The sequence below is a fragment of the Cololabis saira genome, chromosome 16 (assembly GCF_033807715.1).
Source record: "Cololabis saira isolate AMF1-May2022 chromosome 16, fColSai1.1, whole genome shotgun sequence".
Classification (NCBI taxonomy): Eukaryota; Metazoa; Chordata; class Actinopteri; order Beloniformes; family Belonidae; genus Cololabis; species Cololabis saira.
In genome coordinates, this window is record NC_084602.1 from 40178216 (window position 1) to 40250304 (window position 72089).

Sequence of the window (72089 nt, forward strand, 5' to 3'; positions counted from 1 at the left end):
GAGTGAAGTCTCCTGTGTAGGATTTTAAATCCCTGATCTCCTGATGTGAGATCTGCAACCCTGCAGCTGATGGGGGGGGTTAGCGAGGTCAGAGATTACTCAGAGAGAGTAAAAGCTCCGTCAGCAGGACACATTGGAGAAGCTCCTTCCCCCCCCCGGCGCTGGACACGTGGAGACGCTCCCTGGCGTCTCCTCCCCCCCCCGGTCCTCAGAACGAGCTGCCGCCGCTAACGAATCCCTGGCAGGGTTCAGGTAATTAATGCGTCTGGAATAATCAAAACAAAAGATATTAAATCTGACATTTCCACTTCTGATGAGCCTTTTAAAATGTGCAGCGATCCGTGTCTGATTGGTGATTGTGACATTAGTCAGACTCCGTTACGCTGATTACTCACCGGGAGGGAGGAATACAAGCAGATAGGAGAGGAGAGGACTAATTAGTGATCTGTTGCAGCTGTGATAATATGTTTCTCCTGGATGTTTTCTCTCAACCATCGTCACACATTTCCTCCTAAATCTGAAACACAACACCACCTTTTATTTTGTAGGATCTGTCCTCGGGAAGTCGTGTGATCTTTTGAGTTCTGTTGTAATGTGATCTTGTTGTCGTTGTCTGCGTTTTAAAGGTTAAATGAGTTTTTCATGTTAAAAATATGAGTTTCCAGATCAGACTCCTGAATATTTAACCTTCCCACTTGGATCCTGACCAGCACCGACACAGACGGATAACAATAATATGACCATTGTTGATTTATTTACGCTATTTTCCAGATTTACAACCATTTGGACCGGAGAGGACTAATTAGTGATCTGTTGCAGCTGTAATAATCTGTCTTTCATGGCAGTTTTCTCTAAACCAGTGGTCCTCATTCCTGGGGCCTGTACTACGAAGCAAGTTCAACATATCCAGGATATCTTTTCCTTATCCAGATTCACTAACCAGGACAATTGCAATCACGCTAAGCGGTCACACGACGGTGGTTATCAACTCGGTATATCAACCCAGGTTTCTCCAATCTGGATATGAGCGCGTGCACATAAAAGGGGCGGTGTTTTCAGCGCATGACCAATCGCAAGCATGGAGAAGTCCGCTGTCAGAGCCGCTTATTTCAGTAGCGAAGAGCAAACAATAATTTTACGGAAATATGATGAGTATAGGCATATAATACAGGCAAAAAGCAACACAGTTGTAGCTGCAAAATGCAGGAAAGACAGCTGGCAAAAGATCGCTGACTGTATAAATGTGTAAATTCATAGGGATATAAACATATATTTGAATATTCTGGGAATCTTAATCTTAAACTGTAAACCATGATCAGCAATATTAAAATAATAAAAGGCTTGCAATATTTCAGTTGATTTGTAATGAATCCAGAATGTATGACATTTTTTTGTTTTTGTGTTTGCATTACAGAAAATCACAATATTCTAATTTTCTGAGACAGTCTGTATATATTGGTTCTATAACTATTGTTGTTGACCGATAACTTGTGCTGATGCTGTACCAAAGAATTGGGTTTATTTATTTATTTTATTTAATTTTTTATTTTTTCAGGAGGGGGGTATTTAGTATTTTAAAGTGACTTCTCAGAATGTTCGAGGGACGAAATTGAAAATCCCTTTTTTGCTATCCCCTTACAAATGCATCTTCTTTTTCATTTCTTCTTGATTTATTTATTTAATTGGTATTAGTTTTGGATTGACTGTACATCGGATTTTGGGTGATGATTTGTTTTATTTATTCATTGATTGATTTATTTTTTATTTTCTCCTCCACCTCTTTTTTCTTTTTTTCCTTTTTTTTGGATCGTTCATACAGGTACTCATCAGGGAAAGCAAAGGGGTTTTGGTGGTCCCTGAATACGCGTTCTCTTCGGAGGGATCCTCTCACGATCCGCGCACAGAGCTCCACTGGATTCTCTTCGAAAGGGCATGCCATTTTCCAAGAGAGCTGATTGGTCAGTGGGCGGTGCTTTTATACCCGGCGATCTGTATCTCGAACATAACCTGCTCCGGAGCAGGTTAGCTGTTCAGCATAAGTTACCATGGCGATGTGCCCCGCTAAGAAGTGAACCACCGTCGTAGTCCTGAAAACCCAGGGTTAAACCTGAAGTTACCTCGCTAACCCCAAATCCCGCTTCGTAGTACAGGCCCCAGCTCTGACACAGGCAATAACAATAACACAACGATTGTTGATTTAATTCTGCTTTTTTCCACGTTTCCAAGCATTCGGACAGGAGAGGACTAATTAGTGATCTGTTACAGCTGTGATAATCTGTCTCTCCTGGCTGTTTTCTCTCAACCATCGTCACACATTTCCTCCTAAGGCCCCGTTTCCACATATCCGGGTATTTACAAAAACGGATATTTCCCCCTCTACGTTTTGAAAAATTCCATCGTTTACACAAGATCGTTTTCAAAATCTCTTCGTTTACACCAATCCGCATAAATACGCTGTTAACGTCATGCCAGCCAATCAGAATCCTGGAAAAAACATCAACAAATGACACGTGTCCAGTTAAGGCTGATTTATGGTTCCGCGTTACACCAACGCAGAGCTACGGCGTAGGGTACGCGGTGACGCACACCGTACGGCGCATCACCGCGTTCCCTACGCCGTAGGCTCTGGGTTGATTTAACGCAGAACCATAATTCAGGCTTTACTTCCAAGACGGAACGAGAGTCTTTCATTTGGAGTGACAGAGAAGTGGAGTTACTTTTAAGTGTGACTTTAGAATATAAAACAGGTAAAATACAAGAAAATATTGACAGTTACAAACTAATTATAACCACAGGTGTCACTCATGACGCTGGTGACGTTTCTGTCTCATAATGTGACGTTCTGAAGAATAAATCTCCGTTTCCCTCTGTTTAGACGCAAACGTGAAAACTGAGTTTTTGAAAATCTCCACTTTGGCCGGAGTTTTCAGAAAAGATCGTTTCTGGTGAATTTGAGCTTCGTTTTCGTGTAAACGAACGAACAAAACGCATGAAAACACCACCGTTTTTGCTACGTGTAAACGGGGCCTAAATCTGAAACACAACACCACCCTTTATTTTGTACGATCTGCTGTCAAATCCCCACGAGACCTCGGGAAGTCATGTGATCTTTTGAGTTCCGTTGTCATGTGATCTTGTTGTTGTTGTCTGCATTTTAAAGGGAGTTTTTTCATATTAAAATATGAGTTTAAATATCAGACTCCTGAATATTTTAACCTCACTTGGACCCCGACCAGCCCTGACACAGGCAATAACAATAACACGACGATTGTTGATTTAATTCTGCTTTTTTCCACGTTTCCAAGCATTCGGACAGGAGAGGACTAATTAGTGATATGTTACAGCTGTGATAATCTGTCTCTCCTGGCAGTTTTCCCTTTTATTTTGTAGGATCTGCTGTCAAATCCCTTTGAGACCTCAGGAAGTCATGTGATCTTTTGATTTCTTTCATATTAAAATATCAGTTTCAACTTCGTTTGAGAGAATATTTGCTCCTGTTCGGTTCTCGTGGTCATGAGGGCTGCTAACCTCAGCAGGGCCGGTGCAGGGAAAAGTGCAGACGGGAGGGTAAAAGTGCAGACGGGAGGGTAAAAGTGCTGATGCTTAAAGCCTCCTCAGCAGCTGCTTTCAGCACATCTGAGCTCGGCGGGGATTTAGCCGCCGCGGCCCCAACTTCTCCACGCCGTTTATCTTCAAGTGGATTTAAAGATGCATATTGGGCCGTTTTGGCGACGGCGGCAGCAAAGCGGAGATAATTCTGGCTCCGAGGAAGCTTTCAGTCCCAGGGACGAGGCTCAGATCTTTACGAGGCGTGAGGGTTTTTATTTACATCTTCCTGCTAATGTCGTGTAAATGATGGAAAACACCTTGAAATATTGAGACGACGACGTTTGTGAGAAGTTTTATTGCAGATCTTACTGCTGATGAGGAGAAAAGAGAAGTGCTACAGGTCTGAAGGTGCAGAAACAGCTACTGGTGGAAATAAAACAGAGATTATACAGATACACACGTTTAGCAGAACAATAAGCATCAATAAGGATTGTAGCACCCTATAATGTAATCATTTCCTATAATGTAATCATTTCCTATAATGTAATCATTTCCTGAAAATGTAATAACGCCCTAAAATGTAATAAAATCTAATTATGTAATAAAATATCCTGACTGAAATTGTAATTTTGTTATTCTACTATCTATGTGCAATAGTCCCATCCTTTCAAGGGCAATATTATTCTTCCATTCATTTAAGTGCAATATCCCCCCACCCATCCATGTACATTTTTTATCCTCCCATTCACTCTTGTTTATAGTGTGTGTATATATATATATATATATATATATATATATATATATATATATATATATATATATATATATATATATATATATATATATATATATATATATACATTTATGCTTCCTTGCTTACATAGTCTTTGCATGTGTGCACTTTGACGGAGCTGCTGCCTAATTCCACTGTACATGTACATTGATAATAAAGGCTTTCTATTATTTTCTTTCTATTCTAATAACATTAATTAATACCATATTACATTATTAGGAATTTATTACTTTTTAGGTGGGTCTTTTTTTTCAAAACTGATAATGTAATACTTGACAAATAATGAAATATATAGGCCAGAGTTCTACATTTTGTGTTTTAAGAATCTAAGAATGTTTTATACGCTGGATTTGAAACAACTGAGAGACTATTGAGTTAAATTGCAGACTTTGAGCACCATGTAATAAATTCCCAATAATGTAATAAGGTATTACATTATCGGTAAAAATGTTATTACAATATCAGTCAGGATATTATTATTATCGGTGAAGTTATTACATTATTGGGTTTAATTACATTTTCGATTGAGTTAAGTGCAAATTTTATTACATTTTCAGGAAATTATTACATTATAGGAAATTATTACATTATAGGGTGCTACAAGGATCAATAAAGGATCAATAAAGGATCAATAAGGATCAATAAGGATCAATAAGGATCAATAAGTATAATTTCCATCCATGAAGACGTGAAAGAGTCCGATTGTCGAGTTTCTGACGGCGTTTCCTGCTACGTTTCATAGAAAAAAGACAAAAGTCCATCAACACCGACATGTAAACATCCACCGATTAATACTTGCAGGTGTGGATCGGGTCAGAACCGGGTCAGAGGTCAGAACTGGCCGTTACCGGGTCAGAGGTCAGAACCGGGTCAGAGGTCAGAACCGGGTCAGAACCGGGTCAGAACTGGCCGTTATCAGGTCAGAGGTCAGAACCGGGTGTCACCGGGTCACCGAAGGGGAGCAAAAGTGGAAAAAACATTGATACAAAAGCTACGGGTTGAAGCACCAAGACGCGGCGGGGAAGGACGTGTGAGGGGATGCAGGTGTTGCCGTGGCAACCGGCAGGTACAGCACCGACCCATCTGGGCCTGATCCGGGCCTGATCCGGGCCTGATCCGGGCCTGATCCGGGCCTGATCCGGGCCAGTTACGGCCCTGAGCTGATGACATGAAGCTGGTGCTGTTTCAGGTGGGAAAGGTGGGCGGGACTTAGTCCCTGGTGGGCGGGGCTTGTAGCACCCTATAATGTGATAATTTCCTGAAAATATAATAAACTCTGCACTTAACTCAATCGAAAATGTAATAAAACCCAATAATGTAATAACTTCACCAATAATGTGATAAAATATCCTGACTGATATTGTAATAAAAAGCTACACACGACCTGCGGTCCCCCGCCCCCCTCTGGTCATCCCGCTGCTGCCTCCACCTGCCTGCGGAATGCGGCCTGCCAGAATGACTATTGGGTTAAATTGCAGACGTTTAGTAGCATGTAATAAATTCCAAATAATGTAATAAGGTATTACATTATCGGTGAAAATGTCCATCAGGATATTTTATTACATTATTGGTGAAGTTATTACATTATTGGGTTTTATTACATTTTCGATTGAGTTAAGTGCAAAGTTTATTATATTTTCAGGAAATTATTACATTACAGGGTGTTAGAGGCTTATTCCCTGATGGGCGGGGCTTAGTCCCTGGTGGGCGGGTGCTGCCGGCTGAAAAGTCGCGATTATAAACCTGATTGTAGCTACGTTTACTCGAAATGACGTTAGCGTGTTTCCCGCCACGGTTGCTAAGGGGAACAGGTTTCGGGGACGATGGACACCAAACCTGAGGGGGACGCAACATCAGCAAGTTAGTGCAGGACGGCGTTCTGGTTGTGATTACCAGGACGCCAGAACCATCAGATGTCCACCAGGACAAACGTTTATTTGGACAAATGTTTATCTGGATAAACGTCCACCTGGAAAAACGTCCACACGGAAAAACATCCACTTGGACAAACATTTATCTGGATAAACGTCTACCCGGACAAACATTTATCAGGACAAATGTCCACCTGAACAAAAAGTCTACTTGGACAAACTTTTACCTTCATAAACGTCCACCCGGACAAACGTCTACCTGGACAAACGTTTACCTGGAACCGACCGCAGCAGTGTTTTAGAGGAGGGACCGTCTCCGTTCACGCACACTAACAGACAAACACCAGGGGGCCCGGACCCCCCTGTGGTCTAATTGGGGTCCAGGTCTTTGATGACGGGTTCCTGGATCCCCCATGTGGTCTAGTTGGGGTCCATGTCCTTGATGACGGGTTCCCGGTTCAGGTACGTGGCCCAGTAGACCAGGTTGAAGCTGCTGAACAGGACGGGGAACATGATGCGGGAGATGCGGTCGATCTTGCTGACGCTGTTGAAGGTTTTCTTGTTCTGCTCGGGCTTGGCGTCCCCCGAGGTCTTGTGGGCGTCGTTGAGGGAACACTTGGACACGGTGGGCAGCGTGGAGTCTTTGTTGATGTTGGGGGCGTAGTTGGCCACGGCCACGGCGTAGGCGTTGTTCTTCTTCATGACGGCCGCCTCCTTTTTCTGCAGCCAAAGTGCAAAGAAACAAAGTTTGTTGATTAAAAAAGAAGGAAAAGTGGGACATGTGCCCCCACAGACTCAAACCCCCTATAGACTCAACCCCTTATAGACTCAAACCCCCCTATAGACCAAAACCCCCTACAGACTCAACCTCTTATAGACTCAACCCCCCTATAGACTCAACCCCTATAGACTCAACCCCTATAGACTCAACCCCCTATAGACTCAACCCCCCTATAGACTCAACCCCCCTATAGACTCAACCTCTATAGACTCAACCCCCTATAGACTCAACCCCCTATAGACTCAACCCCCCTATAGACTCATTTCCGGCTCTCAGTGAAGGCGGACGCTTTTTCTGCTCCTCTCCCTCCCTATCTGCCCTGCTGCTGCTTTTGTCCTGTCTCGTCTTCAGAGTCTCTCCTTTTCACTCCTCCGAAACTCTACAATCATGGAATTGATTAACTGGTCTGTCAGCACCATTGACCAAATTTTTGCAACAAGAAGACTGGGGGTAAGGGAGCCCTCTTGCCCTGATGGGACATTCTTTGCTGGATACACAATGGACGCGTACAAGGCGTGGAAGCCTTTGTGTATGGCAATATTGTCAATCGAGGATGCAGAAGATGCCTACATATTTGGATTTATGATCGCAGGATTTCTCCTGATTATCTCCTTGATCGGAGGTGGGGGTTTCCTGATGTATCGACAAATGCGTAAGTCGTCGGCGGCCTCCTTCAGCCACTTTTCCAGGCTGCCTTACGTGGCGGATGGATCAAGCAAAGTGATCAGCGCTCTGACTTTTACGCTGGGGGAGGAGGCCCGTAAGCTGGATGCGATTCTCGAGCAGAACCGCAGGCTGGCAGGGGTCTTTGAGCTCATAAACAAGATGGATAACAACATGGAGAAGCTGGGAGCTCAGCTTGGCCGGAATTGATTGATCACAAATTCGTCTGATCGGAGTTTATTGAGGAACCAGAAGACTGAAAGGCAGACGGAAAATTACTGAGCTGCCTGCAATTGTTGATTTGTTTTGGCCTTGATGGAGCGGCTTGGCAGGCCTCTTCGTCACAATCTCCCTGGAGGAATGTAAACATGACGCTCTGCACCCAACTCAACCCTCCCCCTCTCTCACAAACACCTGAGGATCTCCCTCCCAGAACTCTCTGCACTCTGGGCGAAGGTTCTCGGACTTATCGCGTCACAGACTCTCACACACACACTGACACACCCCCCTCTCCCCATATTCAACGCCTTCCTAGCACCCCCCTCTTATCAGCAGTCCCTCCTGACACAGTCTCCGGGTTGGAGCGCCAGCTGGCAATGGCCGCGGCCCTCACTTGGAGGACCTGTGCCAGGGTTCCCCCCACCCCCCCGACCTGCCCATATCGTATACCCATAAGCTTATGATGTTGTATTGTTGTGTGTATGTTGCTTTTCTGTGCTGAGGTGTCCTTTTGCACCTTGACACTAGGTATTAATACACAGTGTGAAGATGCCTTTTTTTCCCTCCTCCTCCATCCCAGTGTCATCCTTCCTCTAAAAATGGCGTCCGTATTAATGGTGCCATCGGTGTAAACCGGAGTCAAGTTCTCTCGTCTGATTTATGTCTGACCTGGCAATAAAGCTTTTTCTGATTCTGATTCTGATTCTATATACTCAACACCCTATAGACTCATACTTTAACATACAATGGAAATTCCTCCAACATTCTCTGATTATACGTGGAGTCGACGCAAACCACAAGGTGATCGGTAGATTTGTTCTCCTTTGCGTTGGTGCTACGCAGAAGCATCAATCAGGTGTAATCGTTTCCCTAAATTTTAGTAAAATATTTGGTGTTTTTTTTTCTCCAACTTATGTATTATTGAAATGTAAAAAAAAAAGCTCTCTCCCTAATCCTAATTTGTTAAAAAATAGGTTTGTAATTTTTTTGAATTCATGGACTTTGAGTAAGAAGCCAGGTGGAATAAATGAACGACAACGGCGCGACCTTCTCTCCTTCCCCGGCTCATCGCGTAGCGGTGTTTTCTCATGTTATCTCGTTTTATCTCATCTTGTGCTCGGCCGTCTACACCGACTCCCCCGTGTCTCTGGCTGCTTCTTTACTATTTATTACCGTAAATCTACCGCTCCCATCTGATGAAGGAGCCGGGGTCGGTGGAGCCGTTGGAGGTAAATCTGAGGTGAAGGCAGAATAAAGGCCTGGGGGCGGCAGTGGTTTTCTCTCTGCATCTCCTCAGAAGATGAAATGTGAAACGTTCCCTCTAGTTAAACACACAGATGATCTGGTAATAAGATCTTACCAGCCGGTTGCTGATGGTAAAGGGACCACACAGATGCTGGGATGCTTCTTCTTCATGTCAAGTAGACACTTTAAAGGTTTTGTAATGGTTTAGTTCTGTGCCGCCCCTCCCTAAACGCCTCATCTTCCAACGGGGGCCACATTTTGCGCGAGGGGACGCATTTGCACATGTGCTACCGTGAAGCGGAGGAGAGAGAAGAGACCTGTAATCTGATCGTGCAATGATTGACAGCACTGGACATCTGACCAATCAGAGGGCTGCGCCCAGTACTCAAGTTGAGGGGGGATGGTATCCCCCCTGAAATTAAAACGGTCCAAATCATCCCCCCTGAAATAAAAACGGTCCAAATCATCCCCCCCTGAAATTAAAACGGTCCAAATCATCCCCCCTGAAATAAAAACGGTCCAAATCATCCCCCCCTGAAATAAAAACGGTCCAAATCATCCCCCCTGAAATAAAAACGGTCCAAAAAATAATAAAAGGCTTGCAATATTTCAGTTGATTTGTAATGAATTGTTTTTTTAATTGCATTACAGAAAATAAAGAACTTTATCACAATATTCTAATTTTCTGAGACAGTCCTGTACATTTTAGGAGCTTTGATTGACAGATCAATCCAGACCTGCAGTTCCTCCAGCGACCACTAGTAGCAGGTGGAGCTGTGCTGGTTTTTAGGGGTTGATTTAGGAAACGAGGACATTTGGACTAAGAACGAGCAGCGGTTTGTTTGTTTGGATCTCATGGCCTGAATGTTGTTATGAATCTTGTTTCAGCGTATTAGTTTTCCTGCGGAGCCGGCGAGCCGCTTGACCTCGTCCTCCCGGCTGAGGCCTGTGGAGGTATTTCAGAGATATTTCCAGAGAGAACTTGTCATGTTGCATCAGATGAAGCAGGAATGAAGCAGGAGCCTGCGAGCTGCTGAGGAGGTTCTGCAGAGACGGAGCTTCAGCCTCACTCGCTGTAACAAGCTGCTCGTCTGTGGGGGAGTGGGAGGTCGTACAGTCGGAGTCACGGCACGGTTACATGATACCACAGCACAAAATATTAATCGTTGGTCGAATTTACTGAAGAAAATCAGTGTATTATTATAAACCATCCTCAGTCTTTTACCTATAGTTCTAGGTGTGTTTTTATTTTGCTTATATGTTTAGAATACTTTGTATATACATTATGTGTACTCTTTGTTCATTCTGAGGATCTGCAGCAATGTGCAAAAACAAATATAAACACATGATTTTTACAAGATACAGGGAGGAAGGGGCTTTTGGGGGGGGGGGTTATGAGGTGTTTGTTTGTTTTCTTTTCTTTTTTGTATATTGTTGATACTGATATATTAATTTATAAATGGGTATATTCATATCAGTGTATATAGGTGTGAGGATGTTATTATTGATATTCATATAACATTTGTGTGTGTGTTGTTTGTATATGTATATATATATATATATATATATATATACATATATATATATATATATATATATATATTATATTTACATATAAATGTAAATATAATATATATATATATATATATATATATATGTATATATATATATATATATATATATATATATACATATATATATATATATATATATATATATATATATTATATTTACATATAAATGTAAATATATGTAAATATGTAAATATGTAAAAATATGTAAATATGGATATATTTTGTTTTTTGTATAGAAATTAAATTAATCTTGATTATAATGAAAGAGAGTTTAAGGGGTAGGATTTAATAGTTTTTACTTATTCCTACTCCTTTTCGATCATGTAAATTATGAGGGATGCATGATTTTTTTTTGTTTATTTAGTTTTCTTATTTACATTTATTTATTATTGATTATTATTGTATTCATATATATATATATATATATATATATATATATATATATATATATATATATATATATATATATATATATATATATATATATATATATATATATATTTGTATTCACTACTGTTTCATGTTTGAAATAACATTTCAATTTTTTTCCTTTTTTTTTTTCGTTCTTGCTATTATTACAGTATAACGTATTTTCTTGGTGAGAACTTTGAATAAGCCCATTTAGGGCTTCCTTTCTCACCTGCACATATTTTCATGCTTTTATGTTCATTTCAACTTTTGTACCGTTTTTATGTTGTGCAAATAAACAAATCAAATCAAATCAATTCAATTCAATTCTCCAGTGGAAACATATCCTTTCTGTGGATCATGGTGAACGGTGGAGGAAATTAGCATCGTTGTGTCTTTGGATATTAACGTTGATGGTTTGCAGAGATACTGGGGTTCCTGGGTAATAGGGGGAAGGGTTGGGGTAGCCATGAATTGTTTATCTCCTATTTCGTTTTGTTTTGCTGTTTGTTTAGTTTTTTTGTCTGTTTTATTTTTTTTGTTTGTTTTGTTTTATTTTTTATTTTTATTGTATTTTTTAGCCTAGGAAGAGGAGAGAATCTCTGACCTACTGCTTCCACTCTCTATGCCATTTATGAAACTACCATGATCATCTTGTTACCATGACATTCCTAATAAAAAATGTATCACAAAAAAAGACCAAGCTGCATCTCCATGGCCTGTTTCCTCCACTCATCCTCCCTCACAACCAGTACTCGAGTTGTAAAATAAAATCAGGGGGGATGGTGGATTTTATCATATGGGGACAGATAATTTGTGCTGATTACAAATAATATAATATATTACAAATAATAGCAGTGACCAAAACAGCTGCAGAAATACTGCAGGAATGACATAGCAGCAGTTAAATGCAGCCTTCTGTAAGCTTTAAATATCCACTGGGCTTACATCAAATACATCAAAACACAACAATAAAAAACACTTTTCTGAACTTATCAATATGACTCTGTCCTTCACAGGATAAGTAACATGGATCACTGCAAAAACTCACAATCTTAACAACAATATTTGTCTTATTTCTAGTTAAAATGTCTCATTTTAGTAAAAAAATCTCATTACACTAAAAACAAGACTCATCACTGGAAAAAACAACAATTTTCACCTGTTTCAAGTAGATTTTCACTTAAAATAAGTAGAAAAAATCTGCCAATGGAACAAGATTTTTTTGCTTGTAATAAGAAGATAAATCTTGTCCCACTGGCAGATTTTCCTACTTATTTCAAGTGAAAATTTACTTGAAACAGGTGAAAATTGTCAAATAAGTAATTTTTCTGGTGTTATTTTTCTGGTGATGACTCTAAATGTTGAAATAGCAGTAAAACCACATTCAATGATGAAATGACATAAGGGATGGAAAGGAGGGATGGCAGTTTTACAGGGGGGATGATTTGGACCGTTTTTATTTCAGGGGGGGATGATTTGGACCGTTTTTATTTCAGGGGGGGATGATTTGGACCGTTTTTATTTCAGGGGGGATGATTTGGACCGTTTTTATTTCAGGGGGGATGATTTGGACCGTTTTTATTTCAGGGGGGATGATTTGGACCGTTTTTATTTCAGGGGGGGATGATTTGGACCGTTTTTATTTCAGGGGGGATGATTTGGACCGTTTTTATTTCAGGGGGGATGATTTGGACCGTTTTTATTTCAGGGGGGGATGATTTGGACCGTTTTTATTTCAGGGGGGGATGATTTGGACCGTTTTTATTTCAGGGGGGATGATTTGGACCGTTTTTATTTCAGGGGGGATGATTTGGACCGTTTTTATTTCAGGGGGGATGATTTGGACCGTTTTTATTTCAGGGGGGGATGATTTGGACCGTTTTTATTTCAGGGGGGATGATTTGGACCGTTTTTATTTCAGGGGGGATGATTTGGACCGTTTTTATTTCAGGGGGGATGATTTGGACCGTTTTTATTTCAGGGGGGATGATTTGGACCGTTTTTATTTCAGGGGGGATGATTTGGACCGTTTTTATTTCAGGGGGGAAGCCATCCCCCCTCCTCCACCCTCAACTCGAGTACTGCTCACAACCAGAGCAGCGTTGAGTTTATGTCTGGATTTAATCCTCTGGTTCATATCAAAGTATATCTGAGTCCAGCTTGGATCTGTTTCCAGCGGTTTTCATCAGGAAGAGGTTGAACCACGAAGGATCAGGTTAGATGTCGAAAATCTCTTTTTATGTGACATCACTCGTCCTTTTATATCTATGATTCTAGAAAGAAGAGGAGATTTATGTCTTTAAACTAGGAGACATGATCTTAAAGCCTCAGGCAAACCTGTAATGTCAGGAATCCTCCCAAGGAGGGTGAGCTTGGAGAGACATCTGAAAGAGAAGAGTGACTGGACCGTACACTCTTCCATAATCGGGTCAAAAATAACCCATATTAGAATCAATGTGTTTTTATGCCATTTTTGTCATTTTGGTTAAGAATAACCACTTGTATAATATTTAGTGTTATATTTAGGACCACACAAGAATGATTTCGTGTTTGAAATATCGTTATTTTTCACTTTTTAACATTTGTGAGAAAGAAAATTACCCAGAACAGCAATAAAAAATGTGAACATCCATTGTGTTTGTGTTTAACTGTCCAGTCATTGACAGTTCCTCTCTCTTTTCCCTATTTAGTTTCTGGCTGTGATCATTGCACACAGGTACAATGGCATCCCCCCTGAAATAAAAACGGTCCAAATCATCCCCCCTGAAATAAAAACGGTCCAAATCATCCCCCCTGAAATAAAAACGGTCAAAATCATCCCCCCCTGAAATAAAAACGGTCCAAATCATCCCCCCTGAAATAAAAACGGTCCAAATCATCCCCCCTGAAATAAAAACGGTCCAAATCATCCCCCCTGAAATAAAAACGGTCCAAATCATCCCCCCCTGAAATAAAAACGGTCCAAATCATCCCCCCTGAAATAAAAACGGTCCAAATCATCCCCCCTGAAATAAAAACGGTCCAAATCATCCCCCCCTGAAATAAAAACGGTTAAAATCATCCCCCCCTGAAATAAAAACGGTCCAAATCATCCCCCCTGAAATAAAAACGGTCCAAATCATCCACCCTGAAATAAAAACGGTCCAAATCATCCCCCCTGAAATAAAAACGGTCCAAATCATCCCCCCCTGAAATAAAAACGGTCCAAATCATCCCCCCTGAAATAAAAACGGTCCAAATCATCCCCCCTGAAATAAAAACGGTCCAAATCATCCCCCCTGAAATAAAAACGGTCCAAATCATCCCCCCCTGAAATAAAAACGGTCCAAATCATCCCCCCCTGAAATAAAAACGGTCCAAATCATCCCCCCTGAAATAAAAACGGTCCAAATCATCCCCCCTGAAATAAAAACGGTCCAAATCATCCCCCCCTGAAATAAAAACGGTCCAAATCATCCCCCCTGAAATAAAAACGGTTAAAATCACCCCCCCCTGAAATAAAAACGGTCCAAATCATCCCCCCTGAAATAAAAACGGTTAAAATCATCCCCCCCTGAAATAAAAACGGTCCAAATCATCCCCCCTGAAATAAAAACGGTCCAAATCATCCCCCCCTGAAATAAAAACGGTCCAAATCATCCCCCCCTGAAATAAAAACGGTCCAAATCATCCCCCCCTGAAATAAAAACGGTCCAAATCATCCCCCCTGAAATAAAAACGGTCCAAATCATCCCCCCCTGAAATAAAAACGGTCCAAATCATCCCCCCCTGAAATAAAAACGGTCCAAATCATCCCCCCTGAAATAAAAACGGTCCAAATCATCCCCCTTGAAATAAAAACGGTCCAAATCATCCCCCCCTGAAATAAAAACGGTCCAAATCATCCCCCCCTGAAATAAAAACGGTCCAAATCATCCCCCCCTGAAATAAAAACGGTCCAAATCATCCCCCCCTGAAATAAAAACGGTCCAAATCATCCCCCCTGTAAAACTGCCATCCCTCCTTTCCATCCCTTATGTCATTTCATCAATGAATGTGGTTTTACTGCTATTTCAACATTTAGAGTCATCACCAGAAAAATAACTTATTTGACAATTTTCACCTGTTTCAAGTAAATTTTCACTTGAAATAAGTAGAAAAATCTGCCAGTGGAACAAGATTTATCTTCTCATTACAAGCAAAAAAATCTTGTTCCACTGGCAGATTTTTCTACTTATTTTAGGTTAAAATCTACTTGAAACAGGTGAAAATTGTTGTTTTTTCCAGTGATGAGTCTTGTTTTAAGTGTAATGAGATTTTTTTTACTAAAATGAGACATTTTAAGTAGAAATAAGACAAATATTCTTGTTAAGATTGTGAGTTTTTGCAGTGATCCATGTTACTTATCCTGTGAAGGACAGAGTCATATTGATAAGTTCAGAAAAGTGTTTTTTATTGTTGTGTTTTGATGTATTTGATGTAAGCCCAGTGGATATTTAAAGCTTACAGAAGGCTGCATTTAACTGCTGCTATGTCATTCCTGCAGTATTTCTGCAGGTGTTTTGGTCACTGCTATTATTTGTAATATATTATATTATTTGTAATCAGCACAAATTATCTGTCCCCATATGATAAAATCCACCATCCCCGCTGATTTTCTTTTACAACTCCAGTACTGGGTACATTGCATTTCCTGCACCTATTGTTGACTTTGTGATCTTTGTTACTTGGGCAGATCTGACACCTCTTTCACTTTGGTTGACCCTGTCTGCTTCTTTCCTGTGGCTTCTTTCCTCACACCTTTCCATTGCTTCAATAATGGGGGTTTGCCGTTGGGGACAGCTTTCCAGTCGACTCCTCATGTGTGGTGTGATAAGCTCCTTGGACAGATCTTTGAGGAAGAGCCGTTCTGCATTGGTGATGCCGCTCTTGAATTCTGGGTGCTGAGCCGTGAAAAAGGTGCAGGCATTCAGGGTGGCGATGTCGATTACGTTGTACCACAGCACCATGGGTGTAGGTCCAACCATCTGGTCAGGGGGGTCTACACCTCCTTTTGTCTTGTTGTAAAATGTCATCACTTCTGGTTTTTTCTTTCTGCTATTTTCATACACTACGTTGTCGTGGGGCATCATGCTCAGGAGCACAACAGCTTTCCCTTTCTTTCTGACACAGCTGTCCATGGTAAGGCTGTCGTTGAATCCAAACTCTGGGCTGTGAACCTCCCTGGACTTGGAATGCTTCATCAGAGGAGGGAGGAGGCTTGTTCTGACGTAGAGTCCCCACAATAGTGAGATCCTTCTCCAGGAGATGCTGCGCGAGAGGCACACTGGTGAAAAAGTTGTCCATGGTGATGTTGCGACCTGTGTTTCTAAAGCTACTACACAACTGCTGGGGAATGTTTTCCCCCAGATTCTTCTGAACTTGTTCCCCTGGTTGTCTCCCCGTGTAAACTATACGTCTATTGCATAGGGGATGCGTGCATCACAAACCCAGAAGATCTTTAGGCCGTACTTGGCGGGCTTGCTTGGCATGTACTGTAGAAACTTACACCGACCCCTGAATGGCACAAGCTGTTCGTCCACAGTGACACAATCACTGGGGATGAATCACGGAATGCTCTGTCCTCTTATCATCGAAGCGCAAGGTACGGCGGATGTCTTCAAATCTTCCAACAGCCATAGTGGCCTTGTACATGGGATTATGTAGAGCAGGGGTCGGCAACCCGCGGCTCCAGAGCCACATGCAGCTCTTTAGCGCCGCCCTAGTGGCTCCTGGAGCTTTTTAAAAAATGTTTGACCTTTTTTTTTTCTTTTTTTCTTCTTTTTTTCTCTTTTTTTCTTCTTATTTCCTTTTTTCTCTTTTTTCTTCTTTTTTTTCTTTTTTCTTCTTTTTTTCCTTTTTTTCCCTTTTTCCTTTCCTTTTTAATCTCGAAATTTTGACTTTTTTCTCTAAATTTTGCCTTTTTTCATAACATTTCGACTTTTTTATCGAGATTGTACTTCAACATTAATCTCGACATTTCGACTTTTTTCTAGACATTTCAACTTTTTTCTCAACATTTCGACTTTTTTCTCAAAATTTCGACTTTTTTCTCGACATTTCGACTTTTTTCTCAAAATTTTGACTTTTTTCTCGACATTTCAACTTTTTTCTCAAAGTTCATAATGAAAAAAAAATCTTCCCCCAGTTGTAACTAATATAGAAACATGCAGCATGTGTTGCCTTCATTCTAAGGCTGATACAAGACTTTTCATTTTTTGCGGCTCCAGACATATTTGTTTTTTGTGTTTTTGGTCCAATATGGCTCTAAAACATTTTGGGTTGCCGACCCCTGATGTAGAGGAATCACAAACAGCTCATGGACTGACACATCCCAGTTCTTCTCACTTCCTGCAAGCAGGGTCAATCCAATGAAGGCCAGGAATTCATCTTTGGTGACATGTTTCCATTCTTTTCTAGTTGTTGCTACTCTCCGTCCTTCAGGTTTGTGCACTTCATCACCTCTTGTATTATATCATCAGTGATAAAGAGCTCCCATGCATGTTTTGGTGAGACACTGGTCCACAGTTCATTTATTCCTGACGGCCACAGTTGATAAGAATCAAAGGTTTTCCATTGGATTCAATAGAAAATGCATGTGGGTCATTTTTGACCCACTTATGGAAGCTTGGGGTAGTAATTCAAAAACTACAATTTATAAAAATGTATAAAAGGTAAGTTATAAATGTAAATGACATTATATCAATAACATGTTTTTTGAGGAATACATGGAATATGAAATGATAACAATTTTTAATTATGAAGATATTTCAAGAAAAAAACCTCACCGGATCATTTTTGACCCACTTATGCATCTGAGGGCTAGTGGACATGGTTTCAGATGTCCTTTCTGTAGAGACATCTGAAATGAGGACAGTTCTAGAGGACATTGTTGTGGACATTGTTTCAGATATCTCTACAGAAAGGACATCTGAAACGATGACAGCTTCACAGTGAGTATAAGATAAAGCTGGTTAGCATCGTAGGTTTTTATGAGCTCATCTGATGTCAGAGGTTTGTCTTCCTCTCTGACCAGCCTTCACAAGGACGGTTGTCCCTAGGGCTGGGCGATATATCGAGATTTTAATATATATCGATATATTTTCAAACGCGATATGGTACGAGACAATATCGTTTATATCGATTAAAAAAAAAAAAAAAAAAAATTAATGATTGATTGAATTTAATTGATTTTGATATAGCTTATTTTGTGACAAATTGACTTGAATGTTTTATTTGAGATTTGCACAAATGTTTTGTTATTTGCACAACTGTCAACCTCCGTGGAAAAGTCTGCCTGTTACTGTCTACATTGTATTAATTGCACAGTGTATTTTAATTTAATTGTTATGCAGGAAAGAGATATTTGTTTTATTTTATTCAAGAAGCATTTTTATTCTATATATGCAGGCAGTTTATTTTTATGTCATTTGTTTTATACATTTTGATATTGTGCAGACCTCTGTTAATAAAGGAACCTGTGTGACATTTGGCACGAGGCTTTGTATTAAAACTGACTGTTTTTTTAAGGGTTTGCCTCAGAAAAAAATGAAGCTAACAGAGATGCTAACAGAGATGCTAACAGAGATGCTAACAGAGATGCTATGCTATAATGCTTTGGGGGAAACCCCAATTATGGCACAGAAAAAATATCGATATATATCGAGTATCAACATTCAGCTAGAAAATATCGAGATATGACTTTTGGTCCATGTCGCCCAGCCCTAGTTGTCCCCTCACTCGTCCTCTAACGTCCCAGTTCCCCGGCTCACCTTCTCGTTGACGATGCTCTTGCCGTCCCAGGCCCAGCCCCGCTTGGTGAAGTAGTTGACGGTGGCGAACTCGATGAGGGCGGAGAAGACGAAGGCGTAGCAGACGGCGATGAACCAGTCCATGGCCGTGGCGTAGGCCACTTTGGGCAGAGAGTTCCGGGCGCTGATGCTCAGCGTCGTCATGGTGAGGACGGTCGTCACGCCTGGGGGGACATGCAAGAACCGTCAGGGAGACTTTACAACACCCCTTAATGCTTCCCTCTAAAACCTCTTTAGTTAAACCTCTCCGGGCTCAAGGAGGTCTTAGCTTATATTAAACTTGAAAAGATCAGGTTCTCACTTTCAAGCTCCGGCAAAGCCTTTGACAAAACCTGGCAGCCTTTCATAAATTATTTAAACAGGACTAACATTCACCCTGAAAATAACTGAAAAGGAAATAATTAGAAATTAATGGACCAGATACTTTTATTTTCTCATTTCATTTAGCTACTTATCTATTCATTATTTCTTGTTTTTGTTTTATTTTTGATTTGGGTAGGGAGGGTTGACAGATAATACAGGGTTGTTGGATGTACTGGAGTTGAGGGGGGATGAGGGAGGATGACATCCCCCCTGAAATAAAAACAGTCCAAATCATCCCCCCTGAAATAAAAACGGTCCAAATCATCCCCCCTGAAATAAAAACGGTCCAAATCATCCCCCCCTGAAATAAAAACGGTCCAAATCATCCCCCCTGAAATAAAAACGGTCCAAATCATCCCCCCCTGAAATAAAAACGGTCCAAATCATCCCCCCCTGAAATAAAAACGGTCCAAATCATCCCCCTGTAAAACTGCCATCCCTCCTTTCCATCCCTTATGTCATTTCATCAATGAATGTGGTTTTACTGCTATTTCAACATTTAGAGTCCTCACCAGAAAAATAACACCAGAAAAATAACTTATTTGACAATTTTCACCTGTTTCAAGTAAATTTTCACTTGAAATAAGTAGAAAAATCTGCCAGTGGGACAAGATTTATCTTCTTATTACAAGCAAATAAATCTTGTTCCACTGGCAGATTTTTCTACTTATTTCAAGTGAAAATCTACTTGAAACAGGTGAAAATTGTTGTTTTTTCCAGTGATGAGTCTTGTTTTAAGTGTAATGAGATTTTTTTAACTAAAATGAGACATTTTAACTAGAAATAAGACAAATATTCTTGTTAAGATTGTGAGTTTTTGCAGTGATCCATGTTACTTATCCTGTGAAGGACAGAGTCATATTGATAAGTTCAGAAAAGTGTTTTTTATTGTTGTGTTTTGATGTATTTGATGTAAGCCCAGTGGATATTTAAAGCTTACAGAAGGCTGCATTTAACTGCTGCTATGTCATTCCTGCAGTATTTCTGCAGGTGTTTTGGTCACTGCTATTATTTGTAATATATTATATTATTTGTAATCAGCACAAATTATCTGTCCCCATATGAATAAAATCCACCACCCCCCTGATTTATTTTTACAACTCAAGTACTGGTTGTTGGAAGCCGTTCTGGCTTATGTTAAGATTTCGGTTGTTTACTATTGTAGCACCTTCTACACAACAATTGCCAAGGGAAACGCTCTGTCACCTTGAACTGTTTATTGAATTATGTTGATTGTTTCTGTATGTGAACTGAAAAAATAAATAAATAAAAGGATTTGTTAAAAAAACAAACCTCTCTGTCAGGTGTGATGCATGAACATACCACCTTTATTTTAGTTGCAGGTTGTAAAGGAATGTTTAGGAGTAAACTGCCTCAAATGAACAAGAGCCTGATCCTGAAGCTGCAGCGGCGGCTAACGCTACGCCTTCGCGGTGGACGTAAAAGGATAATGTGCTTTCCCTTTCATGTCCCGTCCCACCCGTGAACGCTAGACTCGTAGTGAAGACCACCTAAACCGAGACCAAGACCAGAGAGAATCAAGACCAAGGGCCAATCCCAATGTTCACCCTACCCACTACCACTCCACCCTCAAAATGAAGCCACAGGCGTAGGGCTTTGTAATGTTCCCTAGGGATTGGGACACCACTTATGTCACTGTGTGGTTTACGTTCGGGTACGTAAGCGGTCCTGGGCATTTCACGGATTTTTGTGAGATCAGGTTGAAAACGTTGCAGCTTCACATAGAAAGTGGGCAAAAACACGCAAACACATAAGGGAACTTACAATTTTTTAAAATACTATTATCAATCTACAATATCTAGGCCAGGGGTCGGCAACCCACGGCTCTAAAGCCGCATGCGGCTCTTTAGCGCCGCCCTAGTGGCTCCTCAAGCTTTTTCAAAAATGTTTCACCTTTTTTTCCTTTTTTTCTCTTTCTTTCTCTTTTTTTCTTCTTTTTTTCCTTTTTTTCTTCCTTTTTCCTTTCCTTTTTAATCTCGACATTTCAACTTTTTTCTCGACATTTCGACTTTTTTCTCGACATTTCAACTTTTTTCTCGACATTTCGACTTTTTTCTCAACATTTCAACTTTTTTCTCAACATTTCGACTTTTTTCTTGACATTTCGACTTTTCTCGAAATTCTGACTATTTCCTAGACATTTCGACTTTTTTCTCAACATTTCGACTTTTTTCTCAACATTTTGCCTTTCACCATTTGCCTTCATTCTAATACAAGACTTTTCATTTTTTGCAGCTCCAGACAGATTTGTTTTTGGTCCAATATGGCTCTTTCAACATTTTGGGTTGCCGACCCCTGATCTAGGCCATTCAAGCCGCGCCATGTGGAGAAACTGGGACGTTAAGCCTGATTTTTGGTTCCACGTTAAATCGACACAGAGCCTACGCCGTAGGGTAGGCGGCGGCGCGCGCCATACGGCGTAGGCTCTGCGTTGGTGTAACGCGGAACCATAAATCAGCCATTATTCTGGCGAGATCTGAAAAAACTTCGCAACAACGAGCAAGCGAGTGATTATGTACATTTACTGAGTGAATATTATGAAAGTAAAATATATATTTCTCTCTAGAAATGTAATCAAAATGCATTTTTATTGATTTTATTCACTAAAAAATGAGAAATGTTTTTTTGTTTGATTTAGTCCGCAAATGATGACGTTATGTCCACTAGCCCTCGTTGTGTCCACTAGCCCTCGTTGTGTCCACTAGCCCTCGTTGTGTCCACTAGCCCTCGTTATGTCCACTAGCCCTTGTTACGTCCACTAGCCCTCGTTATGTCCACTAGCCCTCGTTATGTCCACTAGCCCTACATGCAAAGAGGAATTGGGACACCAGTACCCTCACGGGAACGCGCAAAATTTAGGGGCGCAAAATTGGGACTGGGCCTAAGACTAGTTCAGCTCCAGACCAAAAAGAAACCTATTTATGTCCTGATCCTGCTCCTCCTAATTTTAGATATTAAAGATGGAAATTAGATTATTTACCATTATAGTTAGAGATGGGCGGTATGGACTAAAAAATGTATCACGTTCATTTCTGGCATTTATCCCGATAACGATAAAAATGACGATAAAAAAAATACCAATTCAACTCCATCTTTGTAACTATAAATCTATCTCATCTTTCTTTTTTTCTTTCTTTCTTTCTTTCTTTCTTTCTTTCTTTCTTTCTTTCTTTCTTTCTTTCTTTCTTTCTTTCTTTCTTTCTTTCTTTCTTTCTTTCTTTCTTTCCTTCCTTCCTTCCTTCCTTCCTTCCTTCCTTCCTTCCTTCCTTCCTTCCTTCCTTCCTTCCTTCCTTCCTTCCTTCCTTCCTTCCCGTACGTATCGTTTTTACCGTACCAGAACCAGATTGTCTGCTGAGCCGGGTTCACTAACGCTTATCAGGATGAATGGAAACAGCACCACAGAGGCGGCACGTGTCTCAGTGACATTCTCCTAAATGGCAGAGGGAACCGGTTCCCTGACCCGGTTCCCTGACCCGGTTCCCTGACCCGGTTCCCTGACCCGGTTCCCTGACCCCCCTTCCTCCCAGTCGGCGTGACCCCCGTCTGCTGGCCTTCTGTACCTGCAGCGCTCAGATAAAGGTTCACCTGTCAGTAGCAGCAATGCTGGCCTCTGCAGAGAGGTCTGGATTTACAGCCCCACCGCGGGGGTTTCAAAGTAAAAGCACCAAAATGTTAGGACACCGCTTTAGGAATATACAACTGATGCATGCTTTATGGTTCTGTACACCGGTACAGAGGTTCTGGAAGGAGATTTGTGAGGATTTATCCACATGGATCAACTACAGAATCCCAGTGTGCCCCACGGTATGTATATTAGGGCACCTGGGAGATATTCAAATGGAACCTAACTGGACACACCGGGTTCTCACTGCCTTATGTATCGCAAAGAAAACCATTCTAGTAAATTGGAAACAAAAGTCCAGTTTATGTATCAACCACTTTAGGAATCTTTTATCAGATCATATTAGTAGTGAGATAATGTCTGCCTCCACTGAACAACATTCGGCTGAATTGCATTCTCTCTGGTCCCCGGTTATTGGCTTCGTTACCTAGTGGGGGCGGGGGTTGGTGATCTCGTAGCCCTTGGGGTTGGGGGTCGGCTTGGGGGGTCTGGGGCCTTTGGTGGCCCCTGGGGGGCGGTGGGTTGGGCCGTGGGGCCCTGTCCCTAGCCGGTGGGGGCCTTGGGGGCCTGTGGGGGGGGTTACCTCATGGCGGTGGGGGGGGCTCGGGCGGGCGCTGCGGCGGGGTGGCACCATTCCCAGGTGTCTATGTCTTATGTTGTCAGTATGAATGGGGGGATGTTGGACCGTTTCCCCCTCCGTCTGGGGGCTCCGGCGGCGCCGGGGGCGCCCGTGGAGGTACGGTGGGGCCCTGGCCCGGCTCGGAGGGCCGGCCCCCGTCTACTGGATGGCCGGTGGTGGAACATGGGTGTCTTACCAGGGTTTGAGACGGGACTCACCGAACACGGTTCTGGCGGGAACCGACTCCCGGTTGAGCCAAAAGGAAACCTGGGACAGGATGACGGTCATGATGCAGGGAAGATACGTCTGGATCACGAAGTAGCCGATCTTCCTCTTCAGGTGGAAGTGAGCCGTCATGACGGTGTATTCACCTGTGGAGACACGGAAACACCTGGATCAGTGGATGGATGATGGATGGATGGATGGATGGATGATGGATGGATGGATGGATGATGAATGGATGATGGATGGATGGATGGATGGATGGATGGATGGATGATGAATGGATGATGGATGGATGGATGGATGGATGGATGGATGGATGGATGATGGATGGATGGATGATGGATGGATGGATGGATGGATGGATGATGGATGGATGGATGGATGGATGACGGATGGATGGATGGATGATGGATGGATGGATGGATGGATGGATGATGGATGGATGGATGGATGATGGATGGATGGATGGATGGATGACGGATGGATGGATGGATGATGGATGGATGGATGATGGATGGATGGATGGATGGATGGATGGATGATGGATGATGGATGGATGGATGATGGATGGATGGATGGATGATGGATGGATGGATGGATGGATGATGGATGGATGGATGGATGATGGATGATGGATGGATGGATGATGGATGGATGGATGGATGGATGGATGATGGATGGATGGATGGATGGATGAATGGATGAATGGATGGATGGATGGGTGATGGATGGATGGATGGATGGATGATGGATGGATGGATGGATGATGGATGGATGGATGGATGGATGGATGGGTGGATGGATGATGGATGGATGGATGGATGGATGGATGATGGATGGATGGATGGATGGATGGATGGATGGATGGATGATGGATGGATGGATGGATGGATGGATGGATGGATGATGGATGGATGGATGGATGGATGATGGATGGATGGATGGATGGATGGATGATGGATGGATGATGGATGGATGGATGGATGGATGGATGATGGATGGATGGATGGATGGATGGATGGATGGATGGATGGATGGATGGATGGATGATGGATGGATGGATGGATGGATGATGGATGGATGATGGATGGATGGATGATGGATGGATGGATGAGGGCAGGATTTCTTGACCATCATTGATCTCCATCTTCAGCAGCATTCATAAGAACTGATGTATTATATTTTGTAGAGAATCCGCTCGCCTGGATTCTTGGACCATTGGATTCTTTCATTTATTTAGCATCTATCATAATAAAATCAGTTTTTCCAGGGACTTTAGTTCATCATATAAGACAAGAAAAACAAGAAAAAAGCCCAATAAATTAATAGATATGTAATAGGAACTGGGAATACTATGAGCTTTTATTTTGGTAACAAAACAACTGTACTTTTAAAGGAAATTATTTTTTATTTTTCATGACGAAACTTCACTTTGGAGAAATTAATAAGCAGATAAAGCAAGAACTAGCAGAAAGAACTAGACAAAAATATGGAGTTCATCTACAGACCACTAGGATCTGGATTCAGACCTGCAGGTTAAAAAGTTCAACTTTACAGCAAAAATAAACACATTTTCAGTCCGGTACTAAACCAGTTCTGGTCTCCAGAATCAAGGTCCCCCTTCCAGGACAACTGTACTGGATGAATATTTTTCTACGTCGTCAGTTAAAAGTTTATAAAACGACACATTTCTGCATCACTAAGGAAGCGGTTCAAGTCTGTGATGTCACAGAGCCGTCAGTGATGTCACCAGTATATCTGAAGGGGGCGGGGCTGCCGGGCTTCCTTGCCCCGCCCCCTTTTGACCATTTATGGAGTTCCTGGGATTGGGGGGCTGAGCCAGTCTGAGTTAAAACCACATCAAGCAGAAGTAACAAAACCTGAGTTTAATTACAAACTAAAAGCTAAATAAGTAAAGTTTCCTGCGTGCGTCGGTGTCACCTCCAGTCCTCCCAACTTCATCGCCCCGCGGCGTTTCGGCCCCCGGGATCTTCATCATCATCTTCCTCCGGCTGCATCTCAAACCTTCACAGGAAACTCAAAGCTCCGCCACAGGAAATCAAAGCAACGCGAGGAGGCAGCAGAATCTGAGGAGGCGGCTTTCATCCCGCCGAGCGTCTTCGGCGACGGCTGCCGGTTCAAACGCCGAGCCGGGAGGTTATTTATATCTTCAGCTCGGGGGAAATAAACCTGCACCTTCCTGCTGCTGCACAAGCTTCACAAGCTCCTCTGACAGCTGCAGTGGCTCTTCAAATTAACAGAGTATAAAAGTTTATGAAATGACTCGGTTAAAGTTCAGATCCTGCACCAAAGTCGACCTGAAAAACTTTTGGTTTTTAAGACTGACACTAAAAACTTTGATCTTGTCTGATTTGATCTCCTGAGAGGAGAAGTTTAGCATCTGCAAGTCGGTAAAAGTACAATAAGTTTAACACATAAATCCAAACAATGAGGTGGAAATCATTCATCATGAAAACTAAGTAATGAAAATCTCAGTACCGGTAGTTATTTATTTAACAAGTCAAAAGTAGGTAAAAACCTTGATGTTGGAGGTAAGTAGGACCATGATGCAACAGTAGCCCCGCCCTCTATCAACATGCTTCTAGTGACTTAGGTTAAGTTGTTCCTCTGAGGTTTCAGATGTTTTTATATTTGAGGACAAAACGAAACATGAGACTGAGACGGGAGGTCGTCACTCCTGACCACGACTCACCTGAACAGGTAGAAACTTGAACAGAACAGAAACATTCATGGAAGAACGTGAACGACATATAAACCCCTTAAATCAGTGATTCTTAACCATAGGGCCGCAGCCCAAACTTGGGCCGCAAGCGCCACCTAGAGGGCTGCAAAAAAATTCTGTTTTGTACGTGTGGGCCGCGGGACTGCATAGCAACTCCCGACCACATGGTGGCGCTAATGCATTAGTCAGTTGTTACTTTAACCAGGTCCATAAATGAGGAGAAGAAGACACTCAGGGCCAAATCCACAAAGAACAGATTGCGCCCACAAATAGCGCTGTGAATTGCGCCGCATTTGCGCCCGCAATTTGCCCCGCTTTAAGGTCCTATTCACAAAAGATTTTGCTCTAATGATATGCCGGCGCAAACACGCCCATAAAGTTTTGCAGCTGAGTGCAATTTTCCCTTGTCTGAGTAAGTGAGCGGAGCTCTTTCCAGCAGGCCCGGTTCTACGAGGGTGCATAAGCATTGCACCCTCAGTTTATGTGTTTGCATGCTCAGTTGAAAACACGAAAAGAAAACTGACAAATGCGCGCGCGTCAGCCTGGTTTATGGTTCCGCGTTAAATCGACGGCGTAGGATACGCGGCGACGCGCACCGTACATTCGCATCCCCGCGTGTCCTACGTCGTAAGCTCTGCGTTGGTGCAACGCGGAACCATAAACCAGCCAGTGTCCGTCACTCATCTGCCTCCAGCAGTTTCCTGCACCAGCAAGACGCTGCTCTCTGCTGCTCCGTTAACAAAGTAACGATGGATATTCGGAAGTGGGTCAAGCACAACCACGCCAGCAAGTTTACAGGACTGTCTCAGAAAATTAGAATATTGTGATAAAGTCCTTTATTTTCTGTAATGCAATTAAAAAAAAAACAAAAATGTCATACATTCTGGATTCATTACAAATCAACTGAAATATTGCAAGCCTTTTATTATTTTAATATTGCTGATTATGGTTTACAGTTTAAGATTAAGATTCCCAGAATATTCTAATTTTTTGAGATAGGATATTTGAGTTTTCTTAAGCTGTAAGCCATGATCAGCAATATTAAAATAATAAAAGGCTTGCAATTTTTCAATGATTTTTAATGAATCCAGGATGTATGACATAAGCTAATGAAATGTCAAATGTTAAGAGGCTGTGCGCATTTACGCACAAGGCACAGCACCGGTAACTTCATTAACACCGGATCGGGATCAGATCAGGATCTGACGGTAATTCATGTTCTGTGTTTTGCTAAACACACCTACAGATCAGCTGTTAAACACACACATTGTAGATTTATATGTTTATATGGTGGAATTGTTTGTAATAAAGCAGCCCCTTACTGTATGGATGAATCCAGAGCTCCGTCCTGTTATTTTTATTTTTAAATCCGAGATAAGTCCACAACCCCACTTGATCTGACTGTTTACAGTCATGTCTGAATGTAGATTTCACCCTTAGTATCATTCAGTATCACACAGGCTTGAATGATATTGAAGAGAGAGAGAAACAGAGACAGACGGGGAGTGAGGAGTGAGTTTGCGCGCAGTTAATACACGCTTCGAAAAGACGGTATTTGCTCCACTATTTTTGCGTGTGGCAAATAGCGCTGGCCTTTGTGAATTAGTTTGTGGTGCAATTCGCCCTTTGCAGGTGCTTTGTGAATTAGACGCTCTCTTTTTGTCTCATTTGCACCGGTTTAGCGGCCGCAAAAGCCGCGCAATCCTTTTGTGGATTTGACCCTCAGTACGCTAACACGATGGAGCAATATTTAAAACAGAAAAATGAAGACGACAACCCCCTGAAAGTAAATTTTTGTGTAAATGGATGGATGGATGGATGGATGGATGGATGAATGGATGGATGGATGATGGATGATGGATGGATGGATGGATGGATGGATGATGGATGATGGATGGATGGATGGATGGATGGATGAATGGATGGATGGATGGATGGATGGATGGATGGATGATGGATGGATGGATGGGGTCTGGTCGTGGGACCGGGTTTTGACCCGGTACCTGCTGGTTCTGGTTCTGGTTCTGGTTCTGGTTCTGGTTCTGGTTCTGGTTCTGGTCCTACTCACCGGTGCTGGACCGGATGGTCTCCTTGCCGACCGTCTGGCCCACCAGGTCGTACTGGTTCAGTCTGGATCCGTCGGCCGCCACGTCCACCGACTGGGACGCGTTCCTGGTCCAGATGTAGGTGACCTCCGTCTTGGTGTAGGCGTCTGTGGAGACGGGAACCAGTTACCATGGCAACACCATACCAACACCATAGCAATACCATAGCAACACCATAGCAACGCCATAGCAACACCATAGCAACACCATAGCAACGCCATAGCAATACCATAGCAACACCATGGAAACGCCATAGCAACACCATAGCAACACCATAGCAACGAGTTGGAGACAGGATGGAGACAGGATCCAGGAAGCGGTCCTGGGAAACCGAACCGATATCCGTCCCGTTGACCAACCCGGAGACTTCACCAGTGTTACCGCAGCAGCTGGTACTGATGCTGCGTGTGATGTCATCAGTTGTTGCTAGGCTACAGACACAACATCCCCGGGCGTTTCTAGCCGTCGCCGGCGGTTACCATCACAGAAAACTGAACGTTGGATTTGTTTCATGGACCTGGTCTCTCAAGGATCAGGATCTGGTCTCTGACACTTACAGCTGCCGAACTTGAGGGGACAAGAGTGGGAGTCCATGGGGAAATCCTCCAGGTGCATTGGACACTCAGCTTGAACCGTCAACCTGCAGGAGACACAAGAGACACCGGTCAGAGACGTTCAGGCGTAGAAGAAGACCTCTGGTCTGCAAGGAGACTTCCCTCCTCGTCCTCATTTGTTGTAACGGTTCTCAAGGTTTGAGGTTAATTAACCTTTAAACTTGTTTTTGTCCTTATGAGGCTGTCACATGCTTTGTAAACAGATGTCACAAACAGCCACTTCCCAATCTACTCAGGGTCTTGGTTCAATCACTCTACTGTAGTGTCATGACTCAATCACACGTTATCACTTCCACCCATTGTCTACTGTTCGCTGTTCACTGTCCATATACGGTCAGTTCCTGTCAAGTTTCTCAATAAAACCATCATGCAGGAGGAGGGTACTTTGGGAAGCATTTCTGTAGCCCCTGTTGCTCTGCTCTCCCCCTTCTGCAGAAGTGCGTTAAAACCATTCCAGGCAGTCTCTGTTGTCTTTCCTCGTTAGGAATTTATGTAATGTTGATTTCGACCTAACATTTTCTGGTGCCGAAACCCGGGACCCAAGATCTGTGGCGTCAGGACGACGTGGGATCAAGTGGCCGCTTAAAACTGTCGACAGCCGTTCCGATTTCAGCGACGAGGCCATGGTCCTGCGCCAATCCGAGGTCCGGTAACGGGTCCCCGTCGAGCCAGGACTGGACCTAGGGACTGGTAAGAGAAACTCCTCTCGATAAATACCTGGGGTATTAAATATGTTAAAGTATTTTATGGTAAAATACGAGGGTCTGGAACCCACTGTAAAGTCAGGGACTTAAAAGTAATGTTATGGAAAAAACGAGAGGAGGTTTCTATTGGAATGGCTTTTTGTCTAATGTTTGTTTTTGTCTAATGTTTTTGTCTAATGTTCATGATTGAAACTGTTTTTTGACAATGTTGCGGTTTCCAAAATTATGAAGTAAAGTTTCCATTGTTCACTAAATTAATCAGCGCTAAAACCAAACTGTCAAAACGGAAACCTATGAGCTGAAAGAAAATTAAGAAAGTCAAAAAGATCGCTAAAATAACAAATAAATGGTTAAACTAAAACTTATTGCGAACCTAAAGTAATTTCCAAAAGACTCTTAGTCGACGGGAGACGTCCCTAAAAATAGGTAAAAAAAGACTGTGGAAAAATATTGTGCGAAATAATATACGGAACTTAAAAGATTAAAATAAAGTAATTTAAGGCTAAAAGCAAAACTGATTAAACGTTCAAAATGGGAAATTGGTGGAAAGTAGAGAAAAAGGAGCTGCTGCAAAGCTGCAGCAGGGCCAAAGGTCATGGTGTGGTGTGTGTGTGTGTGTGTGTGTGTGTGTGTGTGTGTGTGTGTGTGTGTGTGTGTGTGTGTGTGTGTGTGTGTGTGTGTGTGTGTGTGTGTGTGTGTGTGTGTGTGTGTGTAAGCGCGCTCCGTTGCCTGTCTGGCTGCGTGTTCACAGGAAGCTGCATGGGTGAGAGGCCTGTTGAATCCTGAGAGGGAAGTGATCTTCTCATTTTGGGACTAGATGTCCATGGGTTGAGTGTTGAATTTCCTATGGGCCTCTCTGTTGACGTTTTTGTTAAAATGATACAAATGACTGGCTTCTTTAGATGGTGTGATCTGTGTCTGACGAGGGAGACTTTTTGTCTGCTGGACAACACAAAAGCTTCAGAGGACGTTTTGTTTGGTGTTTAAGTGAGAAGCTCCCATCTTGGAAAAGATATAGAAGTGAAGTAATAAAGTCTTTTTGAATCATTCTAAGCCCTGAATGCAGGCGTAGTGACGTAGAATTGTCAAATTAGTTTAATTCACCGTTCCAATGGTTGCAGATTACTTTTGTAATACAGTATTTGGCCCGGTCTTTGTGCGTTTTGATCGTATGAAAATGTAACAATAAGTTATTGTTTATACATATATAAGTTCACTAAGAACTATTGTTTTACATTGCAGGAGAGTTGCTGCATGCACAGTTTTGTGTGTGAGGCACCCGAGCATGAACGGTTGGGACCGTTATGTGATTAACCGTTTTGTCACTGGACCGTTATGTTATTAACTCATGTGTTGTTACTCTAATAAAAACCATAACCCACTTGGGTTGAAATAAGAAAATTCTGTAGTCCTTGACTAAGATAGGAGACAGAATTTAACGGGTTTTGCCACACCAAGTAATCTAATCTAAGGTGACGGCGGGGGGATCTGAGGGACATAGAGATAACCGACCCTAGAGAATCATTAAGTTAGACCCCCGACCTGCCAGGGTGCAAAGGTCAAGAAGTGGGAGAACCACTTATCTGGGGAGAGGTCAGGACTCTGGCAGCCCTGACCCTTCCAGGGAAAGGTAAAGAAGAAGAGGATAATGACAACGAGACCTCTATCCCTGTTGAAATCCAACTCAAATTCTAGTTGACATGCAAACCAATACCTGTTCCCCCTGGTGGCTAAATTGAGCCATGGGAAGTCCCATGTCTCAACAGGAGGGAGGCAAGGTATAGTACACAAAGTATAAGTATCAATACCTGGAACCGGTTTGGTGGAAAAGGTGTAACTGAGACCTCCGTCCACAAGGCCTGGTTCACATCATTGAGGTTCCAAACTTCCAGACTCATAACGAGCCAGAATCTGTTTACCTGGGTTTTTTAATAAAGAGAATAAAGAAGCTAGCAGCACCTCATGGTGTAGAGCAGCGTGCCGTCCTCCATGATGCGCAGCAGCTTGTTGGGCATGGTCATGTTGTGGGCCACCGACTTCTTGCCGTTGTGGAAGAAAGTGTCGGGCGTCCAGATCTTGCTGGCCATCAGGTTGTTGAGCGGCAGGATGTTCATGGGCCCGTGGAACTTCAGACGCTCGTCCTTCCAGCTCTGCCGGAAGAATACGTCCACCGTGTACTCCTGTGGGGGAGAGGGGGAGGGGCTTAGTGAGGGGGAGGGGCTTAGTGGTGAGGTGGGACAGAGGGGGAGGGGCTTAGTGATGAGGTCATCGTTCACGCCCCGCCGCGGGCGTGGCCTGAACACAAACGCACCTCGGCCGAGTCTTTGACGCGAATGAGCGTTTTATTTACATCCTTCTAACTTTCTGAACGTTGTTCAGACGACCTCAGTGATCAACTGCAGAGGACATCCATCCATTATCCATCCATCCATATGTCCATCTATCTGTCCATCCATCCATCCATCCAACCAACCATCCATCCATCTCATCCATCCATCCATCCATCTTTCTATCCATCTATCATTCCATTCATTCATTCATCCATTCATCCATCTTTCCATCCATCTATCATCCATCCATCATCCATCCATCCATCTATCATCCATCCATCATCCATCCATCCATCCATCATCCATCCATCATCCATCCATTCATCCATCCATCATCCATCCATCCACCCATCCTTCATCCTTCCATCAATCCATCCATCCATCTTTCTATCCATCCATCCATCCATCCATCCATCCATCCATCCATCCATCCACCCATCCTTCATCCATCCATCATCCATCCATCCATCCATCCATCCATCCATCCATCCATCATCCATCCATCCATCCATCCATCCATCCATCCATCCATCCATCCACCTCCTCCAACCCTGGATCCAGACCTTCAGAATCAGGGACCAAGAGCAGTCCAGACCCAGTCCAACCTTGCACAAAAATACTATTAATAAACTATTTAAAATTCTATTCTTGATCATTACCTTTGTAAAAAGTGTCAGGATTTGACATTTTCCTGTTTTATTTTGAAGCCCATGTCTTTGTGTTTAATTCTGTCTAGACCTTCCTGTCCCCATCTGCCCTGATCGTCTACACTTGTGTCTCGTTACCTTTGTGTAGATCTGGTCTTGTCTTTCCCCTGGTCCCTGCTGGTCCGGACTGTTTCTACCTCCATGTTTCCAGTCAGGTTTTTGTAATTTATACAATTCTTGTTCATGTCTTGGTTTTTGTATCCTGCTCAGCAGCATTTTTTGTTTTCTTTGAGTTAATAAATCACAGTTTTTGGGAACTCCTGCATCTGGGTCCTACTACAACCTCCCTGCCAGAACGGACCAGCCATCATGGACCCAGTGGGAGAAAGTTTTGCCTTTTGGAAATTCTGCTTCCAGGAAGGAAGAAAAAAAAGGCCCTGTTGGCAGGAGCCAGATTCAACCTTCCGGGGATCACGCCTGGCTTTAGGTGGGGCCAAGAGCGGTCAGGCCATCTTCTCGCAGAGATGGGAACAATGTCGGCGTTTTTGGTTTTCTTTGAGTTAATAAATCACAGTTTTTGCTCCTGCTCTCCTGCTTTCCTGCTCTCCTGCATCTGGGTCCTCACTACAACCTTCATGACAAAAAGTTGTTAGAGGAGCTTGAGGCTCCTTTTTAGAAATGAGACTCTCTAGCGCCACCCTTCACCACGACGGTCGTTGGGGGTACTGCAGCCAACAGTGAAGCCGGCACGGGAGAACGGGGAGAACGTGCATGCAGCGTCATGTGACGTCACATCCACAGGACAGCGCGGGAAATTCGGGACCGAATTGCAGCACATTTTGCAGCACACAGCCTGTTCAAGGCAAAGGAGAGATACACTAGAGGGCTCATTCTTTTTGGTTTGGAACGCTTCATCTGACATTATTACTAGAAAACTTAAAACGTATACGGATTTTTTTCATAAATCCTGCCACAATCCGGCCTCAAGCTCCTTTAAAGAACTCAGTATTAGTTGATAGAAGCTCATTTAACATGAACTATACGTCATTACGACCACTGGTGCATGTAAACCTGGTCTTGACCGCCCCTCCATCCCCTCATCCCCCCGTCCTCCCCGTCCCCCGTCCTCGGCCTCAGGTGCAGCTGGTTGCGTGACTGCACTGCGTCCAGATGTGACGCCGGGTCGGTTCTGACCCGTCAGCGCCAGCTGCTGCCTGAGGCGACTGCCAGACGGAGTTTCCATCAAAATCCTGGAGACGTTTCCCTTCGTCGCAGTTCAGACACGTCTCCTGCTGGTCCCCACTCGTTCTCACAGGAGCCACGAGTTTCAGTTACTAGTCCTGGTTTCAGTTCTACTAGTCCTGGTTTCAGTTCTACTAGTCCTGGTTTCAGTTACTAGTCCTGGTTTCAGTTCTACTAGTCCTGGTTTCAGCTCTACTAGTCCTGGTTTCAGTTCTACTAGTCCTGGTTTCAGTTACTAGTCCTGGTTTCAGTTCTACTAGTCCTGGTTTCAGCTCTACTAGTCCTGGTTTCAGTTCTACTAGTCCTGGTTTCAGTTACTAGTCCTGGTTTCAGTTCTACTAGTCCTGGTTTCAGTTACTAGTCCTGGTTTCAGTTACTAGTCCTGGTTTCAGATCTACTAGTCCTGGTTTCAGTTCTACTAGTCCTGGTTTCAGTTCTACTAGTCCTGATTTCAGGTTTACTAGTCCTGGTTTCAGCTCTACTAGTCCTGGTTTCAGTTCTACTAGTCTTGGTTTCAGTTCTACTAGTCCTAGTTACAGTTACTAGTCCTGGTTTCAGTTACTAGTCCTGGTTTCAGTTACTAGTCCTGGTTTCAGTTTTACTAGTCCTGGTTTCAGTTCTACTAGTCCTGGTTTCAGTAACTAGTCCTGGTTTCAGTTACTAGTCCTGGTTTCAGTTACTAGTCCTGGTTTCAGTTCTACTAGTCCTGGTTTCAGTTCTACTAGTCCTGGTGTCAGTTCTACTAGTCCTGGTTTCAGGTTTACTAGTCCTGGTTTCAGCTCTACTAGTCCTGGTTTCAGTTCTACTAGTCCTGGTTTCAGTTCTACTAGTCCTGGTTTCAGTTCTACTAGTCCTGGTTTCAGTTACTAGTCCTGGTTTCAGTTCTACTAGTCCTGGTTTCAGTTCTACTAGTCCTGGTTACAGTTACTAGTCCTGGTTTCAGTTACTAGTCCTGGTTTCAGTTACTAGTCCTGGTTTCAGTTACTAGTCCTGGTTTCAGTAACTAGTCCTGGTTTCAGTTACTAGTCCTGGTTTCAGTTACTAGTCCTGGTTTCAGTTACTAGTCCTGGTTTCAGCTCTACTAGTCCTGGTTCCAGTTCTACTAGTCCTGGTTTCAGTTCTACTAGTCCTGGTTTCAGTTACTAGTCCTGGTTTCAGTTCTACTAGTCCTGGTTTCAGGTCTACTAGTCCTGGTTTCAGTAACTAGTCCTGGTTTCAGTTCTACTAGTCCTGGTTTCAGGTCTACTAGTCCTGGTTTCAGTTCTACTAGTCCTGGTTTCAGTTACTAGTCCTGGTTTCAGCTCTACTAGTCCTGGTTCCAGTTCTACTAGTCCTGGTTTCAGATCTACTAGTCCTGGTTTCAGTTCTACTAGTCCTGGTTTCAGTTCTACTAGTCCTGGTTTCAGTTCTACTAGTCCTGGTTTCAGTTACTAGTCCTGGTTTCAGCTCTACTAGTCCTGGTTTCAGTTCTACTAGTCCTGGTTTCAGTTCTACTAGTCCTGGTTTCTACTAGTCCTGGTTTCAGCTCTACTAGTCCTGGTTTCAGTTCTACTAGTCCTGGTTTCAGTTCTACTAGTCCTGGTTCCAGTTCTACTAGTCCTGGTTTCAGTTACTAGTCCTGGTTTCAGTTCTACTAGTCCTGGTTTCAGTTCTACTAGTCCTGGTTTCAGGTCTACTAAATGTGATTGTTTACCGGCGGAGAACTGTTCTGGTTCTGATCTTCAACCTGCAACCTTTGCCGGGTCGTTCCTGGTCAGGAACCGTTCCGTTCCCCCCACCGCTGAAGCGTGATAAAATCCTTCATGATTAAACACGTGTCGGATCTCCGGAGCTGGACGGAGATGATCAGATATCATTTTTAATAACACACATTGGACCGGTTTAGTTTCCCTTGGCAACAGGACAAGAAGCACGTAAACCTGACACCATTCATGTCTCCGTCTACCTGCACCGTGATGGAGAGAATAAAGAAACCAGCAGGAGAGTCTGGTCCTGGAGCTGCCGGGTTTAAACACTACAAGTTCATGGTTTTCATATTTCTACCAAATCTAAATCCATTCAGGATCTTTTTAAGCTTCATTGTTACGTCCGACGGCGATCAGTCACAAGAACCATCATCAGGTCTTAAACATCCGTCTGTAGAGAGTCTGTAACGGACCAATGGGGGTCCAGCGGCTGCTCCGGCCCTGGAAACCCATCCGGACCGCTTTAATGTCTTCCAACGGTCCGGTTTCCCTCAACTCTGGAGGTCCTGAAGGCAACGCAGTCCTCAGGTGTCTCCTAAACCAATCCAGACCCGACCGAAGCAGCCCCTTCTGCAGGCGCTGGTCCCCAAGGGTCCCCATGGGTCCCAGTGGGTCCCGATGGGTCCCAGTGGGTGCACATGGGTCCCCATGGGTCCCCATGGGTCCCCGTAGGTGCACATGGGTCCCCATAGGTCCCCTTGGGTCCACATGGGTCCCCGTGGGTGTACATGGGTCCCCTTGGGTCCCCGTGGGTGCACATGGGTCCCCTTGGGTGCACATGGGTCCCCTTGGGTCCCCGTGGGTGCACATGGGTCCCCTTGGGTTCCCGTGGGTGCACATGGGTCCCCGTGGGTCCCCTTGGGTCCCCGTGGGTGCACATGGGTCCCCTTGGGTTCCTGTGGGTGCACATGGGTCCCCGTGGGTCCCCTTGGGTCCCCGTGGGTGCACATGGGTCAAGACCCATGCTTGTACTGTTTAGCCAGGCCCAAGGGAACTCTGGGTAATAGCGGGGTTCCCGTGGGAACATCACTCTTAGAGGAGCCGGTCGTGGAGAGGGAGGTCTGGACCGTTCTGATTAGACCAGAGACCCAGAACCAGAGGGTGGCTTTATCTAACAACCTGGACTAGACTAGACTATAATGGACTGGACTGGACTAGAATGGACTAGACTGGACTATAATGGACTGGACTAGACTAGACTGGACTAGACTAGACTATAATGGACTGGACTGGACTAGAATGGACTAGACTGGACTATAATGGACTGGACTAGACTAGACTGGACTAGACTAGACTAGACTAGACTAAAATCGATGTCCCCCGATGGGACAGTTTTTGCCGGATAGACAATAGACTCCTGGAAACATTGGAGGCCGTTGTGTTTGGCGATCCTGTCTGTCGAGGACGTTGAAGATGCTTCATAATTGGATTTATGATAGCAGGATTTCTGCTAATTGGAGTGGGGGGATTCCTAGTCTATCGACAAACGCGTAAGTCGTCGACAGCTGTTTTGGCCCTTTCTGAGCTGCCGGACGAGGCTGAGGGGATAAGCTCTGCGACCAACACTCAGACTCTAACGTTGGGAGAGCAAAACCGCAAGCTGGATGTGATTCTTGAACAGAATCACAGATAGCGGCGGTTTTTGAGCTCATTGGCAAGATGGATAAGACCTTGGAGAAGTTGGAAGCTCGGCTTGGCGGGAATTGACCACAAATTCGTCTGTTTGGAGTCGCCATTGAGGAACCAGAGACTGAAGGCAGACGGAAAATTACTGGAATCCGCCTGTTACTTTTCAATACAATTGTTGATTCTATAATCTGACCTTGACAGAGCAGCTTGGCCGGCTGCTCCAGTCACAATCTCCCTGGTGGAATGTAAACAAGGTGACTCTGCCCCCACTAGCCCTCCCTCTCCCAGGAACATCTGTGGACCTGTTTCAGAACTGATAACATCAAGGACAAGGAGTAGCTCTGGGGCGAAGTTTCACAGACTTTCCGCTCACACACACACACACACACACTTCCTGATAACCACACTTCCCTCCAAAGTCAACGCCTTCCTCGGCCCCCCCTCTTATCAACCCCCCCCAACACAGTCAACAGGTTTGAGAGCCGCGCCAATGGCGCGGTGCTCACTTGGGGTACTGTGCCGGGATCCCCCCGCCCCTAGAACCACCCCCCCCCCCACACACACACATGTGCAAGTCTTGTGATGAGGATGTTAAATTTGTCATGTTGCTTTCTGCGCTGAGGTGTTTCTTTGCACTTTCACACTGTGTATTCATACACAGTGTGAAGATGCCTTTTTTTCCCTCCCCCATCCCCAATGTCATCCTTTCTCTGATCTGATTTCGCCAGTTGACTCATGTCTCATGTTGTTATTTGTTTTGTCTGTTGTCTTGATGGGTTGTACTGGTCCAAATTTCACGGTGCTGGGACGTCAGCCCAGGGACATAAAGGCTTTCTGATTCTGATTCTGATTCTGAACTAAACTAGACTAGAATGGACTAGACTAGACTAGACTGGACTGGACTGGACTGGACTGGACCAGCCCCCTTCCTCGTGGACGTCGTGGATGTCGTGGACCTAGCAGACGTCGTGGACGTCGTGGACGTCCCGAGACGGTGTAACACTTGCCATATCGGTGTCGGACACGGGTCCAAAGCTGGTCACGTAGATGTCCGTCTTCACCTCCGTCACTCGGTCTGCAGAGACAAGGAGACAAGGAGACGAGAGACGACATCAGAGATGCTAACGCTAAGTGGCTAAGTCCTGACCAATCAGAGAGCTCAGACTCCCAATTAGGGGCGGAGCTTACACCTTGATTGACGTGCAAGTAGAATGAAGGTAGAGAGTAAATCTGACGTATTCTCGAATATTTCAGGTGTTTTCTTTTGTCAACCAAATCTCCAAACACCTCTTTGTACGGAAGAGTACCAGGGCCATGCAGGAGAAAACATATTTGAGAGGGGAACACTGCGCACTTCGAGAAAATAGTTGAAACGTCGAGATTAATGTTGAAATAAAATTTTGTGAATAAAGTCGAAATTTCAAGAATAAAGTCGAAATGTCGAGATAAATGTTGAAATTCAATTTCAAGAATAAAGTCGAATTGTCGAGATAAATGTTGAAATACAATTTCGAGAAAAAAGTTGAAATGTTGAGATTAATGTTGAAATACAATTTTGTGAATAAAGCCGAAATTTCGTGAATAAAGTCGAAATTTCAAGAATAAAGTTGAAATGTCGAGATAAATGTTGAAATACAATTTCGAGAAAAAAGTCGAATTGTCGAGATAAATGTTGAAATACAATTTCGAGAAAAATGTCCAAATGTTGAGATTAATGTTGAAAATCGATATTTCGAGAATAAAGTCGAAATTTCACCCTTTTTCTCAACTTTTCAATTCTATTCGGGAAATTTTTACTATTTTCCTCGACATTTCAACTTTTTTCTCGACATTTTGACTTTTTTTCTCGAAGTGCATAATGTAAATATAATTTTAATTTTTCTCCTGCCTGGCCCTAATCCTCCTGGCAGGAAGCAGCAGCCTGGCGGTGGAGGGATGGATCCCTGGTCCAGCTGCCCCCCCTCAATCCCCCAGGGACCCGGGACCGACCCCTGGTCCAGCTGTCCCCCCTCAACCCCCCCCGCCGGGGGTCTGAACCAGAACCGTCTGTCTGGCTGGAATCAGCTCTCATGTCTGCAGGCGTCACAGCTGAGGCATCATGCTGCTTAGAACTGTCTTTTTACACACTTGCAGAGGATTTGTTTTTAACTTTTAGCTGGGAGCTAATTTCACAAATCAGCTCCTGGTTTGACCTCCGTCGTGGTCCTCAGTCCTGGTTCTGAACACCCGGGTCTGGTCCTGGTTCTGAACACCCGGGTCTGGTCTGGCTTTTTATTTAACCATATCCTTCCTCGGATGTCTTTTTTGTTCAGATTTGTGCAAATAAAACAACCCTCCAACATCTGGTCCGACATTAAAGACTGTTTAATCACTAAATCCTCCACTTTTAAAGCTAATTTCAGTTTTAAATCCATCGAAAATATCAAGACTGAGTTCTTTTTGAGAACCACAAGGTTTTTGAGGAGAAACGTTCAGATCGTCTTCCCAAATGGTCCATTTTGGGCCGATCCCTCCCATCTACGACTGCGTATACTAAAAGTGCACATACACTCAAAAGCCGAAAATGCCGGGCAAAAAAAAATCCGGATCAATAAAACCATGTGCACGCAATCTTGCACGCAATGTTCGCTTCATAAATCAAAGTCCAGCTGGAAGGTTGCTCAGCTGAATCCGCCTCATATCCCGCCCTCTACACGCCCACTTCATACCAAAAATGGTATATTTTTGCATATGAATGAGCCTGCTGAGCATGCGCAGTGGCTTCGTGCAGCCTGTTTGGCGTCAGAATGAATGAGAGGGTGTCCAGCCACGGTGCCACTGAATTTCACTGAGATCTGAGATCGAGATGTTGTTGATGAGGAGGAGGACAGGAAAACCACATTATTTGGTGGTCACAGTAAAAGTAGAAAAACAAATAGTATAAAATACAGCGAGTGAGTGGCAGCACGCCGTTGCTGCGCGGAAGGCTGTGAGTGCCCCGGCGCAACAGTGGGGACACACGTCCCCCCGTCTTTTCAAAATCATTTTTTTGTCCCCCCCACTTTTTACAGTTTAAAAACTAACGGTAGGATCAGCCATTAACTGCAAATCACACCCTGTGCGAAGGGCTTGGCAGCCCCGCTTCACCCCCCGCTCCCCCTCCTCCTCTCCCGTCTCCCCTCAGAGCTGCTCAGGGAAGGTTTATGGTTCTGCATTACACCAACGCAGAGCCTACGGCGTAGGTGCGTGTCACTGCGTACCTTACGGCGTAGGCTCTGCGTCGTTTTAACGCAGAACCCTAATTTAGGCTTACACCCGCACGTAAAGGTTTCACGCGTGCGTAAAAGTCATTATATATATAAAAAAATCTGTGTCCCTTTAGGGAAGAAATGAGGGGCTCCGTGGAGCCCCTAAACGCTCTACAAAGCCCCTCATTTGTTCTGTCCTAAAGCGGTGGGTGAAGAGGAGGTTGCAGCAGCAGCAGCACCAGAGTCCTGACTGACTGAGCTTCACACACAGAGGGACACGATCAGCGCTATTTTATTATAAGTCTGATATATGTTGTGATGTGTGATGACATTATTAAGAGTATGACATGAATCTGGCTGCATTTCACCACCTCACAGCCTGCGTCGCCAGTTCCCCGTGTCTTAAGTAAATTCTTACGGGAGGGTCCGAGTTGCCGTAAAGATAAGCAGATTTTTCGGTTAGTTTTTTTCTTTTTAGATCCTAGCCTTTGCGTAGAAGGTGGATTCCGCATCTTTCAAGCCCTTTTTGTGTGCAAGCAAGCTTTATAGATGAGGCCCCTGGTGAATTACTTGACTTGTGAATCTAATATTGTTTTATTCCGTCTGACAGAAACCCGGGACAGGTTCTGGTTTTACGTAAACCTCCCAAACTCTCTCTCTGACTTCGTGGTTAAAACCAGAGACAGGAATAGAGAATAGAATAGAATAGAATGGAATAAACTTTATTGATCCCCCAGAAGAGAAATTCACTTGTATTCTAGTCCTGATTCTCAGGGACCTGGACTGGTTGCTGTTTGTGTCTCTGCCTGTTCCCGTTTCTGTTTGATTGTTTTCTCCCTTGCAGATTCCAAAAGATTGTGTTCCCGTTGTGTTTTCCTGTTTCTCTCATTTCAGACTTGCAGCGGATGTCACCCCCCCCCCCCCCCCCCCCCAAAAAAAAAAAAAAACTAATCTGAAATTCCTCTGAGAACATTGAATTGAATTGAGGGGGCGACATCACTTCCTTTATTTCCCCGTAAATCAAGGATCTCCTCAGCAGCTGCACGGCTGTTAAATGTCACCGGCGCCGTAAAGACAGAACCAGCCATCGCTCCTGCCGTCAAACACGTGAAGACAGAGGTCAGCAACCCCCTGGGACACCCACACCCACAGGATCCCCCCCCCGGGAACCCCCACCCTCGACCCCCGGGACCCCCCCAGACCGGCCCCCCCACCCCCGGGAACAAGCCCCGGTTACATGAGGTTTTTTAATTCGTATTAATTATTCCGATTTAAATAATTCCGAATTCAACTATTTTCCTTCAAGTTTACATGTAAATAGTAATTCTGAATTGAGGTTTACATGGAAACCACGTTTGATGGTCTTTCTCCAATTCCTCTCCAGGTCTGGGGGTTGGGAAGGTTCTGATTGGATAGGGGGGGGACCGGAAGTTAAACTACCGGAAGAAAAACAAGAAAAAAGTCGGAATGTTGAGAAAAAAAGTCGAAATGTCGAGAAAAAAGTCGAATTGTCGAGAAAAAAAGACGAAATGTCGAGAAAAAAGTTGAAATGTCAAAAAAAAAGTCGAAATGTCGAGAAAAAAAAGTCGAAATGTCGAGAAAAAAGTCGAAATGTCGAGAAAAAAAGTCAAAATGTCGAGAAAAAAAGTCGAAATGTCGAGAAAAAAGTCGAAATGTCAAAAAAAAAGTCAAAATGTCAAGAAAAAAAGTCAAAATGTCAAGAAAAAAAGTCAAAATGTCAAGAAAAAAAGTCAAAATGTCAAGAAAAAAAGTCGAAATGTCGAGAAAAAAGTTAAATGTAACCGTGAAATGGCCACGGTTACATGTTTTTTAATTCGGAATTAATAATTCAGAATTAAACTATTTTCCTTGGAGTTTACATGGAAATAGTAATTCTGAATGGAGGTTTCCATGGAAACACGTTTGATGGTCTTTCTCCAATTCCTCTCCAGGTCTGGGGGTTGGGAAGGTTCTGATTGGATAGGGGGGGGACCGGGAGTTAAACTACCGGAAGAAAAACTACCAGAAGTTAAACTACCGGAAGAAAAACTAACTTAGCCGCTGCAACTTTGAAAAGATCACCATTTTGATGTTTCCTGTTTCCATCTGTCCTTTTAATGATTTCTATTTCTTAAATAAATGGTCTCTGCTCTTGACCAGCGTTTACTGCTGCTGCATCTTGAAACTTTGTTAGGAAAACCAGCCCAGTGGAATATAAGATCATGGAGACAGACGGGGAGGGAACGAGCAGAAAGAAAGACCGGCAGAACCCTGGAGATCCTTCAGAACCTGGAGATCCTTCAGAACCTGGAGATCCTTCAGAACCTGGAGATCCTTCAGAACCTGGAGATCCTTCAGAACCTGGAGATCCTTCAGAACCTGGAGATCCTTCAGAACCTGGAGATCCTTCAGAACCCTGGAGATCCTTCAGAACCTGGAGATCCTTCAGAACCCTGGAGATCCTTCAGAACCCTGGAGATCCTTCAGAACCTGGAGATCCTTCAGAACCCTGGAGTTCCTTCAGAACCTGGAGATCCTTCAGAACCTGGAGATCCTTCAGAACCTGGAGATCCTTCAGAACCTGGAGATCCTTCAGAACCCTGGAGATCCTTCAGAACCTGGAGATCCTTCAGAACCCTGGAGATCCTTCAGAACCTGGAGATCCTTCAGAACCTGGAGATCCTTCAGAACCTGGAGATCCTTCAGAACCTGGAGATCCTTCAGAACCTGGAGATCCTTCAGAACCTGGAGATCCTTCAGAACCTGGAGATCCTTCAGAACCTGGAGATCCTTCAGAACCTGGAGATCCTTCAGAACCTGGAGATCCTTCAGAACCTGGAGATCCTTCAGAACCTGGAGATCCTTCAGAACCTGGAGATCCTTCAGAACCTGGAGATCCTTCAGAACCCTGGAGAGTTCCTTCAGAACCTGGAGATCCTTCAGAACCCTGGAGAGTTCCTTCAGAACCTGGAGATCCTTCAGAACCTGGAGATCCTTCAGAACCTGGAGATCCTTCAGAACCTGGAGATCCTTCAGAACCCTGGAGATCCTTCAGAACCTGGAGATCCTTCAGAACCTGGAGATCCTTCAGAACCTGGAGATCCTTCAGAACCTGGAGATCCTTCAGAACCTGGAGATCCTTCAGAACCTGGAGATCCTTCAGAACCTGGAGATCCTTCAGAACCTGGAGATCCTTCAGAACCCTGGAGAGCTCCATAAGGGCTGGTACTATAACTGGTACTATAATGGCCCTTTTGCACTAGTCCTCACTTGGCCCGACTCGGCTCGTCACGCCTCCACCCGTTTTGTCCCTGTTTGTTTTTCCCCCCCAGGGGAGAAGTGGGGGGGTTGGGGTGAAGCTGCTGTGACGTACTCGATTGCGCAACACCTTTGTTCATGTCGGCGCTGATCAGAAATCAGCTGGAGCCGGAGCGGCTGAGAGTAAAACAGCCCGTCTACATCCCTTTTTTAATTCTCTCCTCAGCCACCAGGTTTATGAACATCTGCACCTCAGAGTTGGATCACCAAACAGACGTTTGCGCTTTATAATAAAATCGCCGCGAGTCGCTCTCGCGCTGACTCCCGCTTCCTGATTCAAACGTCTGCCGGCCCGCCGACCAATCAGAGGCGTGGAGGGTGATGACGGCCCCGCCCCCCGACCAATCAGCTGCCTGTAATGTGGTGATGTCAGAAATAGTCCCTGCTCAGCCCGGATAGAACCTCGCCAGAATGGTTACAGAAAAATGTATCGGCTTGGCACGGCTCTATCCGTCTGGTACTACAACTGGTACTACTGGTACTATAAGGTATACTATAACTGGTACTACTGGTACTACAACTGGTACTATAACTTGGCATGAATTAGCCCCGCCCCTTCATCTGATTGGTCCATATTTGATAGTTTGTATATTCGGCAATAACTTTTAAATGGTTTGACATAAAGAGTCATGGTGGTGCAGACATGGTGGTGTCATCGGACTTAGTTTTGAGTCCTTGACCTTAATTGGTGAAAATTGCACGCGTGAGGGCCCGTTCATCCGTTCATCCGTTCATCGCTGCTTGCAGCTTTAATTTATTTTTGTTATTGCACTATTCTGTACTTTTTGGTTTATTTTACAATTTCATGTTTTTACATTTTGTGGCACCAGAGCTGATAAGCTTTGTTGAAATATATTTCCATGTTGTTTCCAATGGACATTAGAGAACAGAGAAACAGAGAAACTTGGGATCATTTAGTTTTAGTCCTCTTTTCTTTTTTTTTTTTAATTAATTGCCAAAATTTATCTGATCGGGAAAAAGTATCGGAAATGTATCGGGAGCCAAAAAAAAGTGATCATATCGGGAAAAATCGGGATCGGGGGACCAGCTCCAGTCCTCCTCCACCTCCACCTCCACCTGCACCTCCACCTGCACCTCCACCAGGGATCAGGTTTCAGGTGGGGGAACCTACACGGTCCTCCTCCACCTCCACCTCCTCCTCCTCCTCCACCTCCTCCTCCTCCTCCACCTCCTCCTCCTCCTCCACCTCCTCCTCCACCTCCACCTCCACCTCCACCTCCTCCTCCTCCTCCACCTCCTCCTCCACCTCCACCTCCACCTCCACCTCCACCTCCTCCTCCACCTCCACCTCCACCTCCACCTCCTCCTCCTCCTCCACCTCCTCCTCCACCTCCACCAGGGATCAGGTTTCAGGTGTACCCGGGTTTCATGGGGGTCTCTGGTATCTCCGGTCTCACCTCCCAGTCCGGGTCTCAGCCGGTTGTCGTAGCCGTCCAGCAGACTGTCCAGGATCCTGGTGAAGGTCGCGATGTCCTTGGAGTTGCGTGTGGAATTAGCATCGGACCTGAACGGGAGACAGAGGTGATCAGAGAGAGAAGCTCCGCCCCCCAGACCTTTCACACAGCTGCTTCACTTAGGTCTGGATTCAGACTGGAACCGGACCATAAAAAGCTGCTAGGACAAAGACGGGGGGCCGAGACACTAGAGGGCGCCAAAGGACAAACTAAATCACACATTTGTGAGTTTTCTTGCAAATTTCCAAGTTTATGAAATAATTTTAATTTGCTAATTCTTTTTGTCGAACAAGAATATTTAGATTTTTTCCAAAAAAAAATTTACAAATTAAATTGTTAAGCCATGAACAAAACTTTATTAAATCATAATCTGAGTTTTGTCTTGATAACATTTACGATTTTGTAAAATTATATGTATTTTGATTTGTATCTCATTTTTCAGATTTTTTTTCTGAGAAGTTTTTTTTTTTTTGCTGATTATAAATCCAAGCATTTTGACTTATTTGTTTAATATTAAAAATCTGGATTTTCTTTTTCTTAAATTAGAATTTCTCTCGCAAAATTTTAAAGTTATAAAGTACAAAAATTTGAACTTTTTCTTTCTTTTTAAAATTTGAGATTTACTGAAGTCGGGGATTTAAATTTTTCTGATAAATTTGCTGCATGAAGTCAGATTTTTTTAATTTCTTGGAAATCCCACAAATGTTATTAATTTATTCCCATTCATCTACATTTTAAAATCAAATTTAAAGTGTAAACGTGCACGTGAATGAAGAGTCAGTAGAATATAACTGTACAACATCTTTAAACAGACCTTTCTGTTAGCTGTTAGCCCATCTAGAATGAGTCCAAGATCTTTACAACCAGGCTCAACCACGAGTTTCAGTAAAAGCATCAGGTTCGTGGGTTTTTGTGAATAAAACATGCAAATTATTTCATATTCAAACGTGAGCTTTTGAGACGGATGTTGCTTCTTCAGTGTGAACATAGAGACGTGTATCATCAGCGTACAGGATGAACAGACTGATGGACGGTGGTTCACGTATAAACCAAACCAAACTGGGCCCAGTACGGATCCCTGCGGGACTCCAGGATCACCAGTGTGCTGAACCAATTAAATAAGACTTCCCCCATTTAATATAATCTGCTGAGAAGTCTATAAAAATATATATTTATGCCAAAACTGTTGCACGGTCAGTGTCAAATAGAGACCTCTAAAACTGATGTACCACCTTAATCTGATCTATTCTTGATATTTTTCAGAAAGTAACAGTTGGCTGTTTGAAATCTTAACGGTTCCGGGTTGTAAAGGGGCGTGGCCTAAGATCAGGTGAGCTGCTGCTCGTGTCTCCGCTATGGGCAGAAATATGTGCCACTAGAAACTGAATTTGAATAATTTATATTTTAATTTGAATTGTTCAACTTGAATAATTGCATAAAAAAACTGAATCTGAATCACATAATTTGAATTTGTATTGTTTAATTTGAATCATTGCATTGAAAAACTGAATCTACATTCAGTTCTCACAATTCAAATTCAGTTCTTGCAATTCAATTTCAATTGTACTGTGCCAGACATCCGGGTCTTCAGGAGGAAGAGCAATCGAGTGCAGATACAAAGAACTCCTTTCCGCTGATGTCCAAACCAGGCGTCCTTTTCTATTTATTTATTTATGTATTTATTTATTTATGTATTTATTTATTCATTTATTTATATTTCCTTTATTCTGAACACTGTTTGGAAATAATAATAATAATAATAATAATAATAATAATAATAATAATAATAATAATAATAATAATAATAATAATAATAGGGAGACCTGTAAAGTTCCAGCTGCAGCTTTGAGCCAACTCATTCACTTAATTGAGTTTATTTCTAAACCTAAAGTCATAAAAGCTCTTTCTATCATTTCATGGTGTTCAGTTCACAGAGTTTAGTCACAAATAATTTAAAAACACAAATACAGATAACAATCAATTGAGGTAAGTTTGTAAAATGGGACTCCCCAGAAGCTAAATAGCTTATGAATAGCGGCCCAGTCACAGCAACAACTATAAATTACACAGATACATATAATAACCTTATTACCTAAAAAAGAAAAAAAGAACACACAATAAAACCCTGAGACCTCAGATTTCCTAGATGCAAAGATATTCTTCTAAAAATAATACATCAGGTATTGGTATAACCATTCACAGATAGTTTTAGAGTTAGACATAATTTGATAATTAGACATAATTTAATAAGAAGAGACATAATTTAATAACAATTTTTGTTTTAGTCTCTTTTTTGAAAATTGAGAGGGATCCAGACTCTTTTATAGCATTTTATATCAATCTCATTCCAAATGTTTGGACCTTTACAGGTTACACTGAGACTTGTACATTTCAGTTGAAGTTCCTTCAGTTCCAGTTCCGGTCTCGTTTTCTGCTCATTACTCCTGATTCTCCTCCTGGGAACCTGCAGAACCTACAGAACCTTCAGAACCTGGAGAACCTGCAGAACCTGCAGAACCTGCAGAACCTGCAGAACCTGGAGAACCTGGAGAACCTGCAGAACCTCCCGGTCGGGTTCTTGGTGTCTCATCGATAACTAAGTGACTTTCAGGGCTGGGGGGCGCTTGAGCTGACCCTTAGAACCCCGAGAACCTGAACCTCCACTTGGACCTGAACCTCCACTTGGACCTGAACCTCCACTTGGACCCGAACCTCCACTTGGACTCACCTCGGGTTCCAAACCGCGGCGCAGCAGAGCAGCGCGCAGAGACGCGCTCTCCAGACTCCCCTCATCATCTCTGGATCCTGAGAATAAATCCTTCAGAGCGCGAGTGGAAGCGCGTCTTCACGTCCAGCTGTTGCTGTGACTCTCATGGGTGTCCACGTCCACGTCCACGTCCACGCGCACCTTCTAAAACCCACTCCAAACCCCGAACCACCAGCTGCAGCATCCGCCGCGCACCTGATCCGACAGGTGTCCAGTCCCGCTGTTGCCGGGGAGACGGACCGGTCCGGGCGTGCACGCGCAGATCCGCGCTCGTGGCAGGATGCTGGACCTGGACCTGGACCTGGACCTGGACCTGGACCTGGACCTGGACCTGGACCTGGACCTGGACCTGGACCTGGACCCAGAACCGGATCCGCGTCTCCCGCGGCTGCGTCCACGTGTCAGGCGAAGCTGCACCGACTGGAGCGGAGAAGAAGCGGCTCCTGCTGAGACGCGGAGACGCGGAGACGCGGCGCGCTGTGCGTGCAGAGTGATGATGGTGATGATGATGGTGATGATGGTGATGATGCACGACTGAACATCAGCCTCCAGTTGAGTGTGACGCCTCAAAAATCAGCAGTTTCATCAAGATCAATTTAATCAATAGATAAGAGACTAATTTATAATGTTTGAATAATAAAGATGGATAAAATAAACTAAAATAATAAGAGTCAGTTAAAGATAAGATAAGATTATACTTTATTTGTCCCTCAATGGGGAAATTCACTTTGTGCAACAGGAGTACACTTAACACACACGTGCAGGGAAAGGGTAAAAGAAAGTAAAAAATATATAATTACAAAATATAAACAGTATATGGAATGAAAAATAAAAAAAGTAGTGCAGTACGGAAAAGAAAGAAAAACAGTGCAAAAAAAGCAGGTGAGGTAGACAGATCCGTTTTCTACTGTGAGCCGGCCTGGCCAGTTGTAAAACCAAAAAGTTGATGTCATGAACTTGTTTGCAGCGAGACGCCTTGACTTTTAATGTCAACTAATAATCATCTCGTTGTGTGTAGCCCCGCCCCCAAAAGGGGGAGGGGCGACTGAGAGTGGAGCGAGCTGAGGTGACGTCTCCAGGGTAGGATGTCTCCGGGACTCGTTCTTGGGGGGCTGTTTCAGGCCACGCCCACAATACAACCAAGGCCACGCCCACACCACGCCCAGGTCACGTTGGAGAGAATAGAATAGAATAGAAAGCTTTTATTATCATTATACTGGTACAATGAGATTAGGCAGAAGCTCCGTAAAAGTGCACCCATGCAAAGACTATGTAAACAAAGACTGTGTAAACAACAAAATGAGAAACAGGAAACATAAATATATATACAAAATGAGTGAATGAGAGAATCATGATGCACATGAACTGAGTGAAAGAATATTGCAGATAATAGATGAAGAATATTGCACATAATGGATGAGGAATATTGCACAGTATGAGGAGCTTATTGGTTCAGAACGTTCACAGCTTTGGGAAAGAAGCTGTTCCTGAGTCTGTTTCAGCCTCCAGTTGAGTTTAACGCCTCAAACAAAAATCAGCAGGTTCAGGATGATCAATTTAATCATCAACAAAGAGACTAATTTATGTTTGAATAAAAAACAGAGATAAGAGAGTCAGTTGTTAAACCACAAAGCTGAAGTCATGAATTTGTTTGCTGGAGACGCCACGACATTTCAAGGTTCACTTTACCGTCATACCAAAAGTCCAAGTACAAGTAGAACGAAATTTCGTTGCCACTGGCTCAAACCAAGCAATAAAAACAATTAAAACTCTAAACATTAAAAGATAAGGACACTAGGCTAAAAACTAAAACGCTGCTTGCAGTCCTGTAGGCAGTCGTCGAAGGTAGACAGGAAACGGGTTCTGTTTATTTAAAAGTCTTATGGAGTGGGGGAAAAAACTGTCATGGAGCCTGGCTGTTCTGCACCTGTCGCTCAGAAACCTAACGTCAACTAATAATCATCTCGATGTGTGTAGCCCCGCCCCCAAAAGGGGGAGGGGCTACACAGAGTGGAGCGAGCTGAGGTTGCATCTCCATCTGGGTAGGATGTCTCCGTGACTCGTTTTTGGGGAGGTGTTTCAGGCCAACGCATAGTCAGAGCTCAGGGGGCCGCCCTCGGGGGCCGGGAAGACCGGCGAGACAGTTCGGGAGGCCTTGGCTTGGGCTGACATAGAATCCGAGGGGCCGGCTTCGGAGGACTAAGAGTCTGAGTGGCCGGCTTCGGGGCAGACCGAACCCAAGGTGCCGGCTCGGGGGGACACCGGGTCCTCGGCACCGGCTGAGGTGCGTCCAGTGGGAGGCAACGGCCGGAGGGCTGAGCTCGCCTGAGCTCACAGGTCCCAGCAGGGAAACATGGGGAGGTGTGTCCAGAACCACCGCCGGAACAGGACCAGACTGGGGCCAACGTTGTCTCCTCTGGGGTTGAACACACCTGGGCCCATCTCGAGCCAGGCGTGTTCCCCAGAAGGGGGGACGAGGCTGGGGTGCGTCCGGGGCCACCTCGGGAACAGAGTGAGGTGCGTCCGGGACCAGAGGTGTCTTCAGTATTCACATTCATTACTCAGGTAGAAGTATAGATACTAGAGTTTAAAAATACTCCTGTAGAAGTTGAAGTATCAACTCAAGTTTTTTACTCAAGTAAAAGTATAAAAGTACTGGTTTCAAAACTACTTAAAGTATAAAAGTAAAAGTAATGTAAGGGGGAAAGCCATGAAGGACAAAAGCCATTGAAAATGAATGCATCTTAGAATAATGCAAATATATTAAAGAAGCATATATGTGTACTATTGAGCATTAACATGTGTTTCAGAGAGCAGCAGATATGATGACTAGTTGCCTATAAGTATTGTAATGGTGCAAAAAGTCAAACTTCATGTTCATGTTATCATTTATCCTAACCTTTATTGGAATGTACATCCAAGTTTAGTTGCAGGAATCTGAGGGAACGGATGTAAGAACAAAACTGGACAAGAACATCTGAAACAACCACAACCAAATTCACTCTATCCGGATGGAGCAATCTAACTGGATAGTTTTTATTAAAGGCCAAAATGAAATAGAGTAATGAGACTGTTTTTAAAATGTAAGGAGTAAAAAGTACAGATTATTGCTTGAAAATGTAAGGAGTAAAAGTAAAAAGTCGTCTGAAAAATAATTACTCCAGTGAAGTATGGATAACCAAAATTTCTACTTAAGTAAGGTAACAAAGTATTTGTACTTCGTTACTTGACACCTCTGTCCAGAACCCCCACCAGGACAGGGGCAGGGGCTGATGCGTCCAGGACCACCGATGGAGCAGCAGCCGTCGTCTCTTCTACCTACCCTGAACCTGAATGCTCTTGGCCCACCTCGAGCCAGGCGCATTCCCCAGAAGGGGGACTCCTCCTCCTCAAACCGCGGCATGTTCTTCTCTGCCTCTCGGCGGAAATACTCCCAAAGGGTTATCCACTCTCCTACTGGGTCCATGCTGGCTGGTCCGTTCTGTAGGGAAGGTTGTAGTGAGGACCCAGATGCAGGAGAGCAGGAGGCAGGAGTTCCCAAAAACTGTGATTTATTAACTCAAAGAAAACCAAAAACACTGCTGAGCAGGATACAAAAAACAGAACATGAACATGAATCAAAAAACTATGAAAACCTGAGGAGGAAAACTGTCAGATTAATTAAAGATTTGAACACGTTTGTCCTTGTGAAAATAATGAAAACTATCAGAATTAGGCTTAATTAGGTCAGCTCAGAGAAGCTGACTGCTGGATTTTTCACATCCTTACCATTGTTAACATAAGTCACAGGACAGGCCACTCCCTGAGGGTATTTAGGGGGGTTGTCTGCTCTGTTAAACAGTTGACTATTGTGCAGTTGGACACATCTGTCCAAATACTTCCTGTTGACCAGTAGGGGCCTCATTTGACCCCTTTGACCCTTCGTGTTTCTTAAAGACTTTACCCTGACTGCTGGTTATCACATGTTAACAGATGACAGGGCAGCCCTTCCTGAGTTTGGGCTGTCCAACAACTATCCCATTGTTAGTTGACCATCTGATGACAACAAAAACCCCTTGACCATTTGAGGTTTCTTAAAAGGATGTCTGTTGCTCTGCACACCACAGATAAGTTGCTTATTAACTGAAAAGTCATAGGTGTGACTTTTCAATCATCATCTGATACCATGTCTGTTTCTCCATCTGCTTCTTCTAATTGTCCATTGTTTACCAAATATGGTCATGTTTCCTGTCAGTTTTACCAATAAATAGCTTCCTGCAAGGGGAGGGTCTTTGGGGAAGCATTTGCTGTCAGGGGGCTCTGCCTCTGTCAGTATGCTCTCCCCCTCCTGCAGGAACGCCTGAAAATCATTTCACAGTCTCTGTGTCTCTTCCTAAGTTATTAATTTATGTTATGATGATTTAGGAACCTAACAAAAACATGGATGGATCACACATACGGACCAGCAAGGAACAGGTGAAAGACAAGACCAGATATACAGAAGTGTTAACGAGACACAGGTGCAATCAGGGCAGATGGAAACAGGAGGGTCAAACCAGAACTCAAACACAAAGATATGGGCTTCAAAATAAAACAGGGAAATGTCAAATCCTGACAGCATGCAAGTTACAGATTTATACAGACAATATAAAAAAAGTAAGAAAATAAAGAAATTGTCATAATTGTCACGGTTTGTTTCGGTTCCGGTTTTATGTTGAATCTTTGTGTTTCAGTTCTGTCTTGACTTCTGTTCCATCTGCCCTGATTGTCGTCACCTGTGTCTCGTTTGGCCTTCTGTATACAGGACTTTCTCAGAAAATTAGAATATTGTGATTTTCTGTAATGCAATTACAAAAACAAAAATGTCAGACATTCTGGATTAATTACAAATCAACTGAAATATTGCAAGCCTTTTATTATTTTAATATTGCTGATCATGGCTTACAGCTTAAGAAAATTCAAATATCCTATCTCAAAAAATTTGAATATTCTGGGAATCTTAATCTTAAACTGTAAGCCATACAAGTAACAGTAGGGGCATCAAAACTCAAATACCTACAGATACACAGGATACATAAAGTAAATGACAGCAATAAAACAGCAATCAGCATACAATTAAGTTTATAATGAATGAAGCTCTAAGCCAGAAAATAATGGGAACCAAAATTCTTGAAAAAGATGCCACGGTTATATCTTTTCTAATGGTAGAAATGCTGTGATTTGGTCAATGAAAGTCTTAAAAGATGGAGGGGAATCATTCTTCCAAAATAAAATTATACATTTTTTTGCAAAGTAAGTTATCAAAATTAATATTAATATACATTTTAGTTTTTTTAATTGCATTACAGAAAATAAAGAACTTTATCACAATATTCTAATTTTCTGAGACAGTCCTGTAAATCTGGTCTTTGCTCCCCGTCTCCCTGCTGGTCTGGACTGTTTCCTCCCTCCGTGTCTCAGGTTGTTGTGGTTTTATTATCCTGTTGAGATTCTTCTGCCTCCTCCTCAGTTCAGACCCCCCCCTGACCGGGTCAGAACCCCCCCCGGTACGTGATGCTCTGTTGCCGTGGCGATGCGTCATCTTTTAGTCACCAACTACTCTGAAGAAATGCATCGCTGGACTTTCCTCGTCTCAGTCTCACGTCACGTTAGAAAATACTGAAGCTGGAAACAAGAAGAAACAGTTTTTGTTTTCAGGTCTGAACTGAATTTAAATAATATAGTAATAAATATCACTGCCGTCTCCCTGGAGCAACACACCTGGTCCAGGTCTGACCCAGGTCTGACCCGGTCCTGCAGGACGTTGACGGCCGTCTCTGTCCTCTCTGACGTCTCTGACGTCTCTGACGTCTCAGATGTGTCGGACGTCTCAACCTGATCCAGGTCGACGTCTTCAGATCTCATCAACGTCTCAACCTGTCACTGTGTGACAGTCGGCTGAATCAGGAACATCTGACACATGCAGGACATGCAGAACCGGTCCTGGAGAGTCCTGGAGATCCTGGAGAACCGGTCCTGGAGAGTCCTGGAGAGTCCTGGAGAATCCTGGAGATCCTGCAGAACTGGTCCTGGAGAATCCTGGAGATCCTGCAGAACCGGTCCTGGAGATCCTGGAGAACTGGTCCTGGAGATCCTGTCCTGGAGAACCGGTCCTGGAGATCCTGGAGAACTGGTCCTGGAGATCCTGTCCTGGAGAACCGGTCCTGGAGATCCTGGAGATCCTGCAGAACCGGTCCTGGAGAATCCTGGAGATCCTGGAGATCCTGGAGAACTGGTCCTGGAGAACCGGTCCTGGAGAACCGGTCCTGGAGAACCGGACCCTGATCCATGTCCTCACCTGAAACCTCTCAGTCATGACGCGACACAAACTCATCATTTTCATAGTAAAACATCAGATTCATTAAAAAAAAATCCAGATTTTCAAAATAAAACAAATACATCAAAATTCCTGGAGATTCCCCCAAATTTCCAACTTTAAAAACGCATAAATTTGTTTTACGAATCAAAATATATATTTTACAAAATTGTACATTTCTTTAAGACAAAACTCAATAAACTTCCTAAACATTTTTGACTTTAAAGTCTGTACTAGAGCGCCCTCTGGTGTCCAGATCCAGACCTGCAGGTCCTCTACAGACCACTAGGGTCCAGATCCAGACCTGCAGGTCCTCTACAGACCACTAGGGTCCAGATCCAGACCTGCAGGTCCTCTACAGACCACTAGGGTCCAGATCCAGACCTGCAGGTCCTCTACAGACCACTAGGGTCCAGATCCAGACCTGCAGGTCCTCTACAGACCACTAGGGTCCAGATCCAGACCTGCAGGTCCTTCAGGACACCTGGAATACACCAGTCTGAGGTCATTGAGATCAGTCTGGGGTCACTGTGAGGTCACTGAGGTCAGGTTAGTGTCAGACGCCCAAACCAGATGTGTAAACCAGCTTCCACAACAAAAAAACCTGACAGAACCCCCGTCCTCCTGGTTTATTCCCTAAATCTTTCCCGTCTCTGCTGGTCCTTGGGTCGCCCCGACCCCAGGAGTTCCAGCTGACCTGCCGGACCCCCCTCAGGACTTCCAGCGTCCCCATGCAGACCAATGCACACCTCTTGATCTGCGTTGGTCTGCGACCTCTTGACGCGTAGTTGCAATTTGTGGGAGGTGCGTCAGGCACGGCGTGGCGTGGCGTGCGCAGCGTGCGCGACGCGCCGCAACCTGCCCCGTAGGCACGGCGTTAATTTGTTGCAGAACCATAATCCAGCCTTTAGTAGTTAGAGTAATAAACTCCTGCAGGTCCGGTGATGCTGATTCTCCGACTCCCACGACCACCCAGGGCCGAGAATTTCCCATCAGACACCTGAACGTCCCCACAAACACTCACTTCCTGTTTACCCTGAACGAAGAACTCACTTTAAACTTTACAGAGATTCTCAGTCGGAGCAGAGGAATCAGGGAAGAGTTGGAGCGCCATCCTGTGGTCAAACACAGGAACTACACCATGACACTCATCTATTTATCCATCCATCTATTCATCCATCCATCTATTTATCCATCCATCTATCCATCTATCTGTCCGTCCGTCTGTCTCTCCGTCCATCTATTTTTTTTATTTATCCTTTATTTATCCAGGAATGTCCCATTAAGATACAATATCTCTTCTGCCAGGGAGTCCTGGTCAAGATGCAGCAGAAAAATAAATTCAGTTTCATATAAAAGAAAATACATACAAAGAGAAGTAACTTTACAAAAAAATAAAAACGTATCAAAACAAGAAACAAACAAACATAAAACATACAAGGATCAGAAAGCTAAAAAGAATTCATGACAAATAATGACACTTGATTAAAAACAATGACATTGTTCTGTGTAAACTGATTTTAACATGTTTGAACATGTTAAGAGAGGGTGAATATTTCAAGTTGAGTTTGTGTTGTAGCTCATTCCAAGCTTGCGGTGCAGAAAAGGAAAAGGCTGATATTAGATAGATATTAACAAAAGCATTACTGGGTAAACTACCGCTGCACATATCCAATTTATTAAAATATTACTCTAGTTGTAATATTTTATTCTAGTTATTTGTATTTGTATTTTATTTTTAAAGGAAGAGAACCAGGGACATTAGTACATATTAATAATAACATTTTCATGTAAATATACTAGATTAAAGCCAGTGGCTAATTAGCATCTTTAGTCCCTGGTTGATGTAAAAGACGTTCCAGACAAACAAACATCACATACAGTCCAAGAAATGATGACACACAGCAGTAAAATACACTAATAAATACACAATAGAAGAAAATACAATAAAATACACTAAGATATAAGATAAAACATACAATAAAATACACTAAGATATAAAATAAAACATACAATAAAATACACTAAAATGTAATCTGAGTGCAGACTTGATTCTCTAGATGTTCTTCAGTGTTTAATGAAGGAGGTGAGGGGATGTGTCTCGTACTAGTACTAGTTCTAGTTTTAGTACTAGTACTAGTACTAAAACTAGAACTAGTACTAGTACTAGTACTAGTTCTAGTTCTACTTGCTACTGTGTTCCATGTCTCGTACTAGTACTAGTACTAGTACTAGTACTACTAGTACTGTGTTCCATGTATGAGATGCTCCGTATGAAAACGCTGACTTGCCCAAAAGCATTTTTCCTCAATGGGACGATAAAGTCACCTCTAGATGCTGCTCTGGTTAACCTGTTCCTGTTTTTATAAATATATTTACAGTCACCTGTAGATCCTGCTCTGGTTAATGTTCATATTTTTATAAATATATTTAATGGAGGTGGAACCAGAACCATGGATGATTTTATGTACCAGGATGTAATCTGAGTATTTAATTACATTGTCCCAGCTCAAAAGTTCATATTTCTTCAAGATTGCACAATAGTGGTACCACGTGTTGGACTTTTCAAAGTGCAAAAACGTAGAGGGGTTACAATAATAGCCCTTGAATTGTATAATTGTTACATTTTTCTGCCTATTTGTTTTGCGTCCAAGTCACGTGACTTTCAAGATTCTGGCCGTGACACCAAAAAACATGGCGGACATTTATAATTTTTTTGTGAAAAAAATCAATATTTTGAGTTAGCTTCTGCATAAAAATGCGTTTCGATTACATTTCTAGTGAGAAATATATATTTTACTTTCATAATATCCACTCAGTGAATGTACATATGTACATCTCGCCAGAATAAAGGCTGATTTATGGTTCTGCGTTACACCAACGCAGAGCCTACGCCGAACCATAATTCAAGCTTAATGCGAAACTGCAACGCAATGTTTTCAACCTGATCTCACAAAAATCCATGAAATTCCCACGACCTCTCACCACTATTTTCCGTGGCACTAACACAGAAATGGTATAATTCCGTGTGAGCACCACGGATCTTGTACCTATGCGAAGTCAATTGGGATCCGTTGTCAACCGTTTCCTACGTCTAACCAATCATAAGTGGTGGTTTAACCTAACCAGACCTTAACCAGAGCGTCGCCCAGCCACAAAATATCATTTTAATGGCTTTTTGAACCAGGGAGTGGAAACAGGCGATATTTAAATTCATTGTTTTAACCATTCTCCCATTCCGTCAAACACAGGGAATTCCCTGGGCGTTCCCTCTACGTCATAGAGTGACGAGCAGAGATCCTGATCACGTGACGAGGCCCCGACGGGGACGTGGAAGTAAATGGTTAAATATATTGTGCTTTTGAACGGTAAATATTAAAATAAACCGTACACAGGTACATTTACAACTTATATTGAATCACTGTGAATACATCAGTCAGTTACATGACGTTAAATAAAGTATCCTAAATAAACAAACATATTTACAATTCCTTAACATACATCTCTATAAAATGTAGTTACTATTTTAGATGCACTACATAATAGATATATTCCATTGATATATGTTTTTTACACGTTTTTACACGTTAGGGTTAGGGTTACTCTAGGTTTAACCCAAACCAATGTGACTACAAATATGGCACTGATTAGCATAAAGCTGTATAGCATGACTCTAGGGAAATGTAGTTCTTAGCTACTATTATTTTTTTCACAGAAATGGAGATTGTTAATACTAAAATTAAAGTGCACATAGTAGTTTAAGGGCATGATACAAACATTTGTGTAAATATATTTTAAATATATAATTGTTAAATGTGTGAAAATTAATGAAAATTAATTAACATCAGGAGTTATATCAGGACTTACCCTATTTGAAAAAAAACATACAGAGAGCCTTTGATACATGAAGGTGTAAATGAGAATGTCCATCGTGCATCCATCGTGTTTCGTTTGTGGTTTTTGTTGCAGATTTCCAGTGCTCGACGTGAGGCCTCTGTGTGTTCCTGCTTCCTGGTTTAGCAGCGGATGTCACCCCCCCCCCCCCCAAAAATAAAAACAAAAAAAAACACTGGGTTTGTATGTGTATGCGTATATATGCGTATATATATGTATATATATTAAATATAGTAATAATGCACATATATATGCCTTAGGTTTTTACCAGCATGGTATTAACCATTAATGTGTGCAGACAAGGTAAAAAAAAAGAAAAAAAAAGAGAATGTTGCATCCAGTTTGACACATTAGACATGGCAGCTTGATGTTTTGGCATATACATAGACAACTGCATCATCAGCATACATTTGGCAAGTAACATTTGATGGACAGTTATTTGGTAGGTCATTTATGTATAGACTGAATAACAGTGGTCCCAACACTGAACCTTGAGGTACACCAAAAGAATTTTCTAAAATTGCAGATGTAGTGTTGTGTACTTTTACACACTGTTTTCTCTGTGTAATGTATGACTCTATCCATTTAATTGAAGCCAAGGATACATTAAAAACAGATAATATTGTCATTAAAAAGTTATGATTTACAGTGTCAAATGCCGTACACGAGTCAAGAAAGACGGTTCCTATGATGCCAACTGCATCTAATTTTGATTTCATGTTTTCCAAAAGATAGCAGATGGCCGTCTCAGTAGAGGTTTTTCCAAAAGCCAAACTGCATTTCATTAAGGTGATTGGACTGTTATTCAAGTCCTAATAAGCTGTTCAGCCACTAATTTTGCAGCTATTTTGGAGACTACCGGGAGAATGCTAATTGGTCTGTAGTTACTTATTATTGTAGGGTCTCCTGATTTAAAAATAGGTGGAATGATTGCAGATTTCCAGGAATTAGGGAAAGTACCGTAATTTATTGATTGGTTGATAATACTAGTGATTGGAGCAATAAGAGGTTGTTTAAGAGTTTTAAGTAACATAGTGTCCATGTCAAATATATCTTTGGCTCTGGAATTCTTAAGACCACAGATAATTCTGTCGACCTCTGATTGCGTCACTTCATTCAGAATAAAATGTATCTATCCTCATTTATCGAGCGATTTGGTATTGAAACTAATAACTGTGTATTTTGTGATGAATGTGAAACCACTGATCATTTATTTTTTGAATGCATATATTTTAATAATCATTGGCAGGATATTCATGACTGGCTTCACCCAAAGGTTTTTGATCTGCAGGATTTATCACCAAAAGCTGTTATTTTTGGACTTTCAATGGACAATAACCAATGATGACTTTCTGATTAATAATATCATAATTCTGGATAAATTCCACATCCACAAATCCATATCCACATCCACTTTCATGTATATGAAAGTGAAACCTCGATTTTGTGTATTTCCATAATGAATTCCTCCACTTTTCTAAAGCCCTTAAACTCACAACAAAAAGAAATGCAATACAACTTTTGAACATAATTGTTGAATATAATTTATTGGATAAGCCCTACTAGCCCCTTTAATTATTTTCCTCTCCATTTTATTTCTTTTCTTTTCCTTCTGTTTTCTCTCAAATGCACTTGTTCCTTAAAGCATTTTGATAAAGATTGATGTCTTGTTGTTTGTCTATAAAGATATTTTCAAAAAAAAAAAAAGAAAAAGATTCTGATCTGGTTCCTGTTTCCTTTGAGTGACGGCGCCTGCGTCCCCGCCATGTCACACACACACACACACACACACACACACACACACACACACTCTCACTCACACACACACACACACACACACACACACACACACACACACTCACACACACACACACACACACACACACACACACTCACACACACACACACACACACACACACACACACACACACTCACACACACACACACTCACACACACACACACACACACACACACACACACTCACACACACACACACACACACACACACACACTCACACACACACACACACACACACACACACACACTCACACACACACACACACACACACACACACACACACACACTCACACACACACACACTCACACACACACACACACACACACACACACACACTCACACACACACACACACACACACACACACACACACACACACACACACACACACACACTCACACACACACACACACACACACACACACACACTCACACACACACACACACACACACACACACACACACACACACACACACACACACACACACACACACTCTCCCCTGGTTGGAGTGGCTTTAACTCGCAGCAGGCTGTTGCCATGGAGACCGGTGTAACGCGTGTTCATCTCTTTCTTATTTTAGGCGCAGCGTCTCTGCGTGACGGTTCCTGCAGCTTCACTGCAGCATCACACGTGCTCGCGCCACTCGCACCCTTTAATCAGGATGAAAAACGCCGTGTTTACCTCCCCGAGGTGACCGGTGAGGGAAGGTTTGCTGACTTCTGATCGTCTTTGGTGTGAATTTGATCAAAAACTCTGACTTAGGGTTCTGTGACATCACAGGCCCAGTTCTGTGACATCATAAGCCCAGTCTATCTATCTATCTATGTTTCTATGACATCACAGACCCAGTTACAATACGATACGACACACAGTGCACTGGGAACGAAATTTCGTTGCCTCTGGCACAGAAAAGCAAATAATGATACAGTTTAAAAACGTCCTAACTCGACTTACTGTAACTAAAACTAAATTTGAACATAACTTAAAAAGGTGCTTGAGTGCTTAAAAAATAAGAAAATAAATAGAATATGCAGCTTTTCATTTAAAAAAAACAGTTTGGTCATTATAATCCTTTCATTTAGAGTTCAACAGTCTTGTGTTCTGGGGGATGAAGCTGCTGCAGAATCTGGCTGTTCTGCATCTCCCCCTGCAGAACCTCCTGCCAGAGCTGAGCAGTGTGAACAGTCCATGGTGTGGATGTTCAATTCAATTCAATTTTATTTATATAGCGTCTAATACAACAGATGTTGTCTCTAGACGCTTTCCAGAGACCCAGAACATGAACATAAACCTCCAAGCAATTATTACATAAACAATGTCAGGTAAAAACTCCCCTAGTGGGAGAAAAACCTTAAGCCAAAAAGTGGCAAGAAAAACTCCCCTTTAGGAGGGAAGAAACCTGGACCAGGACCTGGATCATAAGGGGGGACCCTCCTGCCGAAGGCCAGACTGGGGGGTCAGGGACGTCAGCAGCACAGCAGGCAGGTGGAAGCAGCAATGGGATGACCAGAGGTGGCGGGGGGGACCAGGAACACGTGCCAGCACGCAGCTCCCGAGGCTCCGGCCTGCAAACATGCACAAAAGAGAAAAAAGGGGGGCCAGCACAAGAAACTACAGGAACGATGGACAAAAATGATAGCTATGAGATATTTATAATAAATAAAAATGGAAATGGAGAAGAGAGGCAGGGAAGAGGAGAGGAGAAGAAGGGTGAGAGGCACCGCCCAGCGGATCATGTCGGTCCCCCCTGCAGCATAAGCCTATAGCAGCATATCTACCACCAAGCTATATTTGAGACTAACTATTATAGTCTTGTTCTATAGCTGCAACTATGACTACTGACTCTAACACACTAGAGTTTACACTACCTAGAGATTTACCAACACCAGCTAGAGGATGTGTGGAGTCTCTGATGATGCTGTTGGCTCTCGTCAGACATGTTTCCCATGTCCTGGATGGACGGCAGAGAGGAGAGAGGTCCCGGTGATCTTGATGTCCCAGTTCTGTGACATCACAGGAGGAAAGACTTTAGTTTGGTTTGATGAAGCAGCTCACACACACACACACACACACACACACACACACACACACACACACACACACACACACACACACACACACACACACACACACACACACACACACACACACACACACACACACTGTGCAGGAAACTCCGTTCTCCACCAGATGGAACTGAAACACAGATGAATTCAGCTGCTTGAATTCCTGAAGGCTGACGTTGGTCTGAAAATCTGCTGCAGACCTGGATTAGAGTCTGTCAGGGTTTGACATTTCCTGCTTTATTTTGAAGCTCATGTCCCGGTGTTTGAGTTCTGGTTTGACCTTCCTGTTTCCATTGCCCTGATCGTCTGCACCTGTGTCTCGTTAACCCCTGTGTATATCTAGTCCTGTCTTTCCCCTGGTCCTTGCTGGTCCGTACTGTTTCCCCCCATGTTTTACCATCAGGTTTTGTCATAGGTTTGGATTCTTGTTCACAGTTTGGTTTTTGTATCCTGCTTAGCAGCGTTTTTGGTTCTGTTTTTAAGTTAATAAATCACAGTTTTTGGGAATTCCTGCCTCCTGCTCTCCTGCATCTGGGTCCTCACACCGACCTTCCTGACAGAGTCGGCTTTAAAACCACAAAATCAGCCACGAAATCAACCACGAAATCAACCACGAAATCATAGGTGAAATCACCCACGAAATCAACCACGAAATCAGACGTGAAATCAGCCACGACATCAGCCATGAAATTAGACTTGAAATCAGCCACGAAATCAGCCATGAAATTAGACGGGATATCAGACGTGACCACTCAGGTATGAATACTTAAATCTCTGATCTTTTATCTCTGATCTCTGATCTTTTATCTCTGATCTTTGATTTTTGTTCTCTAAATCTCTAAATCTCCGAACTCTAAATCTCTGATCTCTAAATCTCTGATCTCTAAATCTCTGATCTCTAAATCTCTGATCTCTAAATCTCTGATCTCTGATCTCTAAATCTCCGAACTCTAAATCTCTGATCTCTAAATCTCTGATCTCTAAATCTCTGATCTCTGATCTCTAAATCTCTGATCTCTAAATCTCCGAACTCTAAATCTCTGATCTCTAAATCTCTGATCTCTAAATCTCTGATCTCTAAATCTCTGATCTCTAAATCTCTGATCTCTGATCTCTAAATCTCTGATCTCTAAATCTCTAATCTCTAAATCTCTGATCTCTAAATCTCTGATCTCTAATCTCTAAATCTCTGATCTCTAAATCTGTGATCTCTAAATCTCTGATCTCTAAATCTCTGATCTCTAAATCTCTGATCTCTAAATCTCTGATCTCTAAATCTCTGATCTCTAAATCTCTGAACTCTAAATCTCTGATCTCTAAATCTCTGATCTCTGATCTCTAAATCTCTGATCTCTAAATCTCTGATCTCTAAATCTCTGATCTCTGATCTCTAAATCTCTGATCTCTAAATCTCTGATCTCTGATCTCTAAATCTCTTATCTCAGATCTCTAAATCTCTGATCTCTAAATCTCTGATCTCAGATCTCTAAATCTCTGATCTCTAAATCTCTGATCTCTAAATCTCTGATCTCTAAATCTCGGATCTCTGATCTCTGATCTCTAAATCTCTGATCTCAGATCTCTAAATCTCTGATCTCTAAATCTCTGATCTCTAAATCTCTGATCTCTAAATCTCTGATCTCAGATCTCTAAATCTCTGATCTCTAAATCTCTGATCTCTAAATCTCTGATCTCTAAATCTCGGATCTCTGATCTCTAAATCTCTGATCTCTAAATCTCTGATCTCTAAATCTCTGATCTCTAAATCTCTGATCTCTAAATCTCGGATCTCTGATCGTTACATCTCTGATTTCTGCATCTCTGATCTCTAAATCTCTGATCTCTGATCGTTACATCTCTGATTTCTGCATCTCTGATCTCTAAATCTCTGATCTCTAAATCTCTAAATCTCTGATCTCTAAATCTCTGATCTCTAAATCTCTGATCTCTAAATCTCTGATCTCTGATCTCTAAATCTCTGATCTCTAAATCTCTGATCTCTGATCTTTAAATCTCTGATCTCTAAATCTCTGATCTCTAAATCTCTGATCTCTGATCTCTAAATCTCTGATCTCTAAATCTCTGATCTGATTTCTGCATCTCTGCATCCTGCTGCGTCAACATTTGGAGGAAACATCCCGCCTGATTCTGCATCTGAAATGCAATCAAACACTCATTAATATGCAGATTATAACAGCCTCTTTATGTGTTTAAAACCATCCCATAATGAGCCAGACTGTTCTGAAGCTGAGGCTCTCAACAGGAAGCTGAAACATCCACCTGATTAAAGGTGAAGCCTTCAGATAATCAACTGCTGAGTTTAATGGGCTGTAAATGTCATGGCCAGGTAGGATGTAGAGGTGGTGGCCTGGCCCCGCCCCCTGGCTCCGATTCCTGACCATAGCCCCGCCCCCTGGCCATAGCCCCGCCCCTAGCTCCGCCCCTGACCATAGCCCCGCCCCCTGGCCATAGCCCCGCCCCTAGCTCCGCCCCTGCATGGACTGAAACGTGGGGTCTGCTGGTTTCATGTTGGACCCGGGTGGAGGTCCAGGTGGAGGTCCAGGTGGGGACCATGGCAACCCCATAAAACCCATAACTCGGGTCTGGATCCAGACGCTGGTGACCAGTAGAAGAACTGCAGGTCTGCCTGAATGAAAACCCCAGAATTTACAAATGTTACAATTATTATTATTATTATTATTATTATTATTATTATTATTATTATTATTATTATTATTATTATTATTATTATTATTATTATTATTATTATTATTATTCCGATTATTGTTATTATTATCATTATTATTGTTGTTATTATTAATAATATCATTATTATTAATATAATAATTATTATTATCATTATTATTATTGTTAATATTATTGTTATTATTATTCTTAATAACATTTTTATTATCATTATTATTATCATTATAATTATTATTAATAATATTATAATAATTATTATTATTATCATAATAATAATAATAATAATAATAATAATAATAATTATTATTATTATTATTATTATTGTTGTTAATATTATTGTTATTATTATTCTTAATAACATTATTATTATCATTATAATTATTATTAATATCATTGTTATCATAATCATTATTATTATTATTATTATTATTATTGTTATTATTATTATTATTATTATTATTATTATTATTATTATTATTATTATTATTCCGATTATTGTTATTATTAATAATATCATCATTATTATTAATATAATAATTATTATTATCATTATTATTATTGTTAATATTATTGTTATTATTATTCTTAATAACATTATTATTGTTATTATTATTATCATTATAATTATTATTAATAATATAATAATAATAATAATAATAATAATAATAATAATAATAATAATAATAATAATAATAATAATAATAATAATTATTATTATTATTATTATTATTATTATTATTGTTAATATTATTGTTATTATTATTCTTAATAACATTATTATTATCATTATAATTATTATTAATATCATTCTTATCATAATCATTATTATTATTATTATTATTATTATTATTATTATTATTATTATTATTATTATTATTATTATTATTATTATTATTATCAATGTTATTATTATAATTATTATTATTATTGTGAAAACTGGTGAGGAACCAGGTGATGGATGTGTTCGGAGATGCAAAGCTGCTGGAGGAAACCTGAGAGCAGACGGAGGCTTCACCGCTTGGACATCCGGACGTCCGGAGATTGGATTCCAGGACGAATCAGACGTTTCTGAGAAGCTGGTGGATCTAGAGCTGCAGCAACCGATCCGCCAGGATGACCTCCACACCTACGGACAAACTTCAGACACGTAAACATGAAGAACTGGCGTCAGAAAACTCGCCAGACCTTCCAGGACCTGGACTTCCTGTCACATGACCTTCCAGGACCTGGACTTCCTGTCACATGACCTTCTAGGACCTGGACTTCCTGTCAATTCAATTCAATTCAATTCAATTTTATTTATATAGCGTCTAATACAACAAAGGTTGTCTCTAGATGCTTTCCAGAGACCCATACCCAGAACATGACCCCCGAGCAATTATTACATAAACAATGGCAGGTAAAAACTCCCCTAGTGGGAGAAAAACCTTAAGCCAAACAGTGGCAAGAAAAAACTCCCCTTTAGGAGGGAAGAAACCTTGAGCAGGACCAGGCTCATCAGGGGGGACCCTCCTGCCGAGGGCCAGACTGGTGGGTCAGGGACGGCAACAGCACAGCAGGCAGGTGGAAGCAGCAACGGGATGACCAGGGGTGGGGACCGCAGGCCAGCACGCAGCTCCCGAAGCTCCGGCCCAATCAGCAAGTCCCAGGTTGGGGTGCAGGGTCAGGGAAAGGTTGTATTCAGAGATGCTCTTTGCCACCGGCAGAGGAAGCTGCACCAAGAAAAAAGAGAAGAGAAAGGGGAGGGGGCAGCACAAGAAACTACAGGAGCGACTCTAACACACTAGAGTTTACACTACCTAGAGATTTACCAACACCAGCTAGAGGTTTACTAAACACTAACTATAGGCTTTACTAAACAGAAATGCTTTAAGTTTAGTTTTAAAGGTGGAGGTGGTGTCAGCCTCCTTAACCCAGATTGGAACCAATTTGATACTAACTCACAGAAATTTTGATTCACTTATTGAGCAAGCTAATTCTGGTATAGCAATGCTTTCAAAATGGTTCCTTGCAAACAAGTTGTCGTTAAATGTTAACAAATCTAATTTTATTGTATTTGCAAGTAAAAACAAAAAATATTGTCCGCAAAAAGCTAAGATTTCTATTGGTGGTATTGCAATCAATCAGGTTTCATCCACCAAATTTCTAGGTGTCTTTGTGGATGAGAATTTGTCCTGGAAAGAGCATATACATTCTGTAACTAACAAAATCTCTAGATCCCTTGGTATCATCAGAAGAATCAGAGGTTTGGTCCATCAGGCTTGTCTCGTTACTCTGTATTACAGTTTAATTTATCCTTATCTCATTTATGGCAACATTGTGTGGGCAAGCACATATTCATCAAATCTACACAAATTACTCATTACTCAAAAGAAATTTGTAAGAATAGCTACTTCTGCCTCCTATTTGGCCCCATCTGCCCCTTTGTTTAAAAAATTAAATTTATTATCCATCTATGATATTAACATACTTCAATCATGTGCTTTCATTTACAAATGCACTTATCTTGCAAATAGGCTTCCAAGTACTTTCAAAGATTTTTTTAAGACCAATTCGCAAATTCATAACTATAATACCAGACAATTTGAGGATCTCCATTCTTCATTCAGTCGTACCAATAGCAGTCAGTTCTCCATCAAAGACAGAGGTGCCTCACTCTGGAACTCTCATATACTTATCGCAAAATCTTCACTGTCTATTAATAGTTTTAAACAGAGATTGAAGACCAGCCTTATTGACCAAGCGTCTAGAAGTGCTTCCACTTAATATGGACTCACTTCTGCACGTGCACACCGAGAAATTGTCTGTTTATATCCATCTTTTTTGAATGCTGTTTTTTTTTTTTTTGTTTGTTTTTTTGTTCTTGCTATTAGTTCAATACAATCTATTTTTCCTGGTGAGAACTTTGAATAAGCCCATTTAGGGCTTCCTTTCTCACCTGCACATATTTTCATGTTTTTTTATGTTTATTTAAACTTTTGTACCGTTTTTTTTATGTTGTGCAAATAAACAAATCAAATCAAATCAAAGTTGGTTCCATAGTAGTGGTGCCTGATAGCAGAACGCCCGCCCTCCAAATCTACATTTAGATACTCTAGGAACTACGAGTAAACCTGCACTCCGAGAACGGAGAGCTCTGCCAGGAACATAAGGCACTATCAGGTCTAATAATAATGCGGAGCTAAGCCGTTTTGGGCTTTATACGCAGGTAATAACATTTTAAATTGGATTTTGAATTTTACGGGTAACCAATGGAGCGACGCTAACACTGGAGAGCCATCCAGTCACATGACCCCGTTGACTTTGACAACAATCCAGACTGTTGTGCAGCACAAGCTAGCTGCTGATGTCGTTCCCTCTCTGCGTTGTGTTAACACACCTGAATGAAGGTCAGCTCTCGTTGGCAATTTCTGGAATACACCATCAGTCCTGCAGGGGCAGTAAACTGTACTTTGGGATGTATTTGTACCTGGAGATAAATAAATATATAAATATAAAGAGTTAATCGGCTCTAACCGGAGCTGATCGGAGCTGATCGATTCTGATCATAGCTGGTCGGAGCTGATCGGAGCTGATCAGTGAAATTGGACACAGATGAAGATGAGACTTCTGTCAGGGGTTTGTGATGTCACAGAACCCCTGCGACTCCAGCAGCTCGCTGACGGACAGAACTTCCATTAAAGTGTTTGTGTTGCGTCATCATGACTTCAGACACCAAAACAATTCATTTCAAGAACAAATAAAGGAACTTTTTTCTTTTTATGTGCCTTTTATCCATTAAAAAAACATTTCTAACTGTAACAGACTCAGGAACAGCTTCTTTCCCAAAGCTGTGAACTTTCTGAACTCAAAAGGTCCCGCATACTGTGCAATATTCTCTCATTCATTCATTTACATAGTGTGTATATATTTATATTTCCTGTTTCTTATTTTGTTTTTACAGCCTTTTACATGTGTGCACTTTTATGGAGCTGCTGCCTAATCTCATTATACCATTATAATGATAATAAAGGCTTTCTATTCTATTCTATTCTATTCTAAAAATGAGATTTAAGGGTGTATATATATATATATATATATATATATATATATATATATATATATATATATATATATATATATATATTGCTCCGAGGCTGCAGCGTGTTTGTTATTCCAGCAGCGAGGGATTCTCTCTCTGCTGTCCTCATAACCGCCGGCTCTGGAAGTTCTGACACGCTGCTGCTGCCCCGGGCCCCACTGCATTCTGGGAAACTGCTGTCAGGCCCCACTGCCTTCTGGGAAATCTTCTGCTGTCAGGGAGCTGCATCTCAGCAGAAGCTGCAGCCGGCGGCGTCTGCAGCTCCGCTCGGCTACTGAACCTCCTCAGTCAGAGAGGAGAGGCAGGACTTTACCCCCTGTACCTCCTAGACCCCTTAGACCGGTTCCTAGAACAGTTCTTAGGCCACTTCTTAGACACTTCTTAGACCAGTTCTTAGACCAGTTTTTAGACCACATCTTAGACACTTCTTAGACCAGTTTTTAGACCACATCTTAGACACTTCTTAGACCAGTTCTTAGACCACTTCTTAGTCCACTTCTTAGACCACTTCTTAGACCAGTTCTTAGACCAGTTCTTAGACCAGTTCTTAGACCAGTTTTTAGACCACATCTTAGACCACTTCTTAGACCACTTCTTAGACACTTCTTAGACCACCTCTTAGACACTTCTTAGACACTTCTTAGACCACTTCTTAGACACTTCTTAGACCACTTCTTAGACACTTCTTAGACCAGTTCTTAGACCACTTCTTAAACCACCTCTTAGACACTTCTTAGACCACTTCTTAGACCACTTCTTAGACACTTCTTAGACCACTTCTTAGACCACTTCTTAGACACTTCTTACACCACCTCTTAGACCAGTTCTTAGACCGTTTCTTAGACCACTAGGGTCTGGATCAGGACCCTCGGGTCCTCTACAGACCACTAGGGTCTGGATCGGCTTCACAGCAGAAATCTTGGACCCACATCCTGGTGGAGGGAGAGGAGCTCTCCAGAACCAGAATCTCCTCAGAATCTCCTCAGATCCAGAACTGGACGTGCATATATATGAATGAACGAACGAACGAACGAACGAACGAACGGACGGACGGACGAACGGACGAACGAACGAACGAACGAATGAATGAATGACAACACAAAAACAACACCAAAAAACATTGTGGACAGCATTGACTTTTCACACAAAACCAATAATCGTGTTGAACAACGACTGAAAAGGCAGAAGAAGAAGCTGCTGCTTATAAAAGCCTAAACTATATTATCAACTTTCTTTTTTTGGCTACCGACCTCCAGAAAAGCAAAGAAACAACAGAAAAGCAAAGAAACATTAACAGATAATCAATCGCACTTATAAGCTTCAAAAACAGCTTTACAAACCATTTTCTTAAAAACCAAAAGAGAATGTTTTTAAATGTATGTTCATCATTCCAGAATTTAACTCCAATAATGAAGACACGACTCCTTTTCATACCTTTTTTAGCTTTTTGTTCAGTAAAATTGCAGACACGTCTAAGATTATTCGGAGTCTCCTGAATTGAAATAAACCTCTGTTTTGAGTCAGGGAGCATTTTTGATTTTGCTCTGAACATAATTTGCATGATTTTATAATAAAACAAATCATAAAATGTAATAACATGAGAATTTAGAAAAAGTGTCTCCGTGTGAGCGAATAGTAATCAGCCTTATTGATGTATGTACACACGTACATATCAGAACCAGAACCCTCCACGGAACCAGAACCAGAACCAGAACCCTCCACGGAACCAGAACCAGAACCAGAACCAGACCCCGGCCCGGTCGGTGCTGTTCCGGTCCTGCAGACGGAACAGATTGGGTCCAGAGTCCAGAGAGACAGACGGTTCCGACCCGTTTTTTCTCGGATTTCCACGATCCGACAAAAAAAAAAGTTCCCGGAGCCGCGCTGCGCGTGCGCGCGCCCCCTCTAAAGGTGCGCGCTCCCGCTGCGCGTCCACAGCTCCGCGCTCCTCTCACTGCACGCACGTCGGTCCGGGACCGGCGGAACCGAGCCGAGCCGAACCGAGCCAAACCGACGGTGGTGCAGGGAGGGAGTCTGCGCATGCGCCCTGCTGCTGAGACCTTCCCTCTGCAGGTGCGTCTCCATCTCCTCTTCATCATCCTCCTCTTCCTCCTCTTCCTCCTCCGGGATGCTGAAGCTGCTGAAGATGCTGAAGGACGCGCATGCGCGCTGCGGTCGCTGCTAGAGCAGAAGTTCCGTCCCTGAAGGATTTTTAAGGACTTTATTCCAGCAGGATGTGGATCCCCGTGATCCCCGTGATCCCCGTGGGAGGACGAGGTTGCGGGTTCCGCCGCTGCGCGTGCGTGGCGCTGCTGCTGCTGGCCATGAGCGCGTGCGTGCGCGGCACCCAAAGGTGAGTCCATTTCCCCCCCCCCGTAATTACCCCCCCCCCCCGTCCCTTAATCCCCCCGCGGCTGAAATGTCCCCGTGTCCCCGCAGGGCCAGCGAGCCCAGCAACATGTCCTACGTCAAATCCACGGTGGACAAGTTGCTCAAGGGCTACGACATCCGGCTGCGGCCCGACTTCGGAGGTAGATGTTTGTGTTGTTGTTGTTGTTTATTATTAACCCCCCCCCCCCCACTCTGACTCTGACCCCCGTGTCCTCCGTGTCCGTGTCCGCAGGGGCCCCCGTGGACGTGGGCATGAGCATAGACATCGCCAGCATCGACATGGTGTCTGAAGTCAACATGGTGAGTGTTTTGGGGGGTTGGAGGGCTGAGGGGGTTGCAGGTTGAATTCCTGCCGCCGCTGCAGAACCACGTGACCTGTTTATTCCCTTTAGAATTAAGATTTGGTGTCTTTTAATGCAACGCATGACACGTGAGAGGGGAGGAGGGGGCGCTAGGACCTGGGGGTTGCGCACCTGAGAGCCT

General features: G+C 42.8%; 2 protein-coding genes across 3 annotated transcripts in view; one reads left to right on the top strand and one right to left on the bottom strand.

Annotated features, from left to right (window-relative positions):
• Positions 1-5937: 5937 nt before the first annotated feature.
• Positions 5938-48737, bottom strand: gabra2a (gamma-aminobutyric acid type A receptor subunit alpha2a). Its single transcript, XM_061744080.1, has 9 exons — positions 48293-48737; positions 45508-45614; positions 38552-38619; positions 31911-32131; positions 29191-29273; positions 28597-28740; positions 23779-23931; positions 18897-19099; positions 5938-6933 (listed from the first exon to the last, which is right to left on the bottom strand). Exons 1-9 carry the CDS (start codon positions 48358-48360, stop codon positions 6634-6636), a joined length of 1347 nt encoding a protein of 448 aa, XP_061600064.1. The 5' UTR covers positions 48361-48737; the 3' UTR covers positions 5938-6633.
• A 22469-nt stretch (positions 48738-71206) lies between these two features.
• gabrb1 (gamma-aminobutyric acid type A receptor subunit beta1) overlaps positions 71207-72089 on the top strand; it is an 81737-nt gene continuing 80854 nt past the window's right edge. For both annotated transcript variants that reach the window (XM_061744081.1, XM_061744082.1), the window contains exons 1-3: positions 71207-71568; positions 71655-71746; positions 71839-71906. In XM_061744081.1, coding sequence (XP_061600065.1) covers positions 71450-71568; positions 71655-71746; positions 71839-71906 — 279 coding nt within the window. In that variant the 5' untranslated portion in view covers positions 71207-71449. The remainder of the gene's footprint in view (positions 71569-71654; positions 71747-71838; positions 71907-72089) is intronic.

Coding starts and splice junctions, on each gene's coding strand:
- gabra2a (XM_061744080.1), bottom strand. CDS start 48,360: ATGATGAGGGGAGTCTGGAGAGCGCGTCTCTGCGCGCTGCTCTGCTGC. Junction 29,274..31,910: donor ACGCTGCTCTACACCATGAG/GTGCTGCTAGCT, acceptor TGTCTCCTGCAG/GTTGACGGTTCAAGCTGAGT. Junction 19,100..23,778: donor TCCCGCCAGAACCGTGTTCG/GTGAGTCCCGTC, acceptor ATGTCCCCCCAG/GCGTGACGACCGTCCTCACC.